Genomic DNA, 72089 nt, shown 5'->3' with positions numbered 1-72089 from the left:
ATAACTGCCTACTAATCTGGACAGGGACACATGGCAAGGGAAAGGGGGGAGTATTTACACACGGGGACAAGGTTGAATTAAGAGTAAGTAGATGACTGAAATAAAACAGAAGGACATTTAGGACAAACATCACTGTAATTAATAGCCCTGCCTGACGGGAGCTACTACGTCACCGAGGGTAGTACTTTGAAGGGAGGTATTAGATACCCCAACGCTCGAGAGATTTTATATGGGTCTACCCTAAACACAGGCTGGTGGTACTATACAGACACCAAAACAACCCTGTTTCGTCCTGCAGGGGTGGGGCAAGTTTTCTTAGAACTCTGATTTCTGTCTCTCACAAATCTTGCGTTTGGGGCCTTGAGGTTACACACCATTAAATATGATTTGCTAACTGGAATGTTCAGCCCCAGAAGATGGGTTCGAATCATGAGCAGGGGAATCCATGCGGCCACTCCAGAAGTCTACCAAGAAATCCCGGCCAGGGTCAGAGAGAGCCTGTGCCCGCCCCGAGGCAGCATCACAGGCTCCTGGGCTTGGAGGCCGCCATCTTGTTTTGCTGCATTTGTGGTTCACCCACCATGCTCAGGCCGTGACTGGTGGAAAATCCAGCTCTGGAACCAGCCGGTCCTTTCAGCATGGATCAACACTGCCGGCCACAACAAGCCCCAGGAATTGCTGAGTGATTTATTGGAAGGGACTGCAAAAGATACTTTAAAAGCAAATTCCCTTACCCTCGTGTAATGTACCGGGGGTGGGGGGTGAGGTGGTGGTGGGAAGGCCAACAATCCATGCGGGCCATTACATTCTTGGCAGCCAGCACCCTCTTAGCTGGCTCACTCAAGTGGGCAGGAGCTGGGGTTTCACAAACCATTCCTATCTTGAGGACTCCTGGCGTTCATTTGATCACCCTGAAAGCTGGATCCTTATCTGCCCCAGTAATTTATCTCCTTGGAAGGAGAAAGTAGGGGAAAGGCAGATGTAGTTGATAAGTACACTATTTTGCAGTGTACAATTAGTCTCAGTTCGGTGCTGCCGTCGGGGGCTGTGAAACTGAGATCTCAAACTGCCCCAGCTGGGGCTAGTTCTCCCCCCCCCGACACACACCACTTTCTGCCCCCCAGGGGAGAGACACTCAAGGAGCCTGGTGGGAAATTTCTCAAGTCTGTAGGGAAGATGAGGGGGATAGAGACGAAAAAAGGTATGGCTGTGCCGGGACTGACTGGTGTCTTTACTCTCTGCCAAGAAGCTCTTGGATTTTGCATTTGATTTTTTTTTTTTTTTTTTTGCATCTGATTGCATGCCTGACCTTAAGGGCAGTCTGGCCTGACCCCGGGCTCAAGGGGAGTGAGATAGCTTAACGCTGCTTTCTGTCAGAACTCCCTCCCTACGGAGATGGCTTGGTGGGAACCCAGAGATAAAAAATGGGAACTGACTTCTTCCATGGGGCAGGAAAACAACCAGGAGGAAAAGAAGACTTCCTGCCCCGCTCTGTCCGCCGATAAGCCTAATTGGCTGGATCTGCCTGCTGCGTGTTGATTTCACAGCCTAATGGAGCACTGTGGATCGCCCATGGGGCCACGGTGCCCGCGTGGCCAGTGTTCCCACCCCTGGAATTTGGACAGCAATCTTTTTCTGTGGTCTGGCTTCTTAGCATCATGAGTCGAGTGAGAGGTGGCACGCATTCATCTTGGGGACCTCAGAACAACTTTCCAATCACTCCAGGACCTAGCATGTGACCCCTTTGGGGCGTGAAAAGATGATTAATTTGGATTCAGGTAGCACTGAGTTACTGATACTATTCTGAGTGTGGTTTGTGTTTTAATTAAGCCTCACAACGAACACAGATATTGCTCAGGGACCCCAAGCCCTGACACACAAAGGTTCTCAGGGCGGAGATGCAAAAGCGGAGGAAGGGTTGACCAGTAGGCTGTCTCGAGCCATACAGCATCATGGTTATAGTCGGATGAGTCTGGGCAAGTCACCCGACCTCTCTGAGCCTCCTTCCTCATCTGTAAAACAGAGCTAAAAATAGTACATACCTATTGAGACTATTGCAAAAATTAAACCCACCCCCCAACATAGAGTTTAGAACAGTGTGTGGTCTACACCAAAGGCTCCACGCACCTTAGCAAATATTAGGATACAATTTCCCATCATCGTCCCCATCACTTTTCAATTCAAGGCCAGATTTTGACCTATGGAGGCACTAAGCATTGAAAACATCATGGTGATGGGAACTGCGGAGTGCGTGGGTGGGTAAAGCAAGCATCCTGCTATGCTGTGACATCATTCTGAAAGCAGTATGGCAGCACTTGGTCAACGTAAGTATGTGTACAACGCAAGGCCCAGTCATAGTGACCCCGTGTCTATGCCCCATGGAAATTCCCACACACGTCATTGCAAAGGGATATCAAGAGGACATCCATTGCCTTATACGTTCTCGTGATGGAGAGTTGGAGACAATCTGGGGCTCATCCTTGGGAAAATTGAGAATGCTTATCATGGAGAGCTGACAAAGTTGGAAGCAACAGACTAGATATTCACACAGTGGTGGGGCTGGAGTTTCGACACATGGGGTTGATGGTGGCAGAAATATGTAATGTAATGCCATTTGTGTTCATTAAATGTATATCCACACACGAAAATGAAGATATACAGTAGAAGGGCATGCACAGAGGGAAATGGGGGGTAGTGGGAATAATCAGATAACAACCAAATAAACACAACCAAGCCAGTCCTGACCGGACCAATAATGGCAACGCATGGTCGACTGAGGACAAAATCAACTCACCCACTGCTCCTGAGGTCCAAAAATATTGGGGCGCCTGAGTGGCTCAGTCATTAAGCGTCTGCCTTCGGCTCAGGGCGTGATCCTGGCGTTCTGGGATCGAGCCCCGCATCGGGCTCCTCCGCTGGGAGCCTGCTTCTTCCTCTCCCACTCCCCCTGCTTGTGTTCCCTCTCTCGCTGGCTGTCTCTCTCTGTTAAATAAATAAATAAAATCTTAAAAAAAAAAAAATAGGACCGCTTACCCCTCCATGTTATTAAAAGTAAAACCATTACGTTTGTAGAATGTCCCTCACTTTGAAATGATCTGATATTTTCTCACGATTAGTTTGGGCTTATGAGTTTCGGGGAAGACTATCACAGAGGTGAGATACCCCTTTCATCACATGATATCGCAGGCATAGGACATCAACATTATTTCTCACCTGTGAGATTAACCTTTACTCCTTGGCGAAGGTGATACCTGTCAGGTTTCTCTGCTGCAAAGTTAATACTTTTCCCTTTTCATACTCTCTTCTTTGGAAAGGAGTCACTAAGCCCAGCCCAAACTCAAGGCGAAGGCACTTGAGCTCCACTTCCTAGAGGGGGTAAGTTTCTCCTTAAATTTCTCAATGCATTTTTTTTTTCTTTTGGGAAAATACATATAACATACAATTTACCAGCATAAGCACTTTACAGTGTATGGTTCTCTCAATGCATTTAAAAAAATAGCTTTGTTGGGGGGGCACCTGGGTGGCTCAGTCGGTTAAGCATCTGCCTTTGGCTCAGGTCATGATCCCAGGGTCCTGGGATCGAGCCCTCCATCGGGCTTTCTGCTCAGCAGGCAGTCTACTTCTCCCTCTCCCTCTGCTCGCTTTCTCTCTTTTTCTCTCTCTTTTGCTCTTGCTCTCTCTCTCAAATAAATAAATAAACAAAATCTTTCCAAAAAATCAATCATTAAAAAAATAATTTTGTTGAGATGTAGTTCTTCTACCATAAAATTCACCCTTTTAAAGCATGAAAATCAGTGGTTTTCATATATCCACAGGGCTATGCAGCCATCACCGCGAAGTGAGTGTAGACTAGACTTGCAAGAGTTCTTTATATATTCTGGATGCCAGTCCCTTACCAGATGTGTGATTTGCAAATATGCTCCCATTCTTCTGATTTGTCCTTTCACTTTCTTGGTAGTAGTATTTGCAGGACAAAAGCTTTTAATTTTGGTGTGTTTCATTTATCTATTTTGTTGTTTTTGCTGCTTGTGATTTTCATATCCTCTCCAAGAAACCATTGTGTCACCCAAGGTCATGGAGATGAAGTCTCACGAGTTCTTCTGAGAGTTTTATAGATTTAGAGTTAATATTCAGGTCTGTGATCCATGTTGAGTTAACTTTTGTGTAATACGATCTAAGGAAAGGGTCCAGCTGCATCCTTCTGCCTGTGGATATCCAGTGGTTCCCATACCATTTGCTGAAAAGGCTATTCTCTTCCCCATTGAATTTTCCTGGTACTCAACACATTTCTGAAATATCAGCATTTTTCAAAAACCTTTTTTGATGTTTCCACCTTGTCTTCCCTGTGCCCAAGCTATCTGGTCAACCATTGGCCCTAGGAGCACTTCAAGGCAGTCTTGTTTAATGGAAAGAGCATTTGCTTTTGGTAGGTCAGACATACCTGAATTTGTCTTCTGGCTCGATACTTCCCGGCCCTGTGACCTAACTCCCTGAAACATCACTTCGCTTCTCTGAGCTTCATCCCTTTATCTGAGAAATGTCAATTGTGCAAGGTTGACGGTAGGTACAAATGAGAATACCTATTAAAATGCTACGTAAACTAGAAAGTGAAGCATCCTGTGTATTGGTTATTAATTGCTGCATAGCGATTCACCCCGAACTTAGCATCTTTAAATAATAAGCATCAAATATCTCAGTGGGTCAGGAATCTTGGCATGACCAAACTGGGCGCTTCCATTGAAGGTCTCTCATAGACTGCAAATCAAGATGGTGGCTGGGACTCCTGTCTTCTGGAAGCTTGCCTGGGGAAGGTCCACCTCCAAGCTCGTTGGCTTGGTGTTGACAGGATTCAGTTCCTCATAGGCTGTGAGGTGGAGGTGCCCTCAGTTCCTTGCCCCATGGTTTCTCCACAGAGCAGTGCACAGCATGGCGGCTTGCTTCATCAGAGCAAGTGAGAAGAATAAGAGAGTGTGTGAAAGATGGAAATCAGTCTTTTATGACCTAATCTCAAGCAATGCCCCCCTCACTTCTGCAAGTTCTATTTGTTATAAGCAAGTTATTAGTCCAGCCCAAACTGACAGGGAGGGATTACACAAGGGCACAAATACGAAGAGGTGGGTATCGTTGGGGGTCATCTTTGAAGGCAGCCTGCTCCAATCCTGTGAGGGCGTGGGAAAAGGCGTGTGTAGCTCTCAGAGCTTAGGGCTGCGTCTTGTACATAGCGAGCCTTCTGCCAGTGTTTGTTGAAAGAACAACTTGTTTCTGCAAGACTTAGTCTAACCAGCTGCTTGGTATCATCAATTTCAACCATTAGAAATTCAATTCCGTGTGTAGTTAGGCACCTAAAAACGTAGTCCTGGTTGAAGAAGTTTAAGCAGGGGCATGCTAGCTACTGGTCTGCTCCATTTCCTGTCCTTCCCCTGAAAACTACATTTCCCAGCCTCCTTTGCCAACAGGCTTCTGGTGAGCCAATGGGTGGTATGGGTGGAGACTGAGGGATAAGAGGAGAGAAGCCAGGTCCTCTCTCCTCCATCCCTCACTCCTGCTTTGGGTGTCTAGCGGGGCTCTGGCTCCAGCTCTGGGCTGGGCAGCTGCTGACCCCATCCCCCAGGCTCTGGCAACCCCACCAGGGTCCTTCCCACCCTGTTACTGCCGCATGTGAGCCGCTTCACCTCCCCCGTTTGCCTATTCCACTCTCCACCACCTTTGTATTGAATTCTCCACACTAAATTCCATTGATTAGAGTTTCTGGAATGTACCCAGCTTTCCAAATCAGATTGACTGATGCAATCCCTTCAGAGCTTTAGAACATCCTGTCTCCTTCAATGATTTGATCTCATGAGATCCTACTATCACTCCTCTGGGTGGGCAGGAGAGATAGAAGATGCTGTCCTCGCTTTAGGGACCCTCATCGGGACGACACCTCAGTTTGGAAAGGGGACTCCCCTAAGGCGACACAGTAGCATTGAGACCCAACCCCCAATGCCACACCCTTCAGCCCTGGGCCCCTTGCAGACATTACTGCAGTCTCTGACAACATTCCCTGATGCCCAAGTGCCTTCAGGTTCCCTTGCAAAACCCCCCTGCTAAGTTCACATTCACAAGTACTTCTTAACCCAATTTTAGTCAACAGGTGATCTGTGGTAAGGACCATGCAATTTCTGCTCAGAAATCTCCTGCCTTCCTGGAGGAAGTGGCACCCTTTTCTAATTCGTTATCCCTCCAAGGAACGCCTTTACCAAATTTCCTGAAGCATAATTTAGATTCGCGGCAGCTCTGGTCAGAAACCCCTTTGAGATAAGAAAAAAGCAACATACTCTTTTCTCATAAAAATGCTCCTATTCATACAAAATTATGCATGATTTCAGGGGTTCACGGGCTCCACTAAAAGCCGCTGGCGCATCCCCTAGGAATCCATGGGGTTAAGCCCAATACCACGTGGTGCAGTGTTTCAGGGGTTCCCAAATGCTGTTCATCATCTAGAAAGTTTTAACACATCCCCGCACCACCTTTCCCATCGTTCATATAATATTTCCTCTAAATTGACTTCCGGAGCTTTAATTTAGCTGTAAGAGGGTGCTAGATACACGACCATGATATCTGTGAAACCTCAGGTTTCACGTCGTGGTTAAGAGCTTAGCTCTGGAGCCAGGCTGCCTGGGTTGGAGTCCTGGCTCTACTGTTTATTAACTGTGTGACCTCGAGCAAGTTACTTAACCTCTCTGTACCTCTGTTCCTCATTTATAAAATGAGGCTAATGAGAGGACTGTCTGCATAGAGTTGTTGTGAAGATGAAATAAGTTAGTGTAGGAAAGCCCTTTGACCAGTGCCTAGGACATAGCAAGCACTCAGAAAATGCTAGCTATTCTCATAGCAGATTGCCTATTTTTATTTTTATTAATTTTTAATTTTTTGCCCATTTTTAAATAGACACAAAATACTAACATTACAAAAGCATCATGTGCACATGTCACACCATATCATCCTCTGCACCCCAATAGCTCAGACATCTTATACTTTGAAAAATGCAGCTGAATAGTCATGATGTCTCAAGGGAAACAAACTGAGGGCTTCAGAGGGGAGGGGGGTGGGGGATTGGGATAGGCCGGTGATGGGTAAGGAGGGCACGTATTGCATGGTGCACTGGGTGTTATACGCAACTAATGAATCATCGAACTTTACATCAAGAACTGGGGATGTACTGCATGGTGACTAACATAATATAATAAAAAATTATTAAAAAAAGATTAAAAATATAAAATTCACATAATGGGTAAAAAAAAATAATGTCTCAAGGGAAAATGCACTTACACACACACACACACACACACACACACACACACACACACACACATTCTCCAGCAAAAGAAACAGGAAATCCCAAAAAGGAGATAAAGTGACGGAGAGTGGCTTTGAGAAGATACCGAGAGGGCATCGGAGGGTGTGTTTGTTTCTGGATTACAGTGACAGGGCAATAAGGAAAAACAGACTCTGTTTATCCTGCTCCAAGCTACCTTTCAGAGAGGCCAGGAAATGAGTCCGCCCCTCTAGGGCCTATGCTGCCCTGGGGCCAGCCTTGGTCCCTCTCCTCCTAGCTGGCCTCTGTGAGCAGCTGGGCTGCGGGAGGCTCTGCTCCGCCCTTTCCAGGGGAGGGCTCTCACCTCCTGGAGCCAGGACCTGTGCACGCACAGGGGGGTCTTCTTCAGGGGGCTGGTGTGCTGCCTCTGTAGGCCTCCGTCACCTGCCCACAGTGGCCACGGATTCGTGCCAGGCCTTGGGGTGTATCATTTGTAAATTTTCTTTTTTTATCTCCTATCCCTTTTTCTTGAGGCAAAAGCACTCAGATTTTGTTCTAGAGAGGCTCACCCTTTTGGTTCATGGGCTTCACATTTCAGGGGAGGGGCCTGAGACCAAAGCCAAGCCAATCTACTCTTTCGATCCCTCTTGCCAGGTTGTTTGGCTGAGGCAAGGGTGCATGGGCCAAGGGGCTCCAGTCAGAACCAGCCTGACTCAATACTGGGACTTACATTTGAGCTATCAGAGAAGAAACCTCTCTTCCTCTGAACTGGCATGGGGAATTAGGAGCTTGAATGGCCAGCCATGTCTGAGGACAGAACCAACCCATGGCAAACAGAGTCAAGGGATGGATCCTGCTGATATTGTTTGAGCCTGAGTCATACTGTGCCTGAAACTCACTCTCCTCTTGGATTTGTCTTTTGCAAGTGAAAAATACAATACCCGACCTTCGGACTCACACCAGGGAAATTAGTCACATCATTAAACTACTCCAGCTGGGGAGCTGGGGGGGCATCCTGGTGGGATGGAGCTGGGGAATGCTTGGTGAGTGTGACTTTAAACTTGGAAACCAATGCTATCTGCCTCCTAGTTCTGTGGAAGCTATGGCCACCAGCTATGCATGTCACTTTTACCCAGGAAGACCGTTCAACCTCAGGCTTGGGTGTCACACTGGACTCACGGTCTCTTCTATTCACCTGGCATTCTTCAGCTTGCAAAGTACCTTCCTATGCATGGTCTCTTTGGTGCTCCTGGAGGAAAGCTGATCGGAATTAGCACCCCTAGTTTATAAAAGGGTAAATGGAGTGTTAAAAGCTAAGACATGGATCTGATTAGTGACAGCCAAGATTTAACACATCCCCTGCATACCACGAACTCACTGCTTTTCCTAATTCACTAGTAGGAAAAGTGAAGGATCCCTTTTCCAGGCGGCTGCACTACCCGGGGGTTGAGAGCGCAGACTCTGGACTCAGACTACACAGGCTCAAGTCCCACCTGTGCTGCGTACCAGCAATGGGATCTCAAATACTAGTCTCCTTTTTGTGCCTCAGTTTCTCCATCTGTCAGGAGGGGACGACGATGACACCTACCACATTGGAATCATCCCCTCTGGCAATGTCAAGCCACGTTGTTGTGAGGAGTAAAAGAAACAATCCATATAAAGTATTTACAGGATAAATACTCAAAGTTAGTGCTTATTGTGAGGATTTGTTATGATTCAGTAACGCAGGCACAACAGAGTCTAAAGCCTCGGGCTTCATGGGAAAATAGGAGAAATAATTTCTGGGAGTGGGGGAGGGGAGGTTGGGGAAGGGGGGCCCGCAACTTGGCAAATCCACTTCTGTCCAAAAGATTTTATGTAAAAAATTGATACTCTAAACAGGTTCATGATCAATTTCAAAGAAGAGAAAATAATTTGTAAGTGACAAGGGAGAAGGGAGAGGAGGGGTGCGGTAGGACAGGGGAGGTCTGAGTTCCGAGGATAAAGTCCTAATTCCATAGGACTGGGGTGGGACCTGAGACTTTGCTGCTGGTGGGAGGGGTCCTGCTTTGGGAACCACTGCTTTAGACCTTGCTGGGGACACCCCATCTTTGTCATTAGAAATGGTCCGGGGGGGCGCCTGGGTGGCACAGCAGTTGAGTGTCTGCCTTCGGCTCAGGGCGTGATCCCGGCGTTATGGGATCGAGCCCCACATCAGGCTCCTCCGCTATGAGCCTGCTTCTTCCTCTCCCACTCCCCCTGCTTGTGTTCCCTCTCTCACTGGCTGTCTCTATCTCTGTCGAATAAATAAATAAAATCTTAAAAAAAAAAAAAAAAAAGAAATGGTCCAGGGAATTTGGTGGCATTCATTTCCCAGGGACTTATATTTCAATTTTAAGATAAAATTTTGTCATTCCTGGGTGACCTTTTGGTAGGTATTCTGATTCTTAGAACTAGATGTTCTCTGCTTTTCTAACTCATTGTGCTCAATTGATGCCACATGACAGGAGAGAGGAGAATCTATATGTCACGTGTGCATTTAAATTGTTTTTTTTGGGGGGGTCTCCCTAAACCTGGCCTTGGCTTCTTGAAGGGGAGTCCCATTTGAGGCTGCAAGTGCACTCTGCTTCTCCCACTCGGTACACACATTACCCTTCCCAGACAAGTCCAAAAGCACCCTCTGGACCTCCTCTGGCTTCTCTGGAAGCACACCTGTGTGATAGCTGAGGTTTTAAACAAGCCCAAGTAATAGCTCATGATTATTGGGTTCATAGGCTCTGCTAGGCTTGTGCCGTAACTTTGCAGATACCACGTCATGTAAGCTTCAGGGAGGTCACGTGAAGTGGACACTAGTGCTACTCCCATTTTACAGATGAGGAAACTGAGCCTGGTAGAGGTTCCGTGACTCATGCAAGGACAAAACGGTGCTAAAGACAGGAGGATTCAATCCCAGGAACTCTGATTCTAGAGGCTGTCGTCTTTACTGACTTTATCTTGTATTTATTCACCAAGATAACCCAAAAAATACTGCCCTGTATTTTTAAATTTGATTTCTTTTTTTTCCCCAAAATTTTATTTAAATTCTAGCTAGTTAACATACAGTGTAAGATTGGTTTCGGGAGTAGAATTTAGTGATTCATCGTTTATCTCTAACACCCAGTGCTCATTTTAACAAGTGCCCTCCTTAATGCCCATCCCCCATTTAGCCCACCCCCCCACCTTCCTCCATCAACCCTCACTTTGTTCTCTATAGTTAAAAGTCCCCCCCCCAATCCTTTTACATTTGATTTCAATACCCCTTTACCCGTTACCACATTTGATCTTTGCTGCTGCTATGGGCAGATGACTTTATCCTCATTTTATAGGATATTGAGATGCCTGAGTCTTTGGCAATTTGTACGGGGACCCTTGACAAGTGAGTGGACAGGGCTGGGCCTCCGGTGCTCTCTGGGGCTCGATGGTTCAAATTCCACGTGACTTTGATTACGAATCACTCACAGATTTCCAAGGACTAGTCAAAGGATTGCAGGATGGTTTCCCGCAAACCACAATTATGAGCAGCCTGTTAGATTATGTATTAGTTTGCAGTGACCATCACAGATTCCACCTTAGTTAAAAGCAAATAGCCCTAGAATATCTCTGGGGATTTCAAGAGTTTGAAGCATCACTAAATATAATAATAGTTGGAACAGAATTAGCAACAACAATAACAAAACAACCAGCCCACGAGGTGCTTACTCCAGGATGTCATAAAAGCCTTACTCCACGAACTGCATATAGTAGGTATCATGCCCATTTTAGAGACCAGGAAACTGAGGCTTGGCATTGTTAGGTGTCTCGTCTAGGGTTGCAGAGCTCATACACGGCCGAGCCAGGTCTCACAGCCCCGCTACACCTTCTCTGGAACTATGCTACTGCCTTTTATTCATTTAATCACTTCAAGCTTCGTGGCCTCCGTGACACCCCCTTTTGTTATGGGGTCTCTTCGCTGAGGCTCCCCTCACCTCCCAGTCGTTCCACTCACTGCCCATTAATCCTCAGGATTGCCTTCATAACAATATCTCTCCCTAAATCTTTAATCACTTGCACTTGATTATAATGTAATAAAAGGATCATAGTGTAAATTGATATGTTACATTTATTGTTGTTTAAGTGATGAGAGAGAAGAGAAAGTTCATAAAATATTTAAATATTTCTTTTCCCTCAAGGGCTGTGATTAGAAGGCTCTCCCCACTGCAGCCTCTGTGCTTTCCCCCCTCTCCAGTTCGAGGCGTAACAGGCAAGTGAGAACATTCCAGAGCTGTTGCTCTGTCTGTAGACACGACACTGACGTGCCGGCAAGTATGGGCTCCTTTCTGTATGGTCCCTATTGATTTAGGCAGACATTGCTTGATTTTCCCAAATTTTAGGAAAAGAAAAAGAAAAAAAAGGGAATTAATCTAGAGGCTGTGGAGACATCTTAAGGAACCCGGACAGGTCATCGTCCCCGGAGCAACGCTGCTTCACGAACCACCTAAAACATCAGTTAGTGGGAAGAAGGAACATGATTTCGGTTGATGAGTCTGTGGGTTGATGATGTGACCTTCGGCAAGGTAGTGCTTCTGCTCCCTGCCCCGCGCCCATGCGGGTCCTAGGGGCAGCTGCAGGACAGCTGATCTAGAATGGCCTCGGCTGGGCAGCGTGGGGTGGGGGGGTTCAGCTGCGCTCCGCGTGCCTCACCTGCCACCGGGTTAGCAGCGGAGCACCAGCACACGTGGAAACACTCCAGGGCTTTCCGAAGCTTCTACTGCAAGCTAACATCCCCCAGACAAGTCTCAGGACCGAGTCCAGAGTCAAGGGTGGAGCAGAGCAGCCCACCCAGTGGGAGGTCACTGCAAGCTGCACAGCAAAGGGCTTGACCACAAGGCAGGGACATTAAGACCACCAAGTTAGCGTGGAACGCAGAGGCGGGGGGGGGGTGTGACTAGACATCCATGGCTCAGGACTCATGCTGGACAGAACGGGAAATGGTCCTAAAGCAAGGCAGCGCTGTCCGCTGGAGGCTCCGTGGCATCGCATCTCTAGGGCTCTCTGGGCAGCTTCCCCTTCCTTCCTTCCTTCCTTCCTTGCACAGATGGCTTTCTCAGCGGCTGCCTCTGTCCACATCACCATGTGCATCTGTGCCTTTGTGGGAGCACCCCTGCCCGTCCTCCTCGTGGCTGTGCACATGAAGCTCCATGCCAGCAGCGAGCGACCCAGCCTCACGTTCCTGGGACGGGCGCGCGACGGGCTCATCCAGCCTCTGGAATTGCACCCCTGTGTCAGGTGTCTTGATTCTCCCCTGTATTATTTTGCTAGGGTTGTTTGGCTTAACCCATAAGAGTTGTTTTCTCGCAGTTCTGGGGGCTAGATGTCTGAGGTCAAGGTGTCGCAGGGCTGGTTTCTTCTCTCTGCTTGGCTAATGGATGTGTTTGCACGGTCGTCCTGCTCTGTACATGCCTGTGTCCTAACCTCCTCTTCTTATAAGGACACCAGTCACAGTGGATTAGGACCCACCCTACTGACTGCACTTTAACCTGATGACCTCTGCAAAGACCCTATCTCCAAACGAAGTCCTATTCTGGGGTGCTGAGGGTTAGGACTTTAAATAACATGAATTTGGCGGGAAGGCAGTGCAGTCTCCAACATCCCATTAAACTTGTTGCTCTTCCTTCTTGCCTGATTTGATCAATGGCACGGTCAACCGTACAGGCAACAGGGTGAAAACTTCAGAGACAACCTTCCTCCCTCTTACTCGAGACTCTCACCCAAGCCATCATCAAATCCAGCCAATACCACGACCATACTATTGGTCACATCCATTCACGTCTCCCCATCTCCTTCAGCCCCACCATCTGTGTCCTGGTCACCATCCTTGTCCCAGATGCCCACAGGGGCCTCCCCTGGCTGCCTGTTTTAGTCTGGTGCCCTGTTTCCTTTGCTGCATAGCATTTACTGTATCTGAGATCATCTTATTGTATACTTGCTTGTATGTGTCCCCTCGCAGCTCATGGCAAACTCCTTGAGGACGGGGGACTTTGTCTATTTTGGTTAGTGCTGGATGCCCAGTGCCCAGGAGCACCCTGTGATTGGTGAGGTCAGCCACTTGATGTTGAATGAATGAAAAGGGTGAGTCACGTAATACAAGCATGGCTGCCGTCTCCCCACTTCCCCCACCGTCCGCGCTTCCTGCGTTGGTGGTAGATGCTCAGAAAAAAAAAGGAAATGAGCAGAAAGCACCTTGAAAGGCACTGACCGCAGCCACAGATGTCAAGTTGGAGGGAAGAACACAAGGCAGGTGCTGCCCTGGGTGAGGGGAGCCCTTGCTGAGCCCATGAAGTCAGGGGTCCCCGAGCAGTGCCCTGTGTGAACAAGACCAGGAGGGAGGCAGATCCAGCCTCAACCTACTTACGATGAATAGGGAGGGAGGATTCCTTTGTAATTAGTACAACCGCTGGCCTACAATTAGTATGGGAGCCTGTCCTCTAATTTAGTCAACAAAGCAGTCCCAGCAGGACCTCAACTTAGAAATAATTTGTCAGCAGTTAGACTCATCGAATGTCAGGGCCTGACGAGTCACTGTAAATACTTGAGAGCAATAAAGCTGCATCCACTTAAAAAATATTCTATAATTCTGCCTTCTCCCTGGCCTGCTCCCCAGTTAATCCAAAAGTGTTTATTTATGATGTCTATGCTTCCTACTTCCCAAAAGGATTTGATGTGGCTTACATTAAAGGCGCATTTCAAATAGAGAGAATAGATTTAAAGAGAGAGGAGATCCAGCCAACTCTGAGGCCTCCCCCATCGAAGCCAGAGAGGGGGGGAAGGAGGCATAGGAGTGATGGGGGCCTCTGCTGACGGGCTGAGGGAAGCCAGGCAGAGAGGTGGGCATGGGGAGTGAGAGGTACCACCCCTTGGGATCTAAGGATGGGCCATTTCGAAACCCCTCTCTGGTCACGGCCCTGGTGGGGTGGGCTGGGGGTGTGGGCTTTGCCATCCTGTCCCCCTGTCCTAACACTGGATGGGTCCTATCTGTCCATCTGCTGAGCTCCTTTTTCCAAAGTCGCATTCTTATTTTGCCAGTGGGTACAGCCTAGCCTATCTCTAGCAGATTTTCCCAGTTACAGGAAAGGAAGTAGGGGAGAGAACGGGGTTGACCCACCCAGCAAAGCTAATACATATAAAGACCCTACCTTGTGCCAAGTACTGTTCTGAACACCTTATATGAAGTAACCCAATCTTTATGGAGTGATCCAGTCATTAGCCCCACTTTCTGGATAAGGCGATGGAGGCACAGAGAGGTTAAGGAGCTTGCCCAAGGGCAGCACACCACAGAGCTAAGAGGGAAATGCACATGGGGGCTCCTGGGTCCAGGCTCCTAACATCTGGGCAATACGGCCTCCCTGCAGGCCCGAGCACTGTGCTGGGGCCTGTTCACCATAGCGCTGGCCTATAGCAGGAGGAGGTCACCAGGCCAGGCCCAGAGGACCAGCTTCCTGGGAGGTGGGGCTGACAGGTAGAGGCCAGAAGGCACTGGGCAGGCTGTCATCAGCCTTGGGCAGTATGAGGGGCCCCCAACCAGTATCTAGGCCCTGGGGAAAGGCTCTGGGAGAGTCCCCAAAGCTGGCCAAGAAAGGGGACTGAAAAAGGGAACTGTATCAGGAGAGGATGAGACCCAGCCTCCCCATGGGGTAGAGCAGATCTATTGTTCTAGATTCAGAGAGCACAGGCTTTGCCAAGGACCCTATTACTTGACTTATCCTACATAATAGATACCTGTGAGTTACTTCGGAGACAAATCTGATTGATTTAACTCCCTTGGAATTTAGCGACCCTTGCTTTCTATAAGCTCTGAGCCCATTAAAACTCCACAATTTGGGGTTGACCAGAAACTGTGAGTAGGGGGTTTGACTCCAAAGTACAGAGAGGGGCTTCTGTCCATTTGTGCCTGGCCGACCTGCACAAACCTGCCCTTCTCCTCATCCCTCGCTGAGAGAAGGGAAATGCGGTAGGTGTATCGTCCCCCATGACCACGGACCCTTTGAATTTCATCTTTCTCTTGGGAGGGAAGGCCTTTGCAAGAGGTCTGGTTTTTTCCCTGAGAATGTGGTACAATTCTAATCATGGCAATCATTCTTCTTCCTCTCTGTCCTCAGACTGACAGCATAATAAAATATTTCCCGCCATTCTCTCTTCCTTCACTTCCTGCCGCTCAGCCCTGCCAATGAGCCCTCGGTAGCCCGTCCCCCCATCCCAGGTCTCCGAGGTTCCTACGGCTCGGCTCTCACCGGCTGTGTGATCTCGAGCAAATTATGTCTGTCATCTGTGCCTGAGTTCCCCCATCTGTAAAATGGGGGTACTAATAGTCCCCGAGTCTTGTAGATACTTTTCAGATTGATTAATACGTACAGAACAATGAACACAGTAGTTGCCAATTAATAAGCCCTCAATAGCTGTCAGCTATTATTCTGTTGACTGCATCAATGAATTGGGTCCACAGCCATGCTGTATGACAAATGACCACATGTTAGTGGCACACCATGACACTTCATTGCTCATTAGTCAGGGGACCAGCTGGGGGTTGGCTGATCCAGGCCGGCACATTCCTGTCTCTGCAGGTCGGCTGGGGCCCCGCTCTAGGCTGAGCTTGGCTGGGACACCGGAGCTGGGCAGCTCTGCTTCCAGTGCCTCTCCTCCTTCTTGGGCCAGGCGTGGACTCCTCGTGGCTGTAGCAGGAAAGCAAGTGAGTCAGTAGAAACCAGCGAGGCCCCTGGAGGCCAAACACAGGAGTTGATACCGAGTCACTGCTCCCTCTTCCTCTGTTGGCCAAACAAGTCCCAGGAGAGGAGGGAGATACTCTCTGCCTTCTGGGGAGGAACTCCGAAGTCACAGGAGAAGGGCAGGGGTATAAGGAGGCTCAAGAAAGAGGGCCATTCAATGCAATGGGTCTATTGTATTGATTATCCTCATTACTGTTCGTATTTAAACGCAGGATTTGATCACAATCTTCTAGCCTAGGGCTGGAGAAGCCCCACCTCCCAAAACTTCACCAGTGATTCTGATGCGGGGGGGTCTGGCTTTGGGAAAATCTAGCTTCACGATCAACAGGTCGTAAGGATCCTGGGGGCTGATGAAAAACACCCAGTTCCTAGGTTACTCCCCCAGAGATTTCAGGTACGGTCCTGGATCCTGACTTTTAATAAATGCCCCACAAGGGCATTCTATAGTCACTGGAAAGTTGAAAAAGCAGTCTTCTAGAATGACACTTTTTTTTTTTTAAAGAAATAAAGACAAAGGCCCAGAAAGGTTATCTGGAAAGAAGATTCTTACTGGGGCTAGAATTCAAGTGACTTAGTTGCCTTCTGAGCAAGAGTCTTTTCCAAATTTTGAAATGACTAGAAGATTCTACACCTCGAGCATGTCGCCACAGAGTCCCTGGTGGGATTCAGCATGTCTTAGGAATAATCAAGTCAACCTCGGTTTTAAATGGCCCCTGATTCACCATCCCTTCTGAACAAAGATCCCCAGCAATCTGACATATGATGGCATGGCGATACCCTCCCAGGACACCTGGTCGTGTTGTGACAGACTGCCACTCAGGCCACCGTCTGGGGTGGGCTTGCTGCCCAGCTGTGGGAAGTGGGGTTGGCAGGCAGTCTCCAGCTGTTGGCTCCCTCAGGGTCTGCTGAGTGGCAGAGAGCCGCCACCCCCAAGGTCATGCCCTTCCTGGTACAGCAGGCACCTGGGTGAGGTCGGGGTGCAAAGTCCTGATACCCACTGAGGGGCAGTGCTCACTGCAGAGCTCCCCGTCCTGTTGACGGCATCTTTGTGGGGCCATCACAGTTGGACTTCCTTGTGCCTGGTACCACTTCCTCCAATTCTCTTCACAGGTACTGACTCCTAAAAAACCATCTTGCAACCCCAAGCTCCACCTTGGCATCTCTCTTAGGAGACCCTTACCTGCCGTGGGGGACAAAGCCCCCATTGGTGGTGTGGGAGGGGAGGGCTTCAGCCCTGGCAATGAACTTGGCGAAGGGGTGCACGAAGGGCCGGGGAGACGGAGGGGTGTATCACATTAAATGCCTGCTTTTAAGGAAGGCTTGGCTGACAGAAGTGAGGAGACACCTAAACATTTAAATCACCTTTTCCTATTGATTAAGGTAAATACTTTATGGATGGCGTTAATCAATACCCCTATAAATTTTGCACGTGTGATGGTTTTACTGTGCCTTTAATGTTTCTGTCTTTAATTGAGTTACATCCCCCTCAGCCCAAAATGATGAACTGAAAGTTAGAAATCATCCTGGCTCTGACAAAAATGGGGAGCGGTTTTTTTCCCTTTGTTTAGTTTGAAGAACGAAAGCTTTTGAACATAAGTCAGCAAGGCGACTTGGTCTCATCTCTTTTCCTCGCTGAATCTCAGTTTTCTCATCTGAAAATGGGGGAATGGCTGCTTTGCCCAAGAAAGGTAACCACTGGGGGAGCCATGGAGCTGGAAGGGAGACTTATACATGCCTTAAAGCACAGATCTATATGAAATCTTACCAGAACCTTCCATGGTACCCACAGGGAGTGGCCACCATGCTCCTGCAGCCTGTTAATTCCTCCGACAGCCCTCTTTCTGCACTGCCACCAGCTGATTGATTTGCCCATTTAGTCAGCTGAGTGTAAATATCCACCTGTCAATCACTCCATTATGCTAAGTGCCCAGCCAGCCTGGGATGGTGATTTACACCCTTCCGTGGAAGGCTTTGGTCCTCCAGGCAACTGTGCTGTGTGCACAGTGGCCAGAGTGGGGCACAATGGCTTGCATCCCTCCCACTGGATCTCTCCTCCAGACCTCAGAGACATGGTCTTGTCCCCAAAGAGGGATCTGGATGACAGATGGAAAGCATTCTCCATCCCCAACTCTACTGAGGGAATGACCTTCAGCAAACCTCAGAATCCAAAGGAACGAATTTCTTCCTATGGAGAAGAAGGATCTGGAAGAGAGGCGCTCAACTAGAGGCCACTCCCCCCCACCCCGCCGGGAGGGGGAGGTTCGCAATATCTGGAGATGTTTCTGATCGTCGTGAGTAAGGGTACATTCCTGGCATCGACTGGGTAGAGGAGACCAAGAATGCTGGTAAACATTCTCAGATGCATAAGACAGGCCCCGTATAGAGAATTATCCGGTCCAAAATGTTAACAGTGCCACTGCTGAGAAACCCGGATCTATAGGGAAGAGACACTGTTCAGTAAGCATCACTGGGCATTAGGCAGCTCAAGGAAATGTCCATAAACATTCCATGATTTTGTTGCAAGGCCACTTCGGAAAAGACAGGGGTTGGCAAGGATAGATGAGCCTGATGGTGATATTAGGAAACGGAACAGGTGGTCAAATTGTCCCAGAGATGGTACAGTCTTCTGTAATCTTCACTGGGCACAGACGGGTTCTGAGGCTCGGATTAGGGATGAACTTGCTTGAGTTGCTGGCAGACCTAGAATGAGAATCCTTGTGTTCTGAGCAGCACTTCAGGGTTCCTTGCAACATTAGAAGGGAGAAATCCTTCGAAGTGATTGACTGGTAGTGGCTCTATAGAGTGCTTGCGTCTGCTGAGCATCAGAGCCTAGCAGAGGAGTGCTGGGATGGATTTGTGATGTCTGCCATGGGCACAGGAAGGGATGAGAGGTAGCACTTTGGCAACATCATTACCTTCCTTGCACCATAAACGTTTTTCTTATGTTCAATTATCACAGGTAAGGGCAAACATTTAAGGGCGATTTAAAAATATTTAAAATCTCATTAAGCTAAACAACAAGAAATGCTTTTAATACACTTGTTGCTTAAAAATGTGTTTTTCTGACCATTTTAGTAATATGTGACTACTACAGAAAAAAAGGACAAAGAAAGAGAAAAAGATAAAAATTCCATATAATCCAGAGATAGCCACAATGGATATTCTGATAGCTCCTTTTATACTTTTATTTTATGGCATATGTATTCTTCCCCTAAATTTTTCTGAGGTTGAATTCATGATAATTCATGGTTTTTTTAATTAACATGTTTTTTAATTAACACTAAGGTATGTGTGTTATCTGTGTCTCTTTATTTATTTTATTTTTTAAGATTTATTTATTTATACGAGAGAGAGAGAGAGAGGACACGAGAGGGAGGGGCAGGGAGAGGGAGAGAGAAACTCAAGAAAATTCCATGTTCAGCATGGAGCCTGCCATGGGGCTCGATCTCAGAACCCTGAGATCACAACCTGAGCTGAAACCGAGAGTCAGTCGCTCAACCCTGCACCACCCAGCTGCCCCTTATCTGTGTCTTTAAACATATATATATATGCATTGTTATTTTAGGGCATAGTGATATACCATGCTATGGATGTGTTAACATTTATTTAATAAATATTCTGTAGCTGGACCCTTGAATTTGTTTTTTGCTACCGTTACATGATAACATAACTTACACATAAGTTTTCTTTGCATACGGATGATGATTTTTCTAGAATTAAACTTTATAGTGGAGTAATGACTGGCTCAATGCTTATGGGAATTATTAAGATCCTTGACACATTAGATTTCTTTCAGAAAAAGGACTCCAGATTATACTTCTATCAGGAAGGAATATGAAGGCCAGTTTCTCTGAACTTTCATCAAAAATGAAAATGTAAAAATTGCTGTTTTTATAAGCAAAAGAACAGTGTCTTGTTTTAAAGTTTATATTTGTTAGTGAGTTTGAATATTTAAATCTGATTTCAGCTATTTGTATATTTTTCTTGCATGAATTGTCCGTTCATGTCCTTCATCCATTTTTCTTTGGGGAATTTTTTTCTGTTTTTCTTTTGGATAAACCCTTTAGGTTACACTAGCCTTCAAATTAAGATTAGTATATTTGTTATAAATATTCCCCCCAGTCTGTTGTTTGACTTTTATACATATGTGTATGTGCATGTATCTATGTGTGTTTACAGCAAGACATTTTAATATATTTGGTCAAATCCTTTCTTTTTCTTTTGGATTTTATCCCATTGCTTTTAAGGCCAGTCATTTCTTTTTTATCTTAATCATATATAAATATGATTCATCTCTGTATATACGTGCTTGTACAGAGAGGTTTTCATTTAGTATATTATATAATCCTATATAAATAGGATTAAGATATGATTAAAGACATAAGAATAGCTACATATATATAGTCTCTTCTATCTTTTTAAGGATTCTTCTGGATATTTAGCATCTGAAGTTTATTTATGGGACTAGCTAAAAAAAAAAAAACTAATATTTTTTACCTCAAATATGCAACCAGTTTTCCCAGTGGTTTTTATCACCTAATTCTGTTCTCTTTCCCTGACGCGGTGCCATCAGATATGTATTCTTCTACTTAATAGAGTTTGTTTGTGGGTTAGCGGCTCCTTTTTTTTTTTTTTTTTTTTTTTTTGCGATTACCCATAGTAGTTATTAATGCTATCCACCAATACTTCTGGCTTGCTGGCTTCTGGGAGTGTGACTCCATTGCATTACCTGGCAGCCATACTTCTTATGTGTGAATGGATTCATTTGACTCGCTCTGGCCAATGAAACATGAGGAGACATGAGGCGGCTCTTTTCTGGGCTAGAAACGTTACCTGCCAGTGGGAGACATTCCAGAGCTCTGCTCTTTTCCGTCACGGATTTCATCAGCTGGAGTAAGGAGAAGTGGAGCTGAACCCCCAGTCAACCTCTAATGGGCGTGCCTCAGAAAGATATAAATTTTGTTTCTAAGACACTCCTATTTTAGGGTTGTTTGTTACTACAGCAGAAGCTAGTCTGTGCTGACTGAGACACAGCCTACTTTTTTAATGATAATATCCTTAATACATTTTAATACTCAGTCAAGGAAACCAGTCTTGGCTGTTTCCCCACCCCTTCAAAATATGTCCTGAATAATTTTATGTGCCTGTTCTTCCAGAAAATCTTTCAATTCATGGCAGCAAGTAGTGCCCCTCCTTGCTCTCCCAGGTGAATCTTGGTGGGATTTGGCTTAAACTGTATACAATGTATTACTAAATTTAGAAATAATCAACATCCGTTCAACATTTCATCTTCCCATCCAGAAACATGGCATCTCATTTGTTCTGTTTACAAATTATTTTATGTATCTCTCTCCATAAAGTATTTTTATGTGGAGTTCTGTATACTGATTATAAACATTATTCTTTTTTTTTTTTTTAAAGATTTTATCTCTACACCCAATGTGGGGCTCAAACTTCTTTTTTTTTTTTTTTAAAGATTTTATTTATTTATTAGACAGAGATAGAGACAGCCAGCGAGAGAGGGAACACAAGCAGGGGGAGTGGGAGAGGAAGAAGCAGGCTCACAGCGGAGGAGCCTGACGTGGGGCTCGATCCCATAACGCCGGGATCACGCCCTGAGCCGAAGGCAGACGCTTAACCGCTGTGCCACCCAGGTGCCCCTATAAACATTATTCTTAAGTATTTTGTGGGTATTGCTGTTTGGTGTCTGGGATCATTATATCAATACTATTCTCTAACTGGTTTCTGCTGCTATTTAAGAAAGCCTTTTATTTCATACATTTTGTTGTGAAATCTGCTACCTTCCTGGATCTTCATTAAATTTTAATTTAATTCTTTCTAATAATTTTTCAGTTCATTGTTTTGGATTATTTTTCAAAATCTTTATTTTTCAAATTGAAATTGTACATTCTAATTTAAACAAGTGATTTTTATTATGCCAAATAGAAATAACTGTGAATAAATCAAATAAGACATAAATTATTTTTGCAATTATTAGTTTGGAACTGTAATTTATACACTATTAGGTTTTTCTCTAAAGTCATATTCTTTTGTTCTTAACTTCTTAGAATAGTATAATGAACTCACATCTATCCATCTTCTAGCTTTAAAAATTTTCAACACCATTCTTGCTTTATTTGTTCTTGCCCAATCCCTACTCACTTTACACACACACACACACACATTTTCCCACCAAATTGCTCTGAAGAAAATGCTACAAAATCATATTTTATTCACAAGTATTTCATATATACTAATTTTTAATCTACATTATGGATTGTTCCCCTTAGTTAAATTTTCCAAATTATACATGTTATCCTGAAAACCTGCTGTCGGCTCTCCCAATTTGGTTCTACTTTTCTTTTTAATTGGACAGATCATACCTGTTCATGATTTAAAAAAAAAGATTTTTTTTTTTTTTAAGTTTTGAAGCAGTAGAGAAAGATACTCAATGCCAAGTAAATTGGTGTCTTTCCCCAGGTCCCAATCTCAAGAGTGTCATATATTTTTCTTTCGGGTATTCTAGGTAGACCTCATGTCATCTACAAAAACATGTCTGATTAAGGCTAGAACTTACAGCATCATCAAGATCATACTCTTTGTCTCTAAGCAAGTTGAGAAAGGCAGGATTCCTATCCATGTGCTTTGATGCCAGAACACATGTTTTTCACTACTATCCCAGACTTTAACACAGAAAGAAGTGCGCTTCTCTTTCCAGGTTCCTGAGAACTGGATGTTGAAATTGATCCAAAGCCTATTTGGCATCTACTGAAATGATCAGATGGTTTTACAGCCTTTGATTTATTGACATAAAATTCTGTTTTAATAATGTTACTAATTTAAACCCATTGTTTAATTCCTGAGATTGCTAATATTTGGAGTATTATTTGGTTAGTTATATTTTAACATACTGCTGGTTTCAATTTGTTAGTTTTTTTTTTTAATTTAGAAAACATTTACAAGCCCGTATTTACAAGTGTGATTGGGTTATAGATTTCTGTGTTATCTTTGTTATATTTCGCTATACCGTAAAATGAATCAGGAAGCTTTTTAACTTACTCTAACTTTGGAAATATGATCAATATGGAAGTAATTTGACCCCCTGAAAGTGCAAAGTTATTCATAATAAGGCAGTGTAGCTCTGGAGATTTTTTCAAAGGCAACTTTTTGATAGTTTTGAAATGTTTCAAATCAATTTTGATCAATTATATTTTCTTAAGAAACTGTCCATTTCACTGAGATGTTTCAGGCAAATTTCCTTAATATTTAGTTTAACTTGATTCGAAAGATAAATATGTGTTAATTTTAGAACAGTTGAAAAACACAAGAGCAAATTAAAAAAATAAAAAAAGAGCAAATTTAAAAAAATTTCAAGTTCCTTTTCACATTGTGGTCTATAAACTTTCTATCTGTCTAGCTGGTTCCATAATTTGTTGAAGAAAACATGAGACTGTCTTATTTTTCAAAAATGTAAATTAAGCACTGAATAATATTTTATGCTAAGGATTTGTCATAATTTATTTATCGAATTTCCTATAGTTAGAAATTTATTAATTCTATGTTTTCTTTTGAATAACGCTAGAACATACAGCTTTGTAACTAGGTATGCATACATGGTTATTTTCTCGGCATATATTTTTAGAAATAGAGTTGGTAAGTCAAAGGTTGTGAATATCTTAAAGCTTTTTGGTCCTTAATTCCAAGGCAGCTTGCCTACACCTTTACCAATTCTGGCTATCGCCTTTCAAATATCTGTCTGGCTGTCTAATTCGTTTCATTACTATTCAGATTAAACATTGTTTTACACATGCATTGGGCATTTATAGTTCTTATTCTCTGAGTTGCCTATTCATGTTCTTTTCTCATTTTCTGTTGGGTGCTCTTGTTATCCTTATTAATTTAGATCTGTCAACTATATATATTGCCAATGTTTTTTCCTAGATTGTCATGTGCTTTTGATTTTTAATTTCTTGGAAGTACAGAAACTTTCCTTGTTTATATAGTCTATTAATATTTTTCCTTTATGCTTTCCTCCTTTACTTTTATACTTAAAAAGGACTTCATTATTTCATTTCATTTCATTTTGTTCTGTAATTTTTTCTTCATTATTTCATTTTAGACAGCTCTTATCTCTTGTTACATTCTCTTTCTCATTTCCAGTTTTATTTGAGTTTATTCTTGCTTTCCTTTTGATTCTTAAATTTATGGCGTAAAGTCTGTTTTCTTACAGCTTTAATGAGTCACCTTACACATTTATATTCTGCCTCCCTTTTTAAAATAAATCTTTTGTTTTGTTTTTATCTATTTAATTTTTTATCCAGCTTTCCTTAGGCTTATATTGTTGTTCATTTTTTAAATTCTGGAAACAAACATTTAACTTATTTATTGTGATTCTTTCTTGTTTAATAATAAAACAATTTATTGCTTTATATTTCTTTTCTTTAAGTGTAGCTTTGGCAGCAGTCCATGGGCTTCGACAGAGCATTGTTTTGTTCTCATTTTATTATTTTCTAAATAGTCTGTAACTGAGGTTTTTATTTCCCTTTTGACTCAATAACTATTTATGAGAATTTTTTTACTTATTTATTTATTATCCAAGTTTCTAGTATTTTCTTTGTGGTTGTTAGAAATGTGTCCTTTTGGTTTAGTTCTAACGGGGAATTTGGCCTGTAAACTTTTCTTTTTCATCAAGATTTTCTTGACAGTGCAGTATGTGGAAAGCTTTTGAAACGTTCTACTAACACTTGAAAAAGTATTTATAGGGAACAAAGTTGGATATACTATATAGCTTTAGTCTTAGTAACTGTTATTCACGTTTTCTCAGTTGATATACTGAAGGCATCTGAAGGTCATTAACCTCACAAATGCGTCTCTGTTGGTATTGAATACATTGACATATTTTGAAGGTTCAGATAGTTTTATGATATCTTCATTGGGGATTTAATTCTTGTCATAATGAAATGACATTCTTTAATTCCAAGACTTGGATTATCTTTTGCTTTCTTTTTGTATGAATTTGACCTGTTGTTAGTTTTTTTGTTACGTTTTGTTTTTGTTTTTGTTTTTGTTTGTTTGTTTTTTAATATAATGCCTTTTTTAGACCCCTTGGTCTCATTTTTTATTGGCATGGTTCGTGGAAATAGAATGTAGTCAAATTTTACTTTCACTCTCATCTGTGAGTCTTCTAATAGGGGATTTAAAGTCATTTGCATACACTATGGTTTTGGAGCTATGGTTAGCTGTAGAGGGATCTAGGCCTACCTGCAGTTTCTCAGGTGTGCGTGCATTTAGAAGACTCCGAGGGATGCCCTGGGGACACACTCCATCACTGGAAGGGCCAAGAGGTGCTGGGGAAAAACTACCCACAGGCAAATCCCTAGAGGTGGGGAAGGGGAAGTGCTTTTTATTTAGGATGGACAGAATGTTCTCTCTTACTTATGAGTTTCCCTATCGTAGCCCACTATGGGGTCCTGTGTGATAGAAAGAGATGGAGAAGAAATGGGATAGGGATAGGAAAGAGGGAGAGGAAGGGAAAGAGAGAGAAGAGAGAGCCAGAAGGTGGAGGTAACACTGCTACCCACTCTGTGGGGTGCAACCCCTCAGGCACCATTGTCACAGAGCCTGTCTAACGCATGTTACCCAAAAGAGAAAGGGCAAACCATCTCCCACCTTTGCCACACCCACCATGTGGCTCAGACACCCGAAGGGCCGTGATGCCTGTGTGTATCTGTTGGTCTAGGGAGAGTAGCCAAAATGCCAACTGGACCTGTGCGTGCCTGGCTGGGGGGCACTAGAGCCCAAGGGATGTCGTCTGGCAGCTGGTCAGACTTGGTAATGAGCCCACGAGGGATTCCCCAGGGCAATTCGACAAAAACTTGGCAACTGGAAGGGTACATTTTTGGAACCTAGGACCCTACACAAGGAGACAAGAGCAAACACACGGATAATGATTATATCCAGCACCTATTCGTACCCTCGTAGGTTGGTGTTGCCTGGGGAACGTGGGTTTATTTTCAGAACTAGCATACATGTTTGCATTTCTTTCACTTTATTTTGTGTTTTCTGTTTTAAATGATGTGTTCATTGATCTTCTGATAAAATCCCCACAGGTTTTTTTTTTTTCTTCTTTTTCTTGTTTTCTTCTTTTATGATTTGGAAAGTTTTCATTTTTTCCTTCTTTCTTTCTTGAAAACAAATTTAAGTTTTTACTGTTAAGCTTTCAAGAGCGAGCTCTACCTTACATTTGAACCACAGGCTCCCGAGGGGTTCCGACAAGTCTGGCGAGCTTCAGGGAGGCATCTGCCAGGAATCTATTTTCATGAGGGACTGAGGGGTTTCCTGGGGAAAAAAAAAAACACATTTACTTTCTCCACATTTATCATCTTCCTTGCATCATTTTCCTCTAGGATTCTCCTACGGGAAGAGAGAGTCTCACATAATGAACTGTGGCAGATTAAAAATGTCCATGAGTTTTGACACCCCTTCCATTGAGAATGGGGTTCCGTGTTTCCTGCTCTTGGATCTGGGTGAACTCTGTGACTGCTTGACCAGTAGAATATGATGGAAGATTCTCTGTGCCAGTTTCTGAGCCCGGGCAACTTCTACTTCCTGTCTCTTGAAATATTCGTTCTTGGTACCCTAAGCTGCCACGTCGGAAGTGTAATTTCCCTGCTCCATGTGAAGAAAGGTTGAGCTACATGGACAGTGAGAGGGATCCCACTGAGCCCAGCCCTCTAGCCATTCACTGGGGCACCAGCGTGATAGTGGAGATGCATTTTGGAAATGAGTCCTCCAGCCCAGCTGACACGACGATATGACTCAGAGATGAACGGTCCAGCTGATCCCTGCCTAATCCTTTCCCACAGAATCCTGAGCAAGATAAAGTGATTTTTAAAGCTACTTAGTTTGGGGATAGTTGGATGCCTAGCAATAGATAACCAACACTCAACTTTGGACATTGGAACGGACTAATGACTTTGAGGGGTTATAACCATTCGCTTCTCTTCTAGCCCAGCTCTGCATGGACTGGTATTGAAGTACTATGGACAGCAGTACAACCCAGAGAAATCTGTTTTTATGGTCAACTATTTAGATTATAGGGGCTTAAGCACCACCATACCCACTAACAGATTGTAACAAAAAAAAAAAAAATAGAGGCTGAGTGGCTCGGTTGGTTGAGAACCTGATGCTTGATTTCAGCTCAGGTCATGATCTCTGGGTTGCGGGACCGAGCCCCACGGCAGGCTTCACGCTCAGTGTGAAGTCTGCTGTCCCTCTCCCAATGCTCCTCCCCCTGCTCTCTCTCTCTCACATAAATACATAAATAGATAGATAGATAGATAGGGAGACAGACAGACAAAATCTTTAAAAAAAAATAGAGACACAGTTTCCCTTACCTGTCCTTGTATTTTCTCCACGTTTATGACCTTCCTTTTCTCATTATCAACAACACTTTCCTTTCTTCTACCTTCTGGAGAGTTTCTCTAGCCTGTCCTCCATCCTATGGCTTGATGCTCACATATCAATCCCTCTCTCTCGTATGAAATCTGGATTTCGATTTGGCTGTTGCATTTCCGTTTCCTTAATGTTCTCCATGATCTCATCTGTATTTATTCGCATCACATTCTGTTGGTGTGACTTACATTCCTCTTACAGCTTGGTATTCTAGTCTCATGGAGATCGTTCGTTAGTGGATGCTCTTAAGAGCACCCAACAGTTCTCTAGAATCCTTTCCGTGGATTGTGTTTTCAAAGTCCTGCTCATCCTCTGCATCTTCAAGATATTGCTCTCTTTTCTTCTCAGTCGGTTTGGTCACCTGTAATATTAGCCTTCCCCCTGTTTCTTGGGCAAGCTCTCCCCGGAACAAGGAGGTGTTGGATATCTTTGTCCAGTTCTCTGTTCACCAGTATACTGGTTAAATGCCATCACCAGTCCAAGCCGAATGGCACATTGGAGTACCTAATTTCAGTCTGACCCAGCCTAAGTCCAATGCTAGCTGACTTCCATCTCTTAGGGCCCCAATGAATCAAGATGGGGATACCTTCTCCTTCCTCTGAATTCTCTTGCCTGGTCTCATGTTTGCAGGGTTCTTCCTGTCTCCACATCCTTCCCCCACACAACTAGGAGCTTCATTTGAGCAGGTAGACACCAAATTCTAGGGCTGGGGAAACAGTTAAGGAAACAGTCGTTTGTTGAATGAATGAAGACACTTCCTCTGTAGAGGAGTAAGTCAAATAGCTGATTACAAGCAAATTCCATTCCTTTCTCTCTCCTAACATAGCAATAAATCTTTACCATGGGTGAAGGTTCTAGATGCTCTAAGGAGCATCCTTTTGTTCACCAGTCCCAAGCAGATCATGCTACATCACTTTACCATGTCTTTGCTCATGCTGTGCCCTCTGCCTGGAATGCCTTTCTCTCTCTTGCCCATCACACAGTACTCTTGGCAAAGTCCTGTTTGTCTTTCAAGGTCCACTTAAATGTTGTCATCTTCTCTGTTTAGTCGTTGCTTCTATGCCTTCATCCCTGCTCTGGGCACGCATAGCATCTGCACAGGTTTCATAGTGCTTACTATATTGTCTATTTTATTTTATTTCTTAATTTTCAAAGTATTTATTTATTTGAGAGAGAGAGAGGCAGAGAGAGAGAGGGTGAGAGAGAATCTCAAGCAGACTCCCTGATCTCACGACCCTGAGTTCATGACCTGATCCGAAATCAAGAGTCGGACACTCAACTGAGCCACCCAGACACCCCTATTTTATTTTTAAAAGTAATCTCTACACCCAACATGGGGCTTGAAATCACAATTTGGAGATCAAGAATTGCATGTTCTACCAACTGAGCCAGCCAGGGGCCCCTATATTGTCTACTTTAACTATCCTTTAGTTGCCATTTATTGCTGTGAAAGGTGGTAAGTTCCTCGAAGGAAAGGGCAGGCCTTATTCTCGCTTGTGTCTCCGCCCCTGGCATGGCGCAGACTTGGCACCGTGCCTGACACGTCATAGGTCACATAAATGTTTGTTGAAAGGGTTGGTGTTGCTTTGGTGGGATCTTGCAATTGACTGGCCCAAGGTCTCTTGTTACCTTGGGGTCAGAATTAGGTTTCAGGTCAAAAAGCCCCCAGTGCCATAAGATCAGGTCTTGTTGTACGTGTTGGTGGGAGCACCTGATGGGAAGGATGGTGGTGGCTTCACAGGACGTGAAGGTCCTACCTCTCCCTTTGGATGACTCCTTTGGCGTGGCCTGTTTAGCAATATCAGCGGTATGCTTGGGGGAAGAGTCTAGTCAATCATGGAAGGCCTCCAATGCTGCGCTCCAGAGTCTGCATAGGCTAGGAAGGTACCAGTCACAGACCGCGTGCCTCCGGTCATATTTATCCACCTCGTTGTTCCCCGGCCCATCTGTAACATGGGAATACTAACAGTACCTACCTTGTCAGGTTGTCATGGGGATTACATGAGTCACTACATGTAATCACCGAGCACGCTGCCGGCTCATCGTAAGCACTACACAAGCAATGCAATTCTTGTTATCCTTATCAACGAGGATTCGAGGATTCGTTGGTCTTATCTGCCTGTGTTGAGAAGGATTCTGAGGACTTGTCAGGGCTTAGCCAGAGAAGAGTATGCTGTCTGGTGTGCAAGAGGTGGTGTCCCAAAAGCCAAGTATTTGCACATCTTGCCGTAGGCACTAGGAAACCAAAATGTCTTTATTTTAGCAGGGCACTATGGGAATGGTGCAGATCTGGAAACTTCTAGACAATCTCTGGAGTTTAATTCCAAGGAGAGGCCAAAGGAATTCCTAATCCCTCATAGTAGAAATGAAAGTGTGCACGCACGAACACATCGAACACGCATCACGCTTGCGTGCAACACACAAGAGGATGGAGACAGCACCCTCATTACGTGGCCCATGCTGTCTCTCTTCTCCATACCCTTTGCCAACCTTCTCTGTGGCCAACTAAAGGGTTAAGAGTCTAGAGAGGCTCCTGGGCCCATTTTGCATATGAGCATTTCCATGTTAATAGAACATTTAAGGGAAAATGCTCTCTGTCAATTGATTGTATAAATATTTTATCCGGAGTAAGTGGCAGCAATGAAGGTCTCTGGAAGACTTTCCCTGAGAGCACAGTGAAGGCTAAAATTAGGGCGTTATTGTGGAAGAAATAAGACACAACAGGGAGTTACAAACACTTGATCCAAAGTGTAAAAAATGGTCCCCTCGCCTCTGTGCACCCTGGAGCCTGGGCCGATTAAATCCATAATGGAATGAGTAAGTTTGGGCCGCATAAATTTGTCTCCCTTCCCCAGGAATCCTGCCCGCCGCCCGGCTAGATTAATGGCCAGGAGCCTCGCACATAATGAAGTGCGCTACCCTGGCACCCGTTCATGAATTTATTATGGTGTCCACAATTGGGCTGGATGGCGGAGACATCTTTATAAATCCTGCATTTAGCGCTGCCGAGATGAGCACTTCACTCCTAATGGCGAGCCTGATTTATCACCAGGGGCCCTGCTCCGCAGCCAGGCCCCTCCCCAGCACTTCTCGAAGGAAATACAGGTCATCTTGCTGATGGAAATGAAATGTGAAGGTAATTAGAGGATGCCAAATGGAGATGGGAAAGGGGGCACCATGGACATTTTAAATATGTTGGTCATCTTTTTCCTTGGAGCAATTATTTCAGGCTGATTTATTTTTACAGTTTATAATCACTTAACTACCTGTGGCTAGGGATTTTTTTCTTTAACCTCAAGCTTTGGAACAAGAGACAGGCTTTTGATTGCTCTTTCTGAGGATGGCATAAGGGGAATTCATTTCGAGTGCCTCAGGCTCTGAGCTCCTGTGCAGCTTCATAGCCATAGCAACTGGCTGCTGGGAGAGGTCCTGGTCAGTCCGTCTCTGGGGTACCCTAGTTGTGTGTGGTCCTCAGCAGGTTTCAGGACCCACCTCCCCAGGAAGATGTAAACATATGTACATTTCCCAGAAGGTCACAGGGGCTGGCCCACAACAGGTAGAAGAAAAGAATGATTGAAAGTCCTGTCTGATGGCCACGGACTCCAATCCTGGCTCCTCCCCTTTCCAGCTAGCTGACTCTGGGTGTCTTACCTCACTTTTCTTCTTTTTTTTTTTTTATAATAATTTTTTATTTTATTATGTTAGTCACCATACAGTACATCCCCGGTTTCCGATGTAAGGCTCGATGACTCATTAGTTGTTACTTCACTTTTCTAAGCCTCAGTTTTCCTATCCATAAAATGGGTATAATGTCAGTATCTCCCTTAGGCTGCTGTGAAGATTACATGAGAAAACATTTGCAAACTCTCAATATAGTGCCTAGTACATAGTAATCACTCAGAAATTTTAGAATTGTAAACCCTAAAGGGCCACCACACTGTAATCTGGTCAGCCCATATTTAATTTGAAAACTAACTATGTTTGGACACTGTGAATAGGGACTTAAGGCTTTACCCTGTCACCTTGGTCTGTCTTTTAGTGGGGAAAGCAGTGCATTAAAGACTATTTCAGAACAGATGTGCAGAAATGGCAAGAATAAGTACGATGGGAATGCCATGGAAGAGCCCTAAAGGCCAAGAGTAGTTCTAGAGGTGCTGTATCAGGGTGGGCTTCCTGGAGAAGAGGAATCTTACCTATTGAGCAGGAATTACAGTTTACACAGCACTATTGGGTGCAGTAACTTTTCTTTTTATAACAGTCTTGTGGGATGGACAGTTGACAGGTGAGGAGGAGGGGAGCAGACAGGCAAAGTGGCCTGCAGCAGGCAGCACAGAATACCACTGACTGCCCTGGATGTGGGGTCTATGGACATGGATCTGAATCTTAGCATAGCATGGGTTTCATACAAGTTGATGATGGCCTGGCCATTCCACAAGTGAAGTGTAACTGTCTAAGCATTTGGTTGATGCACCTGGCTGGGTGACATAACGTGTGTGCATGTTTATGTGTAAATATATATATCTATATGCATATCTCCATCTACCAATCTATCTATATATCTCCCCAGATGTTTTTAAGGTTTTTCTCTCATCTTTGGCTTGCAAAGGTTATTTTATGGTGTGTTTTTCTTTGTATTTAATTCTGCTTGTGGTTCACAACTCATCTTGAATGTATCTCTTGATGTCTTTTGCAGTTTTGTTCTTAGCCATGATCTTTTCAAATATTGCTTTTTCTCTTTTCTCTGGATACTTTCAGACTGAATATTTTCTACCCACATACTTTCCAGATCATCAATCCTCTTTGTAGCTGTGTCTACTCTGATAAATCCATTTATTAGGTTCTTAATTTTAGCTGTTGTATTTTCACCTCTACAGTTTCTATTTGGCTTATTAAATACAGATTCTAGTTCTTCAGTTAAATTCTCTAGAATTAGAATTCTTTCTAGAAAGTTTCTTTTTCTTTTTCTTTTTTTTTAAAGATTTTTTTTTTTTTTAATGTGAGAGACAGCCAGAGAGAATGGGAACACAGCAGGGGAGTGGGAGAGGAAGAAGCAGGCTCATAGCGGAGGAGCCTGATGTGGGACTCGATCCCGGAACGCCGGGATCACGCCCTGAGCCGAAGGCAGACGCTTAACGACTGCGCTACCCAGGCGCCTGAAAGTTTATTTTTCTTTAACATAGGAATCACAGTCACTTTAAAGTTCACATTGGATAACGCCAATATCTGGATTACCTGTGAGTCTGTCCAATTGATTTTCTTATTCTTTTGGTCCTGCGTTCTGGTATGTCTGGCAATATTTTTTTTTTATTGAATTACCAAATATTGTGTATAAACAATTGTAGAGGCTTTGGCTGCTGTTTTCTTTTCCCAGGAAGTTTCATTTCTGGAAGGCAATTAGAGTAGATTCAGGTCATGTTAAAGCAATCGGGTATTGAGATGCCTCGAGGCTAGGTCTCAGCCTCTCCATGGCTACCACTTAAGTACAAGCAGATGCCTCAAGGGGGAAAAGGATGGAGAACTTCAGGATCCCCGCAATGAGTCCACTTCTCTTTGGGATCATGGTCCCTCAGCTCTCGGGTGTTTGGTATTTCTCTGAAGCCTTCAAACAGAATATTTAAAAATGTTTTTCCAGTTTTTCTAGTTACTTTCAGTGGGAGGGTGATCCACTACCAACGCATGGCCAGGAGTAGAGGTCCGTTATATAGTACTTATGCTTTTGCAGTTCTCTTTTCATATTTTGGTGCATCTAATTTTTATTCTTGTCAAAACTTATTATTATAGGCTCTTCACAAGCTCGTAAGCCCTGTACTCTGCAAAGTACCGGCCACATAAGATTGATAGTGACAATAAGAAAAAGTAATGTTTATTTAGTGCCTATTGTATGCCATGAATGACTCTAACTGCTTTTACATATATTAACTCATTGGTGCATCATTAACCCCATTTTACAGATGAATACTGAGGCACAGGAAGTATGGCAACTAGCCACTAATGCCTCCTGGGTGTCACACCTTTGTGCAGTCACCTTCCACACTGTGCCAGCCTTGATCTGTATGACCAGTAAACTATGCCAGGGATGACGGGACTTCCCTGACAAGATTAGGTTATAAAGGGCTTTTTGGCTTCTGTCTTGATTGCTCACATCCGCTCTCTCTTACATATCATTTACAGACCCCTTGCTTTGGGAGAAGCCATCTGCCATGTCACAGATAGTTTTATTTTACAGAAAGGCTCGCAAGACCAGGAAATGAGTGAGGCCTCCTGCCAACGTCCAAGAGAGTGAGCTTGGAAGTGCATACACCAGCCCCGGTCGAGCCTTCGGATGACTGCAGCCTCAGGAGACCTGGAGCTGGAACCACCCAGCTAAGCCACTGCTGGATTCCTGACTCTCAGAAACTGTGTGACCCAAGGCATGTCTGTGGTCTTTGGCTGCTAGATTTTGGGGTACTTTGTTATGCTGCAAAGGGTGATTAATCCAGAGAGGTTTAAAAATGTTTACATGGGCAGTATGGGGCCGAATGGGATTAATTGGGAATGCATGTAAACTCTATTGTGGGGAAAAAAGGCTACAATCTAAAAATATAAATTTAAAGCTTTTAAATTTGAAAACAAGATTCTGTTGTTTATAAGGATGACCTTGGGGGGAGGAGGCAGAGGAGAACTCATCAGCCAGGGGCTGGGGACTTTCTCATCAGACTTTTCTTACACACATCAGACTTGTTCTTACAGGAGGACAACCTAAGATTTAATGAGAGCAAGACCCTCGCCCAAAAGCCAACAAGAAAACAGAAACCTCAGGCCTATGACTGTAAGAAACTGGCTGCCATGAACAACCTGAATGAATCTGGAGGAAGATACTAAACCAGGCTGTGGCCAACAGTCTCATGTCAGCCTCATGAGCCCCTGAGCATAGAACCCAATTATGCTGGATCCAGACTTTGGAGCCCAGGAAGCTGTGTGATCGTAAATCCGTGTTGTCTTATGTTTGTGGTAGGTGCTATGCAACAATCAAAAACTAGCACAGGGTTAAAATGCAACACTGAAGCTTCAAAAATCGATCAAGGATTATAGTAATGTTCTTTCGATGGACTGACTCCCTTCCCCACTTGAAAGTAGAAACGATGGCTGAGAAACACAGGTTTTATTTTCACGTTGCATCCAGCTTTATCCTGAATATTGTTGACTACCAAGAAAATCCAGATTCCCTCAGATAAGTAGTTATCTCAGGTTGCAAATTCTGTGTGCTCTTGAGGATACAGAGCTGGAAAGAGAAGCTTAACTTCAGGGTCTGTCCCTGAGTGATTCTGCCTGTCAGCCCTAGTTAATGATTCGGTGGTCCTGGGTGTATTAAATTTGGTATCCAGCATCTGGAGAGTTGTAGGGATTTAAAAAAAATTACTTTTAAAAATAGCTAAAACTATGTTTTAAAAATAGTTTTAAGTGAAATGTTTGGGAAATCTCTGAAGGACTTCTATCAAATTCAGGGCTCCAGAGGACACAGGCAAAATCCCTGACTTGGCAACGTCCCCAGGCACTTTCTTGCTGTGTTTTTTATTGATCTGTAATTACTTTAGTTAGAGGATCGAGGATCTTACCTCTTCTTTCACGCTCTCTTAGAAGGTCATTAGGTTACAAGTATCTCCACGCACAGACACACATGTATGCATGTGTGTATATATAAGACATCATACGTGTATATACGCATATGAAGCATTATGTGTGCATATCTGTGAGGCAGTGTGCATGTGTGTGTGTGTGTGTGTTTGCACTACTTATGTGTGTAGATTTCTGGAAAGGGAGCCAAGGCCTGAGTAGGGGGTTGGAGCTAAGGGCACTGATGGACCCAGGCTAATGTGTGCCTATATATAGAATAATTGGAGAATAAATACACAAGTATTTGAGAATTTAATAGCTACTGCATTTAAGTTTACTGTATTCCTCGGCTGACTTTTCATCCTGTATTTCGTGGAGATTATCTCACCAAGGACGCCAAAGATGTTTGGTTTCCATTAAGGCCACCCTGGAAATCTGATTCCAGTTGTGCAAAAATACGCAGTCTGAGGATGATTCTTCAACTCAGCCGTATTGACACCTGGGGTCAGATAATGTCCCGTGCATTGTAGGATCGCTGGCCACCACCCACAAGATTCCAGTAGCATCTCTCCAAGCCCACTCCGGGTCACAACTATCAAAACTGTCTCCTGGGGACAGACTGCCCAGTTGAGGACCTCTGCTCTAGAATTAACCAAGCCTCAGGCATATAGCCGCTGTTTTGGCAAAAACAATTTTTCTTTTTCTTAGGCTTCTGCCACCTGGCCCTCGGGGTATTTGGGATCTTCAATCCTCTGTTGCAGGAAAATGTTATAGAGCTCTAGATTACAGGAGATACGATCCAGAAATTACACATCTTCCCAAATTCCAGTTTCAGAAATGGGGAAACAGAGACCCAGAGAGAAGAAGGAGCTTACACCAGAGAGCTGGGAACTGGGATGTGACCATTCCCTGATTGATAAGCCGCCTTATCTTCTCTGTCTCTGTCTCTGTCTCTGTCTCTGTCTCTGTCTCTGTCTCTCACTCACGTACACCCCTCAGCCTCGGCTCCCACTGCAGCCCTCTGCAGGGACTGGGGCTAACACAAAGTCAGGGCAAGAAAGGAGGCGCTGTTCCACTGACTAATCAAATACACATAAAAGCTCTTTCTGAACTATAATTACGTTTGTTCGCTCCTTGGGTTGATTTATTTTTTATTTTAATTGTCAGCCCTGCTCCACCATGATGCTAATAGAAATGTTATTGCAGCCAATATGCGCTAAAATGATGTCTAAAGATTATTAATGAGAGCAATAAGAAGGTGTCTTCATAATAAGTCAGCATTAACGGAGTAATTCATTTTACCTGATGTAATTGGATTGTAGCGTTTCAATAGCCCGGGACTTCCTCCTAATTGGGATTAGCTACAGCTTCCTCCTTTTAGGAGAACATTTAACTCTTCCTCTTCTACTTTCCAGTTTTTTTATGAAGTAATTAAATGTGAACCGTTGGGCATTTCTGGAAAGGGAGCCAAGATCTGAGGAGATGCGGGGTGGTGAGGGGAAGGGGCGGAGCCGAGGACACACAGGGAGGTAGGCTGGGAAAGTCGGTCCTGCCCTCCTCCCGTCCTTCTCCGTCCTCCCTGCCAGCTCCTCCCCCCCTCCCCCCACACTGAGCTTCCCAGCTCCGCCTCTCCCTGCTCATCAACTCCTCTGCTTCTTCGGGAATGAGTCTGGGATCTCAGCATAGTAGTGAGGCCAGACCCATGCTGTGAGAGATGAGGTTTAGCCAGCTGTCCCCTGAGACGTGTGGCCTGTGAGAAGGAAACTCGTGTCCAGGTCCCACTGGGTGCCAGGACTCAGGTCTGGCACTCAGCATTGACTCTCTCCAGTCCCCATGGAACACTTTCAAAGTAGCCTTGTCTTCCTGGTGAGGAAATCAGGGCTGGGGCACAACCCCATGCCGTCCACCTGCCCTGTCCTGCCGCCCTGCTCAGGGGGCGAAGAGCATGGGAGCAGATTGTCCCACATCAGGGAACTCACGGTGTGGGAAAGGCTGTTAGGAGGTGCGGAGACAAAGAGATTTTACTGACTAGTTATCTAGGACTTTCATGAGAGGGGAAAAACATGACAAGTAGCACGTCAAACGCTTTCGGTGCAAATTTATTTAAGGGAAGAAGTGAGTCAATGCAAAGAAGGGTATTATGTAAATATACAACAGAGGCGCAAATACTGGCTCTGCAGTGGAGACCTCTGGAATGTGCCAGAACCTGGTCTCTTTCACTCGATCCATCTCTGCTGTCAGGGTGCAGGCCACGGAGACCAACTGTGCCCGATTTAAGGAGAGGAATTAGTGGAAGCATATCCCTGACTAGTGCCCCATACTCTGCACCGAGCACCAAGGTCAGGGATGAGGCCTCAGGGCCCCGAGGTGACTCCATGGTGAGCAGCACGGCTAGCGGCCATGACTCATCATGGTAACTATCCCCTGCTTCATCACCATCCTCATCTCAGCGGCCACCAACGCTATCGAGCCGTTATCCTGTGCATATGTGACCTCGCTGGATCTTGACGATCCTTCCCACGCTTTCTTATCACCTCTACTATGTCTGCTGAGGCCCAGAGAGCACAAGCAAGTTGCCCGAGCTCACACAGCATTGCCAGGCAGCCTGAAGAGACAGGCTGGGGTGATGGCTCAGAGCAGGGAGGCCAGGAGGCAGCCCGGATGTAGCCGGATCATGCCACAAGCCCAGGCCAGGGAGGACACCGCTACTAAAAGCCAGTCACCACGGCAGCCCCCATGGCCTCCACTGACCTTTGATCGGATGCCAGACGCGTCTCTACTCTAGGCCCTACTTCGGGTCACAAGCATCCCCCTCCAAAGATAGGGCGAGAAATGTCTGTTTGGGTGGGCCTAGGTCCTGTGGTCACATCCCAGCCACAAGGGCAGCTGGGAAAGTGGGAAGGTGACTGTTTCTACGGGGGGCTGTGGTCTCTGCCCCATGACGACTGAGAGGGTGAAGAATTCCCCAACATGGATGTTCTCAAACTTTGTGGTTTCAGGACCCTGTGGCCCTTCAAATATTATATTGTTGAGGAACCCAGAACTTTTCATTTAGATGGGTTATTGATATTTACCATGTGAGAAGTTAAAAAAAGAAATACGTATTCATGAATTTATTTAAAAATACCGATAAGGAGGCATGACACTGTTTTATATATACTTTTTATAATAATATTGTTTATTATATTATGTTAGTCACCATACAGTACATCCCTAGTTTTTGATGTAGAGTTCGATGATTCATTAGTTGCGTATAACACCGAGTGCACCATGCAATACGTGCCCTCCTTAATACCCATCACCAGCCTATCCCATTCCCCCACCCCCTCCCCTCTGAAGCCCTCAGTTTGTTTCCCAGAGTCCATAGTCTCTCATGTTTTATATTTTTGTAAATGTAAAATAGTCTCTTGGGAAACTCCCCTGTATACGCATGAGAAAAGGACAATAAAAAAGGGCAAATGATGCTTTAGTATTACTGTGAACATTATGGGGAGGCTTTGGGAACCCCTAGGGGTTCCTTGACCTCATTTTGAGAACCACTGCCCTAACACACAGAGCAACTTCGGCCATCGTATAAAATCCAACACCTAGGTCATGTCCTCTGCACTCATGACCTTCCTGAGGCTGAGCTCCTCCCACCTCTTTGCCCAAAATTGGGCAGGGCTTCTCTAGTATATAGCCCTGGAACCCTTGGAAGCAGTCTGCAGAAAGCACCAGACAACAGTAGAATTTTCCTGAGCCCTTGTTATCCCATTAAAGCTGGGAAGACGCTCACCCATCATTCACTGTGGCCCTGCTGTGTGCTGGGCCCAGAATTAGGCTCTGGCGGTAGAATAGTGGAGATGGCATGGCCCATTCCCTCCAAGCCGACAACTGATCACACCTCCCTCAGTTAGGTGCTCTAATTAAAGCAAAGGGTGCTGGCACCCCAAGGGGGGAGCAGCTTGCTGTCCTGGGTCAGGAACCACAGGCTCCCTCTGTGGGAATATTCTTTCCCAAGGCTCCCTTCCTCCTCAGGGCTGATTGAACTTCACCCCTCAACCCCTCTGTATTCACCTCTGCACAGGGCAGCCTGCTTCGAGATCACCTGTTACCCCAAGTCTACCAGGTGAGGATAAGCAGGAAGGGCAGGAAACTTCATGGACCAGGGAGCAGCCCTCAACCAATGACAGATGGGGAGTTGGTACCCCAGCTCTCTTGTCCTTGGGTGGGAGAACTCTGAGGAGCATTGCCCACTGTGTCCCTGAGATCCTCAGAGGGCCACAGGGTCACCTGCTCAATTACACACTCTTTGTGCCCTGTCTCACTTTCCCACTCTCCTGCTGGTACTTCCTGGGACCATCTTCCAAATAAACTATTTGCACTTGAACCCTTATCTCTGCGTCTGCTTCTGGGGAAAGAGAAGATATGGTTTAACAGATTTCCACATTCTCCAGCACAGAATTCATCTCAGTTGAGCACAGCATGTGTGTGTGATCATTTGTTTAATGTCTGTGTTCCCGCAAGACGGTAAGTGCCTTGGCGAGAGAACCATGACTCTTTGTTCATTGTTGAATCATTAGTACTGAGCATGGGTTTTGGCACGTGGCTGTCCCTTGGGAAAATATTTGCTGACTGACTGACTGGACAAATGATTGAATGGATGAAATCCTTCACACTATTCTCCAGCTGTCCTAGAAAGTCCAACGACCACTGTTACAGAAACGTTGTTTCTAGGGCAAAGGTTGGCAAACATTTTCTGTAAAGGACCAGATAGTAAATATTTCAGGCTCTGGGGCTATACAGGCTCAGTCGTAGTCGTAACTATTCAACACAGCTGTTGTAGCACAAAAAACAGCCCTACACAGTGTGTACACAAATGGGCATGCTTGTGTCCCAATAAAACTTTATTGACAAAAACACATAGGCTGAATTTGGCCCGAGGGCCACAGTTTGCTGACCTCTAGTCTAGGACAAAGATGGTAATTATTCTGTGTGTGCTATTATTTAAAGCATGATGTTTGGTTCTCATGGTGAACTATTGTCCTCCTTCTGAGAACCCTCCCCAGCCCCCTCAGCAACTCCACCTTTCCCCTCCCTCACTGTCCACAGGCTCTTCTGAAGAGTGACAGCAGATCACCTCCGGGCCTCGGGGCTTCGGGGCCATGGCTCTGCTCCTCTTCCCGTGCCCGGTGACTGGTTGTTATATGCAGCTGCTGTTCTCATGGTCTGTTTGCTGGCCTGGGTCCGGGCCTGAGGTCCTCCTTTACTCACCCAGCCAGTCCTACCTTGGCTGTGTTGGTCTCTGGAACCCCGAGTTTCAGCCACTTCCTCCGTCTTGCCCTGAACGTACGCTGCTCACTCTGAGCCCTCCATGGTGAGGTCACCTTGCTGCTTTCTTGGCGGCTTCAAGGCAGGTCTGTCTCAGTCAGCTCGGGCTGCGTAACAAACACCATCGACAGGGGGCTCCAACAATGGAGGCTTGTTTTCTCACAGTTCTGGAGGCTGGGAGTCCAAGATCAAGGTGCCGGCAGGTTTGGTGTCTTTGGAGGCCTCGTTCCTTGGTTGGCAGGTGTCCACATTCTTGCTGTGTCCTCACATGGCTTTTCTGCGCATGTGCAGATCTCTCATATCTCTTTGTGTCCCCAAATTTCCTCCCCTTATAAGAACACCTGCCATATTGGATTAGGACCCACCATCAGACATCATTTTAGTTTAATCACCTCTTTAAAGACCCCATCTCCAAATACTGTCACATTCTGAGGTACAGGGGCTAGGACGTCAACAGACGAATTTTAGGGGTCACAACTCAGCCCATAACAGGGATGGCTGGCCAAGTCCTACATCCCCTATTTGAAACTTTGGCTCCCAATTGTGCCTGATGGGATATAAAGGGACTCAGAGTGCTAACTCAGGTATCTCCCCATCTAACCATATCACATGTTCATTCCACTGCATTACCCACCTTGGAACAGGGACGGCCTTGTCCCGCGTGACCTCTGATTTCCAAATAAGAACTGGAGCACCACCTCTCCCTGTTTCATCTCTCCCCTCAACCCAACACCCTTACCGCCAGGATTTTGGTCCAGAGAGAGGAGTCCAGACATATTCTACTGTCTTCTATTCCAGAATAGCATCGTGGTGGATAGCATCTGGAATTCGTGGCTTCAAATCCCGCCAGGTCTTTAAAGTTTCAGTGCTTCTGTTTCTTCATCTGTAAAATGGGATCATAATTGCAACTACCCCAAAGTTTGCTGTAAGAATTAAATTAATAAATAGAGAGTGTGTTGAACTTGCGTATATATGAATTAGCAGATATAAATTCATTTAGGTACTGGAGTACAGTTAGTCCCCCACCCATGTGACCATGACGTATCCTGAGTTCTGTCCTTCTGCCGCTCACACTGGCCAGGACAGGACAGGCTACCATTAATCCCCTTCTTGTGGGTCAGGGACTCTTCCTGCCCCAATCAGTCCTCTCCCAGAGGGAACACACTGGTTCTCCCCACTCCCCTGGGGCCATAATGGTGTGGAGAGCAACAGGAGAGCATGTTTAATGGGGAAGGCAGCATCCAAAAATATAAAATATGTTAATTTGATTTTTTAAGGTTTATTTTTTTATTTGAGAGAGAGAGAGAAAGAGCAAGCGAGCGGGGGCGGGGGGGAGCAGAGGGAGAGGGAGAGAGTCCTCAAGCAGCTCCCAGCTGAGCATGGAGCCTGACGTGGGACTCGATTCCAGGACCGTGAGATCACAACCTGAGCAGAAATCAAGAGTCAGACGCTCAACCAATTGAGCCACCCAGGCACCCCTGATTTAATATTTTAAAAAATCATACCCATTATACATAAGTAGGCCAGGTGCTGGGTTAGCCATGGCAAGACAGAGACTTTGAACAAAATGATACAGTTCCTACCTCCCAGAGTGACTTGTGGAGTGCCTTTCAGAGCTGGAGGCATGCCAGACAGAAGAAGCTCAAATCCTGGCTCTGACCTTCAATACCTATCCTCAGCACATTGCTTTTCCTCTCTGAATCTCAGTTTATCCATCTGTATATTGGGACACTAGTAGAAGCCGCTACGAGAAGGGAATAAGATAATGAATATAAAATGGGTTCGTGCATAATAGATATGAAATCCTCCTGTAAAGAAGTTAAATAGTCAGATGATAGACCTGCTCTTCTACACAAAGAGGCTGCTGGCGTGCCTGCCCTTCGCAGAAGCGCAGCTCCCCAAATGCTTGCAGAGGTCCACGCGAGATGGGATTACAAAGCCCTGATTCAGTCCTAGCCACGCTGTTGCAAGGGGGAAAACTGCAACAACCCAAATATCAGATCTGGGCCTGGAAGTGAAGCCACTGCCCTGGGGAGATCCCCCCCCGCCCGAGGAACCAGGGGGAGCTGGGACAGCATCTCTCGGTCGCTGAGCACACAGAAGACAGAGGCAGCCTGTCTATCTCGGCCGTGTATTTAGGAAGAAAACCAGGAATTAGTGTTTGGGGCCATCAAGATGCCAGGGAGAACTCGCTGCCAGGCCAAACCTGGGTTGTGTCCAAAAGCCACTTGCAAGGACAGCAGGGAAAATGCGGTGGTCACAAGCCAGGCTGCGGTGACAGAGGCTTTGCTTTCCTTCAGTCTGGCTGTTGGGGGGCACTGGGGCTTGGGTCATGGGGAGTCTCCTGGTCTCCATCCTGAGAGGGGCTCCTTGCCGAGGGGCTGCGGCAGGAGGCCCCAGTGTCGGGGCTGGGAGCACACACAAGGACGTGGTGCTCCCCACTCTGCACTCCCCGCCCCCCTTCCTGCCACAGCTGTAATGCTGAGCCTCAGATTGTCCCACTATTGATTCCCCTCCCATAATGAACTGTAACAACAACTCCATTACTCTGCGCTCGCCCATTGGCTGAGGATAATATAAAATTAGCCAGCGTGCATGGGGCCTCTCAGGATCGATTTTCCTACTCAGATTACTTGTTACGAAAGAATAGAGCTGTCTCCCCCATAATTGAACAAGTTAACTCCTTGTCTCATAAAATGTAAGCCAGTATTGATTGGCTGTTGTGGCACACAGAGGGGGGCTAGGGGGGTGTGAGCACTGGGGCGTGGTGGGGATGGTCTCCCCCACCACCCCCACCCTCCCCCCATGACCCTGTCCCCGTTAGCTTCAGAGGTGAGGACATCAAGCCTGAGGCCAGATCCTTGGTCCGAATGGTTATGGGGAGTGGGTCTCTGAGCCCCAGCTAAACGCCCCCAGCCCCCAGCCCCCTGCCTTTCCCTACCAAGGACATTTATACCTGTCAGAACACATGGGGCTTTGGATTCACACTGACCTGGGTTCAAATCCTGACCCTGTCAAATGAGAGTGGCGTGACCTTGGACCGTGTCCCCAGCCCCTCTGAGCCTCTGCTCATGGGGATCGTAGCTGTCATCACCTTAGGGGGTTTTGAAGAGGATTAGATGAGCAAACCCATACACGAGGCCGGGCACACAGGGCGAAGGCACCCGCAAATGGGCAAAGCTAGTAGTGTTTTTGTGTTTCTTTTCATTTTTGTCAGTAATAGAAACCCATCAAGGTAACACACGACACTAAGACACACACATGGTTTTCTGTTGGGTGGCTGAGTGGAGCCTTTAAGGACTGTGGGCAAAAAGTTCAGCTTTAAATACCTCTGACCATCTTTCATGTGCGGTCCGAAGCCACAGGCGTCGTGAGGGGCAGGATTACCCCGGCCCTTGTGCCAATGGCACCTTTGACTTGTCCCTCCGGAAAGGAAGGGGCTCGCCTCGAGGACCGCATCAGCCCGCCAGTCCCACCCGACCCCCACCGCTGTCCCAGCCGTCACTGCCCCATCATCTCACACAGCCTCGCAGGCGGGCCCAAGCCGACCACCTGCCCCCAGGAGACGGCTCTTGTTCGCCGGCTTTGGGACCATTTCCCAAGGCCCACACATCAATCGGCAGGAAGATATGTGTGCCCAGGAGACCAGTTTTCAGGCCTATCATCTCCTACTGACGTCGGCCGGGATGTCAGCAGGGAGAAGGGGCACGGGAGGCAATGAAAACAAGACGTGACCAGCAGCCCAGGCCCCAGGTCCAGGCTCCTGATGGGTGGTTGTGGAAAACCATAGCCATCAAAGCTGGTGTAGACAGAGTGACTGCACCTTTAGCCGGGTGTGATAAACTCACTTTATTCGCCATGCAAATTGGGAATACTTTCTCTAATCATAATGTCAGTGCTTACTACGTGGGCTCCCTATAGGCCAGGCTCTGTTCTAAACACGACGTCAGTGTCCCCTTAACAGGAATCTGCCAGGAGCTTTCCGTGTAGGTGACATGACTACCGTTATCAGGCTGGTGACTTTGTTGAGACCTGTCCTGAGCCTACACTGCAGGAATGTTCTGGACAGTCATCTCAATGATTATGGCTGTGTGGGAGGTACGTCCGTTGACCAGTGAGCTGATTCGGCACCTTGCATGCAACGCACGGCTGGTGAGGAGCGGGACTGGGGTTTAACCCCTGGAAAGCCAGCCTCCAAAGCCCACACTCGCCACTGCTTCACTGCATCTCCCTGATGTGAAAGCGAAGACCAACGGAAGTTAACAGTTAGGACTCTAGCTGATGGCAGGCCCCTTCTGGAAGTTTCTGGATTGCTTTTGGGGCTGCTGGTGGGACAGGCTGATGTTGTATGAGCCAAGGAGTTCGTTTGTTTAGCTACAGTGAAAGCAGCAGGCTCTAACACAGCCGCACGGGAATTCGTGCTGAGAAGGTCTAAGTTCAAGTGCTAGTTCTGCTGTTTACTGGCTGTGTGACCTTGGGAAAGTCACTTAGTTTCTCTGGGCTGTGGTTTCCTCCTCTGCAAAATGGGACGGAATAATTTGGGTCTCAGGGGTTATAGAAAATCAAAAGAAATAATGTACTTAGAAAAACTATGAGAACATGGCAGAAACATTCATGCTGATAGCATCATAATGCACCCAGTCCTAATAATGACCTTAAACCGAGACCAGCCGCAGCCCAGTGGATCTCCCAGGGAGGACTGATCAATGCAAAACGTTATGTGGTGCTGTGCTCCATGTTCAAGGCCCCACCTTCTCTGCTTCCTTTTCTTAATGCGGGCTTGCACGTCTCGGGCATGTGCAATGCATATTGGAGAGAAGGCAGCAGGAGGTCGGACTCTTGCCTATCTCCCCCTTTCCCCCCACCCATTAATTGAGTGAACTGGTACAGTCCCCTTCCCCATTCTCAGCTCTGGCTGCCCTAAATGTGAGAAGACTGGGCTGGAGAGGGGCTCCTGAACACGCCACCCAGGCTTGACCTTTGGTTGCTTTTTTGTGCAGAGAGTAGCGGCAGGCAGCCCTTCCCTATGCCCTCTGGTTTTGCCATTGTCCCCAAACACCTAAATCAGACTCAGGGTTATGGCCCCATCTTGCTTCTCCCGGTCTTCCTATCTCAGGAAGTGAGATCATCATCCAGGCTAGAACTAGGGGGCCACTCTGACCCTCTGTCTCTTTTACTCCTCATCCAGTCCACCAGCAAGTCCTGTTCATCTCCATGTCATTTCTCCACTCTGTCCATAGCTCACCATCTCCACTGCTTCTTCCCTGGAAAATTTTTAAGGAATTGTAAGCTTAAGGAAAAGTTGCAAAAATAGTATAGTTATGTATACCCTTCACTCCGCTTCTCCTAATTATGAACATAGCACAGAGCACCACATTTCTCTCCTGAACACCTACATCCTACTGGTGTCCCGCTCCCACTCTCATCGCTAGGACCCATTCTCGGTGGGACAAAGGCATTGCCTTTTCTTTTAACCTCCAAATACTTCATCACATGCTTTTTTCCCTGTATTTTCATTAGGAACGTTATGTGTACTAAGTTCAAGCAGTGCAAGAGGGAACACAGTGAAAAGTTAGTCTGTCTCCCATTCTGGATCTTTCTCTAGAGGCAACCAGCCCTACATCCTATGTGTTATTTCCAGACATTTTCTACACAAGGGCAAGCCTGTGTCGGTGTATATTTTTAAAAAGATTCAGTACATGATACAGGTTTTGTACTTTAGTTTTGAAAACTTTATGTAAAAAATAATTTTGGAGGGTGCCTGGGTGACTCAGTCAGTTAAGCGTCTGACTCTTGATTTCACCTCAGGTCACAACCTCAGGGTCATGAGATGGAGCCCGTGTCCAGCTCCACAGTCAGTGGGGGGTCTGCTTCAGATTCTCCCTTTCCCTCTGCCTCCTCCCTCGCTCTCGTGCACGTACTCTAATAATAATAATAATGATAATAATAATGATAATAATAATAATAATGATTTGGGGCTTAAAGAAAAGTACATAGACCCTTCCCCAGCTTTCCTCTGTGCTAACAGCTTACAGAATCATAGTAAGTGATCAAACCAGGAAATTAACATTAATACAAAACTATTAATCAAACTACAGACCTTATTCAAACTTGATCAGTTTTTCTCCTGACATTAGGACATTAATGTCCCAGGAGTCAATTCCAGATCCTCCATGGCGTCTAGGGTTTTCGAGTTTCCTAGCCATGACAATTCTTCAGTGTTTTATGACTTTCGAAGGGCACTGGTCAGGCGTCATGTGGGATGTCTATTAGTTTGGATTTGTCTAACGGTTTTCTCACGATTGGGTTGCGATCATGCAAATTTGAGGCACAAATACTGCATTCGTGACGGCGTGTCCTTCTCTGCGCAGTGCATCAGCGGGCAAGTGGTGGTACCATGGCGCTCGTGGATGAAACCAAACAAAGGTGTCATCTTTTCACAACAGGCCACTTTCCTCCAGTGGCTTCTCATCGTACTTCAGAACAGATCCCAAGTCCTTAGCCAGATCCACCAGGGCCTGTATGCGAGGCCTGTCTGCCCTTGTCTGGAGCCCCTGCAGGCAGCCCTGCTCGTATTCAAGACAGCTGGCCTTTTTGTGGTCTGGGGACATACCAAGATCTTCCTTCTCTGAGGCTCTTGTGCTTGCTAGTCCCTCTGCCAAGTGTTTTTCCTCAAGGCTGACTTCTTGCCTTCATTTGGGCTTTGACTCCCAATGTCACCACTTCCAAGAAGTCCTCCTGGATTCCCCAGGCACTAAAGTACCACCAGCTTCTCTCTGTTGCAGTATTCTGCTTTATTATTTTCACAGACTCATCACAGCCCAAAGTACCTCCTTGGTTATGTCTTTATGAACTCTAGCTCCAGGCTGGGGGCTTCCCGAGGATAGCCACCCGATCTGCCTTGTTCATTACCTCTACATTCTGAGGATTCTTGGACTTTAATGTAAAGGAGGTTGTGTAGGACCCTGAGCCTGGAGGGCGTGAGAAATTGCGGGAGGGCAGGTGGTCAGGGTCCATTCCCTCTACCAAAAAAACACAGGGCACCATCTTTTCAGAAAACCGATTGGGACCAACAAAGCGGTGACATTGTGATGACTTGTGTCAGCCACTTAGCTATTCTGTCTAGACTGTCTGGTGCTGCTCAGCAAATGCTCCACGCTGAACCTGGGCTAGGAAACCTTCTGAGTTACCTGGCTTTAAAAACCCTATACCAGCTCTTTTCCCCAAAGGCCCCAGCCCATAGACCCTAGGGCCTGGTTTTGGATTAGGTCCCCCCCACCGTGCCTACCAGTAAGCTCAGCTCAGCCCTTCCTATGTCCCAGAGTTGTTATTTTTCCTTTGCCAATCCCCAGTGCCTGGCATGGAGAGATGCTCCGTTAGTGTTTGTAGGAAGCAAGAACGAAAGGCAGGGAGGGAGAAAAGGAGGGGAGGGTGGGAGGAAGAAAGGGAGGGAGGAAGAAGTCGCTTGGTACACTGCAGGCTGTAGGAGACCAGAACCTGATCCCAGCCTTTAGACTGGATGTTAGCTGAGGCCTGAGTCCTTTTTTTTTTTTTTTAATAAGATTTATTTATTTATTTTTTGGGGGGGAGGGGCAGAGGGAGAGGCAGAGCCCCAATGCGGGGCTCGATCTCACGACTCTGAGATCATGACCTGAGCCAAATCAAGAGTCATAGTCTTAACTTATTGCATCGCCCAGGCGCCACACAATCGAGCTTTTTTAACTGAGTGTGATTCTCAGGTTCTTGCTACATTTGCTCAATTCCAGACAAGACTCCGCATACCCTTATTCTTGATGTTTTAATGCAACGAACTCATTTTAAAGTACACAAGTAATAGATGCCCATCACAGAAAAAGCTGGAAGACAAACCAAAAGAAAATGAAATCATCCTCAAATCCCCACTCTCCCTCTTCCAAGGACCATTGCTGTTTATGCTGGGGTCTGTTCCTCCAGGCTATCTTTCTATTTGCATGAAATACACGCACATACACATACACGCATTTAAACTGAACGGGACAATATTATACATTCTATTTTGTGACCTTCCTTTTTACTCACTGTTACACTCTGGACACCTTTCCTTGTCAGTGGGTGTGCTTCTAAATCACCTTTTGTGAAATCTACTCACGGCGGTGTTTTTCAAACCACAGCTTATGACTCTTTAGCGGGTAAGAAAATGAACTTAGTGAGTCAAGATCAATATTTAAAATAAATGAGGCAGCAAAGAATAGTTCTGGATGGAATAGAAAAATTGTATGTATTGCACCGGGGAAGATGAGGGTCTGTATCAAGATTCCGTGTGGTCAAATATATTGGTGTATATTGGGTCGTAATAGAATGTGTCTTTCTTAGGTGCATTCCATTGTCCCAACCAACCACGAAGGAGCAGGAAGAGCAATCCTACCGTATGCTTGAAATGTAAAGAGCCAGGAATATTTGGGGAATGGCATAATAGCTTTGTGGCTGTTTGAGCTCTGCCTTCAGACCTCTCCCATTTCTTGAGTCTTCCAGTGATCTTCCAAGGAAGAAGACAGTGTTATTCAATCAGATATGAGAAGACCGTATTAGAACTCCTATATCTACCATTTTAAAAACCCAACAAAGTAGAAAATCACTTCTCTGTCATGCAGTGGAAGTACAGAAATAGTCAGGATCTTGGGTGATGGTCCTTAGTGACCAGGATCTAGAGCCATTCTATCTTCTTGCCCCACTATCATGATTCTCCTCAATGGTCCAAGGAGGCTGCTCAAGCTCCAGCCATTGTGTTTATATTCAAGCCAGCAGGAAAGAATATCTATTTAAATTCTTTCACAGTTTTACTGAGATGTAATTCACATGCCATTCATTTCATGCATCGGAAGTATACGGTTCAGTGTCCTGTAATATATTCACAGCCAGGTACCATCTTCCATCAGCCAATTTTAAAACATTTTTGTCACCTCAAAAGATATGTTTTAGCTACTACCCTCTACACCCTCCACCTCTTGCAGCCCTAGGCAACCACAAACCTATTTTCTGTTTCTACAGACTTCCCTATTCTGGATATTTCATATGAATGGAATCATAGAGCGGGTGGTCTTTTGTGGCTGTTTGTATCACTTAACATCACGTCAATGCATGTTACAGCATTCTCGGGACTTCAGTCCTTTAGTAAAGGCCCACTGAAGCACCAGTCTCTAATTTTGCTGAATTTCAATTTATTTATTTTCTCTCTTTGTTGCTCATACTTTAGGTGTCATATCTAAGAATTCTTCACCAAGTCAAGGTCATGAAGGTTTAGTCATAAGTTTTCTTCTGTGAGTTTTATGGATTTAGCTCTCACATTTAGGTCTTTGATCCATTTTAAGTTAATTTTTTTGTAATCTAGTGAGGTAGGGATCCAACTTTATTCTTTTGCTTGTGGCTAACCATTTGTCCCAGCACCATTTTTGAAAAGACGATTATTTCCCCATTGGATGGTCTTGACAACCTTGCTGAAAATCAGCGAGGTTACAGGATACGAGATCGGTGTGCCAAAATCAATTGTATTGGATACCCTTGCAGTGAACAATTTGAAAATGAAATTGAGGAAACTATTCAATTGATAATAGCAACAAAAAGAATAAAACACTTAGGAATAACTTAAGTGAAATAATTAAATCATAAAATAGATTAAGATGCAGTAATTTAATAAATAATTAAAATAATAACGTAAGTGAAAACTTTGCACTATGAAAACTACAAACATTGTCGAAAGAAATTAAATAAAATCTAAATAATTGGAAAAATATCCCATGTGCATAGGTTGTAGGACTTAACATCATTAAAATGTTTATAGTCCCCAAATTGGTCTACAAATTCATCGTAATCCCTGTTAGAATCCCAGCTGACTTCTTTATAGCCATTGACAAGCTGATTTAAAAATTCGTAAGGAATTGCGAGAGACCCCACATAGCCAAAATAATCTTGAAAAAAAGCAAACAAGGGAGACTCGTGCTTCCAGATTTTGAAACTTACTACAAAGCAATGGTAATCAAGACCGTGTGGTACCAGCACAGGAGAGATATATAGGTTGTTGGAATAGGGTCGAGTCCCTAAATAAATCTATTTTTTAAATCTAAAACTCAGGTAATAAATGAAACTTTAACAGTTTTTAAAGTTCAAGATTGGCGCTGGTTTCCTCACTCTGTCCTATGTCACAAAGGTTGTATGTCCTATGAATTCTACAAGGTACCCTGAGGAGAAGAGTGGACGTCGCCGGGAGGAGGGATAGATATTTTTTTTCTTTCAGTACATTCTGAGGAGTTGTATTTTCCATGTAGCAACTGAATTGGATTTATAGATGATCTTATCTTATTTAACTAAATCAGCCTTTGCTAAAAGGACAAGTGGCTGAAGAAGATTCCCGTGAAGAAATCACAATTAAAGTTCATAATAGTAACGCCAGTAGAAGTGAAGAGTATGGTCGGGCTGTCACTCCCTCTCCTCGCACGGGACTTTGACCAGCCACAGCATGAGATAAAAACGATGGTTATCTAATAAGATCTGAAAGAACTTGGTTAAAAACAATCAAAATTAACAAAAAGATAATTTGAAACCGTATCCCTATTGTTGACACAATAGGAGGGGATAGTAGGCTCTAAGATATTAGCTAATGAGAGTATGACACCCTCAATTAGAAAAACATTAAAAATAACTGCTCATTTTATTTTCATCTCATCATTTCCGAAATTCATTTTTTTGTATATGTACATTCATATACATTCATTCCTTAGTCAACAAATCATTGATCTAGAGCCCCTGGGGCTTGGTAGTAAGCGATGCAATTATGTTGCTTTCATGGAGCTGAAATTCTCATGGGGAGAGGCTGACAATGAAGAAACAGCACATAGAATATATTGTCCATTATACGTATTTGTACAGATGTATGTGTATGTGTGTGTGTGTGTGTGTGCGTGAGTGCAATTTTTTTCTCTTTGTGGTTCCCGATCATTAAAATTTGGTAACCACAGGGGCGCCTGGGTGGCACAGCGGTTAAGTGTCTGCCTTCGGCTCAGGGCGTGATCCCGGCGTTGTGGGATCGAGCCCCCCATCGGGCTCCTCCGCTGTGAGCCTGCTTCTTCCTCTCCCACTTCCCCTGCTTGTGTTCCCTCTCTCGCTGGCTGTCTCTATCTCTGCCAAATAAATAAATAAAATCTTTAAAAAAAAATTTGGTAACCACAGGTCTAGATATTTAAACATGTTCTTCTGTCATGAATGATGTCTTGAAGGAAAAATTGGAGAAGTACTAACATTGAACCTAACTCCAGAATAATGATAGCTCAACATCCCTTCCCCCTTCCCGATGCTTCCTTCTGTCCACTTTCTTTCTCTTGTATTATCTTGAACAAAATAAAATTCCAACATTCCAGCATTTGATTGTTTTGGTGTAAGCATTAGCTATCTATCAATGTATAAAAAATTACTACAAACCAGGCAGCTTCAAACAATAGACATCTACCTTCTCCCTGTTTCTGTGGGTCAGGAATCCAGGCACAGCTTAGGGAGGGCTTCTGCTTCAGGGTTGAATCAAGGGGTTGGTCAGACTGGGGTTTCATCTGAAGCCTTGACTGGGGAAGGATCCTTTTCTAAGCTCACATGATCGCTGCCAGAATTCGGTTCCTAGGGGCTGCTGGATTGAGGTCTGTTGGCCAGAGACCACTTTCAGTTCTTTGCCATATGGGTCTCTCCAACGTGCAACACATGCAAGCTTAGAAAACAATAGGGAACGTTCACTAACAAGGCAGAATCCATATTTTTATGTAACCTAACCATGAAGTGACATCCATCACCTTTGCCATATTCTTCTTTCTCCTTTTTTTAAATTAAACTTTCAACTTTGAGACCATCGTAGGTCCAGACGCAGTTGGAAGAAATAATACAAAGAGATCCCATGCCTCCCAAAGGCAACATCTTGCAGTCTAATGACCAGGATATTGATAGCCATGCAGTCAAAATACCAAACATTTCCATAATCGCGAGGGTTCCTCATGTTCCCCCCAGTAGCCACACCTACTTCCCGCCCTTCCCCACTCCCTCTTTAGCCCCTGGCAACCATGCATCTGTTTTCCATTTCCATAAGTTTGTCACGTGAAGAATGTTACATAAATGTAATCATATAGTGTATACATACCTTTTAAAATCTCCTTCCCCCCCCCCAGACTTTGTCAGGAATCAGAGATAAATTTGTAGATAATATTCCTAAAGGGACCCAATGACACACTTTCTGTGTTACATTAGTCTGATTTTCTTTTTACTATCAAAGTACTTCTCAAGTAGTCAACATTTTCATTTATGAAAGTGGCTTGAAACCACTGAATTCGATTGGATTCCCTGGAAACTGACTCGAAGGTAGAGGCTTGTCCATTGGGGTTTGGTCCCAGCAGACACGCCTGTGAGGAGGTGAGGAAGGCAAGACTGGACAGAAGAAGTTGCCCCAAGGCAGAGTCGCAACCGAGGCCTCACCTTACGGGGAGCTCTGAAACCAGATGGCCTTTTAGAGTGGTCCCAAATTGAGGCAAGGGGGGTCTGGACCTCTGTCTCTCTATTCTGGTTCCTTTGATTCTTCATGTATATTTTAGAATCAGCTTGCAGTTTCCTGCTGGGGTTTTTATTTGAGTTGTATTTAATCTATAAATCTATTTGGTAGGAACTGACATATTCAAACTATTGAATCTTCCAATCATGAAACGTGGCCTGTCTGTATTTATTTAGGCCTTCTTTGATTTCTTTCATCAGCGTTTCATAGTTTTCAGCATACAGATTTTGCCTTTGCCATAACCGATTGGTTAGAAGCAAAGTGAAGCTTTCTCCCACACTCGCAGGGAGGGAAGTAGACCGAGGTATGGACACCAGGAGGAGGAGATCATCGTAGACATGCTAGAGTCCGCCCGCTGTCATCTCTGGGGGGTGGTGACCCTCACAACTTTCCGACTAAGAGGGCCCTGGTGTTCTTATGTCCCGGTGCTCTGGGAATAAGCTACTTGGAAGTGGTTCAGAAGGAGTAGAGATGAGTGTGCTTGATGTCGTCCTGAAGGGTCTCTAAATTCCTTCCCACTGGTTCTGCATATACTCCGTGCTCTCCTGCTCTTGCCCATCCCAAGCCTCCAACCTGGAACTAGATCACTCCCTTTCTCTATTTATCAAAACCTTGACAGCCTTCTGAGCCCAGGCTCAAAGACCACCCCCTCCAGGAAGGATTCCTTGAGTGCCAGGGAGAGTCCAGCTCTCCTCATACCCTGCACATGACACTTCACTCTGCCTCCTTCTGTAATTGCTCTTGTACAAATTAGGTACATTCTTTCTGGTGTGTCAGTAGACTGGTTCGAGGCAAAGAGCTACTTTATTGGCTCATAAAATGGAAAAGTCCAGGGTGGACTGACTTCAGGGGCAGTTCGATTGGAACAGGGATCTCAGGACCCAGTCTCTTGCATCATCCGTTCCATCTCCTCTTTGAGTCCTTTCCCCAGGCTCCTGGGGCAGCAGGGTACTTCCCATGGCTCCAGACTGAAGACAACGAAGTCGAACTCCAATTAAAAGAGGGAGTGTCCCTTTCTCCCCACAGTGGGTCCTGGCTCGTAGCTCATGGGCTCTGACTGGACCATGTGTCCATTCCCAAAGTCACCACGGAGCCCAGGTGACATGGCATGCATCCAGGTGAGGCTGGTTTCCCCGAGGAAATCCAGGCCATTGGACCGGAAGAAGCAGGAAGGTATTGAGTTAGCTGAAGCTCCACCCTGTCCAGGTCTATGTGCCCCACAGCCTGAGAGATCCCCAGGGCGGGAAGGGTGGCCTTTCCTTTTTTACAGTCCAGCACCTGCCCCAGGATCTAGCACATACTCAGTGCTGAGTCAATGTTTGTTGAATGAATTGATGAGTGTGTGGCTGAATGGAAGAGAAATCAGCAGATATTGTCTAAAGGGCCAGAGAGTCAATAGTTCTGGCTTTGCTGCTCTGCTGTTGTAGCGGAAACCAGTCACGGGCAGTACACACAGATGACGGTGGCTGTGTGCTAATAAAACTTTATGCACACTGAAGTCTGAGCGTCATGCAAATTTCACCTGTTGGGAAATACACCAAGCTCCGCGGTCTTCAAAAGCAGGCGGCGCAAGCTTTGGTTTGCTGCCTCCTGGCAGAGAGGACTGGAGGTCAGTAGGCTGCAAAACAACCCACCACGAGTGTCACATCCTCCTTCAGTTCCACACCCCGCCAAGCAGACTTTGTGTGAGGACCATTGTTGTGCCATACATACGTGTGAAAAGGTAACATTTAATTTAGGTCGCGCATCTGGAGCGTGCGGGGAGCTCTCATCAGGCTGTATTTAAATTTCTGCGTTCCACACCAGTGCCTCTGAAATTGTTAAACGGTGCCGTCCTTGCAGCTTTATTAAACCTCGCATGATCCAGCGAAGCTTGACGAATGCAGGGAATGCAGGAGCGGACTTTCTGCCGGAGCCCGTAGATTTGCCAGGCGGGATCCTGCTCCCTCCCAGCGGCTCTGGGAAGCCAACCGCGGCCCCAGCCCCCGGCCCTTTGCGCAGGCGCCCAGCGCCCACCAATTGTGTCTCTAATCAACGGCTTCTAAGCAGGTGAGCATTTATCTCAGTCAGTTACCCCTTATAATTACTGTATTGAACCTAGTTGTCTATAAAATGAATGGTTTGTTCAGACACTTTACCCAAAGAGTTCATTAGGGGTTAAACAAAATGCAATCCCATTTGCAAAGAGTATAATAAATTGTTTCATCTGTGAATTTAGCTGTTCTCCCTAATGCAGACATGGGTGTTACAGTGGCTTTCCCTTGATAGGGTTATGGGTTAATGAAATGCCTTTTCTGTTGCTTATTTTCCTCTCTTCTGTGCTGAGTGATAAGTAGCTAACCAACGAAGCTTGTAATTACAATCTTACAGAAACCGGGCCGATCTGTATATAAATCTCACCATCCAATTACAAGATGTAATAATTTTGCACTCAAGCTGGTAATGAGGTCTAATACTCGTGCATGCGATAATCCCCTCTGGATGCTGGCTTGATCAGATGTTGGCTTTGTAATTAGACGGGCAGAAAATCATTATTTCATGTTCAGGAAAAAATTAGGTTGGTGGGAAGTTAATTTTCTCACCGCTCTCTGAAGCGTAGACAAGAATTTAATGATTTAATCATGATTGTTAGCTCTTTTGCAATCAATTTGTAATGATTGTGTAGCAACTCTCTTCAAGGGAAGCTGCTTTGGAGAGGAGTTTGCAAACAGCCCCGTCCAGGGGGGCCGGCCTTCGAGGGACACGTGACAGCAAGCCCATTAAAGCTGTCTCCAGCACGACGGACATGCGGGCAGCCCAGCCTTCAGGCTTCCAGAAGTGCTCTCTTTCCAGCAGGGTCTGAGCACTTCAGACTTCCAGCGACCCCGATTCCATGCTCATGGAAGGGGATGCTTAGCTGCCCAAGCCTGGAGAATAATTTTGTTGGTGTCATGCGCGGTCGATGTCAGTTTACAAACTCAAGGGCACAAGATGTAACATATCCCATCACTTTCTTTACATTTATGTAATTCTGACTCGGAGACTCATGCTCCAAGGTTGGTGGGACCTATAACTTCAGATCGGTTGAGTTCTCTGCCCTACCTCCCAAGGGGGGTGGACATCCAGGACCTCACGCAGGGCAAAGACCCTCCTGTCTCCCCCTGCATGGTCCCCTCAGGCTGGAAGGCCCGCAGCTCCCCTTCCATGCATGAGACCCAAGCACCTCTGGCGAGGCCAAGAACTGCGGAGCTAGGGTCCAGCCTCCAGAGCTCTGCTGAGATTGTCCACCCGTGGGGAGCAGGTCCTGACCTAGATGAGTCTCCACAAACCTCCTCTCGGGGCTCAGGCCAGCTCCCTGCTTCTCAGGTCGAGGCTCCTCTTGGGCACCCCCAGCCCACTCCAGCAGCTGCCCACCCTCTCGTCAATGGCTTTCCTTTCCCAAATGATCAGAAGAGCCTTCAACTTCAGGCAGCTTCACTTTGCAGCCTTGCTAAAACTCCAGGGGCCAAGAATTACAAAGCCCGCCTACCTGCTTGAAGGGGACGGTAAAGGGAGAACAGACTCTAATTAATATTTCAATAAATTATCCTCCCGTATTGACTCAGACTTCTTTCCGTGTGTTCACCCGATGATTTACTTTCTGAGTGAACCAAACACATTTTCTCTCCCGATATTGGATAGTCTGATTATCACTTGCAGGTATCTGGTTGTTCATGCAAGTCATTCTAGAAGTTTTTATTCAGCTCTAGCTAGATGCGTAAGAATGAGCCAAGCCTATCCTGTGTGTACGGTGGGGTGGGGGGAGGTGAAAAACAGTGTTAACATTTATGAGTGCGTTTTATTGAATTTCATTGGCTCTGTCCATTGTAAAATGCATCGTTATTTTATATACTAAGAAAGTAAAAAGTCATTGCCAACTAAAGTATTATAATGCTCCTTGAATCACTTAGAATTTGTATTTCGTACGTAATGAGAGTGCTTTTTCACACTTACGTAAACATAGATTTTTATCAGAGATCATTCATCTGTACACATAAAAAGGAAAACGTAAGTGAAATAAATTGCTGAAGATATTCCTTAACCATCTTCATATTCAGGGAACAAATTTTCTGAGCTCCGAGGCATTGATGTCGGTGTTTTCTTAAAAGAATACTGCACTACTGTCTTTAGAATTTTCCTTCTGAGAAATGAACCCCTTGTGCAAATTTTGACACCCACGTGCAGGGCACACTAGTGATGTCACGATTGCTCCTGGCCAACATTGCTTCCGATTTTAATGGTGTTAAAATGTGAGAAAAAGGGGGTGCTTCGGTGGCTCAGTCGGTGAAGTGGCTGCCTTTGGCTCAGGTCACGGTCTCGGGGTCCTGGGATGGAGCCTCACATCGGGGGTCCCTGCTCAACAGGGAGTCTGTTTCTCTCTCTCCCTCTGTCCCTCCCCACTCGGTGCCCTCTTGCTGTCAAATAAATCAATAAAATCTTTTTTTAAAAAGTGAGAAAAAAAGTGCATCTCAAAATTGATGAAGACCAAAAGTATCTGGCGTTGGACAGAAGGACAGCTTTTCAGCCAGGGCAGGTGGACTGAGGACCGAGGCATCTTGAGTCAGGCCGTGGTGACGGGGAAAGAGGAAGCTCAGGTCAGCTAGTGTGTTTGCAATTACGTGAGAGGTGAGCTGAGCTCCAGGTTCCAGAACCTTGGAGCCCCTCTCAGGCCTCCCTTGGGGGTCGGGAAGATGGTTGGCGAGCCCCTAGAGGGCAAGCAAGGCAATTGGGGCACAGGAGAGGGCCCCATCAAAATGCTTTGCTAGAGTTTCCACTCTAAGCAGCTGGGTTTTTTGGCTACACCATGTTCATTGCCACTACCAGTCCTCTACTGGTGCTATTTGTCCTACTTGGATACCCTTACATATCACCTCTCTTTCTCCAAGTATTGCCAAGGTGCCTTACACCATCATTAAGGAGGAATTTGGCTAGAGGCAATGTCCCCTATGAAAATACAGCTTCCTTGGGAGGCTTTTCAGCTTGCATACCCCTGGCTCTCACTCTCAGTGCCCAGCTGCCATGCGTATGTCTTGCATTTCCTTGTTCTTACATGTTCCCTCTCACCTCAGGGCCTTTGCACATGCTTGTCCTACTGCTAGAAGGTCTCTTTCCCTGCTCATCCTTCAGGTCTTGGCTCAAGCTTCATCAGGGAAGTCTTCCCTGTAGCCTGAGCAGACTATCCCTTCCACTCATGGGTTCACCCTGTGCCGTGTGACTCTTCCTGCGCAACGCTGGTCACGGTTGCAACTTACATTCCTTCAAGTGATTACCTGACAAATGTCTATATCTCCCATTAGAGTGTTAGCTCCTACAGGGCAGGGGCTGTGTCTGCCCTGCTTCCCAGACCTCGCACAAGGTCTGCTCATGGTTAAGGGCTCTCCCTCATCCTCTATCTTCATGAATGAATGGATCGCTTATAGATGAATGAGTAAATTAGAGCATGGATGATAAACATACGAGGCAATTCTGGTTGCAGCAGGAAGCAACACTGGCCCCTGCTGAGAGTGCGGTTGCCGCCCAACCAGGCGTGGGTGATTATGAATCTCACCCGTGACCCTTGCCATGGACCACAGAGAGCCTAGTGAGCCCTTGGAAAATGACACTGAACAGTTGATTTGAATTATCCCTCTTCTTTCTTCCATTGCCAGCCTGAATTCTTGTCACAGGGCATTTAATCTCGGAAAAACTGCCTCCCCGGGGCGCCTGGGCAACTCAGTTGGTGAAGCGTTTGACTCTTGATTTTGGCTCAGGTCGTGATCTCAGGGTCTTGGGATCGAGCCTCGAGTAGGGCTCTGTGCTTAGTGGAGGCTCCTTCTCTCTCTTTCCCTTTGCCTCTCCCTCAAATAAAAAAATAAATCTTTAGAAAAAACCCTGCTCCCCTACTCTACCCTCTGCCTTGAGGCCCCGTGATCATATTCTGATTTTATCTCCTGATGACTCCAAGGTCATTGATCTGGACCCTGCAGCTGCATGGAGAGCCCCAAGAAGGCAGAGACGGTTGGACCCTTCTCCTGCAGCCACCCTGGGACCAAACACTGACTAGATGTATATGCTTTCCTTGGGGGGTGGGGTACCAGCCTCCCGGCAATGCCCTATGTCTTTTGCCTGGGCTTCAGTTTTCTCTCTGATTCTTGATTTAGTTTTTCTTCTTTTATTATTATATTTTGCAACTGTGGTGAAATCTACATAACATGAAATGTACCATCTCAATCACTTCTAAGTGTACAGTTCAGTGGTATTAAGTACATTCTTACTGGTAAGCATCCATCACCACCTTCCATTCATAGAACATCTTTCCTCTTGCAAAACTGACAATCTGTCCCCATTAAATAATAACGCCCCGTTCCCTGCTCCCCCAGCCCCTAGCACCTGCTGTTCCACTTTCTGTCCCTATGAATTTGACTATTCTAGGAACGTCATATCCATGGGATTATATAGTATTTGTGTCTTGTGCTGGCTTATTTCACTCAGCGTAGTGTCCTCAAAGTCCATCCATGTCGTAGCAGGGGTCAGAATTTCCTGTCTTTTTAAGAGGGGGTGAACCTTCTTTTCAGAGAAAGCAGATCCCCCCCTGAAGTATGATGACAGCTGCGTCAGCTCTCTTCACCTGCAGAGCTTTGTTCCAGATAAAGAGAGATGGTCTGGGGATGTAGACACGTCTTGCTCCATTGAAATCCAAGTTTTTCTCTATTTTGACCTAATTGTGATTGTTTGATGCAGCTTTTACTGGAGACGAGTAGAGAAAAATGACTTTATTTTTAGCTAGAAGTCTGTGCTCATTTAAAATGTCATCATTATTATACCATATCGCTATGATTATAAAACAATTATGCTCACTTTTCAAAGCTTATAAAACAGAAAAAAAAGTAGAAAGTGGAGATCTATGTTCCTATCACCAGATAGAGCCCTGATGACATCTCGGTCATATTTTTCCAGGCCAGGGAGGATCCTGGGACAGGGCAGTAAGGGGACAGGGTGGGCAAGGGGGGTCCTGTTAGTTCCTTCTGACGACGGGAAATGTGTCTTGCTATTTCTTTTCTGTGTAGCAAAGAAGAATAATTTGGAGGGCGCCTGGGTGGCTCAGTTGGTGAAGCGTCTGCCTTGGCTCAGGGCATGATCCCAGGGTCCTGGGATCGAGTCCTGCCTCACATCGGGCTCTCTGCTCAGCGAGGAGTCTGCTTTGCCTCTCCCTCTGCTCCTCCTCCCACTGTTGGTGCTCTCTCTCTCTTTCTCTCAAATAAATAAACAAAATCTTAAAAAAAAAAAAAACCCAAACCCAAGCAAACAAAAACCCAGGAAATAAGTATTGGCAAGGATGTGGAGAACGTGGAACCCTTGGACACGGTTGGTGGGCATATAAAACGGTACAGCTGCTGTGGAGAACAGTCTAGTGTTTTCTAAAAAAAAATTAAACCTGGAATTACCGTAAGACTCAGCAGTTTCACTTCTGGGGAGATACACAAAAGAATCAAAAGCAGGGTCTCAATGAGAAATGTGTATTTGCATGTTGAGAGCAGCTCACAAGAGCCGAAGGTAAAAGCAACCCAAGTGTCCATTGATGGATGAACGGATATACAAATGAGGTATAAAAATAAAAATTGGGCGGAGGGAAAGAAATCCAAGCAAAAGCTGCTGACGAGCGTACACCTCGAGGAGAATCACCCAGTGCAACAGAGAGAGAGTTGGAGAGATGGGCTTCCGGAGACTCAAAGGATTTGTTTGCAATATGGTCTTTCTACAAAAAGGAAATCAGAGTCTTGATGAAAAAGCAAACTAGCAAAGCTCAGGCAAGAAACGGAGAGAAGGCAGAAACTTTACAGAGTCGAATGCACTGCTGAAACGGACCACCACAAACATGCCCAGGGGAAAAATTCAGCCAGGGAGGTGGTGAGCAAACAGGTCGGAGAACACTGTGACACCGAAAGGGAAGAGAATACAAAGTATAAATATCAAAGTGGTGGGGGATGATAAACATGGAAGACCACGGTCCAACGTACACATGTCATCATCTGGTGTGGAGGGTACTGGGGGACGGGGCTCAAGTCCGGGGGGGAAATAGCTGGGTGCACCCCAAACTTCTCCTTAGCAATTTGCAGTTCATAAAGCAATAACGTTTATGATGCTCTCGTAGGAAAAAATAAGACCCTCAAGCGGATGTCCAGCCAAACTAGCACTCAAGTATACAGACAACACGTACTCTTAAGTATCCAAGAACTTAGTGATGTAGGACCTGGGATCCTTCTTGGGAAAGAGAGAGAGAGACAGAGACAGAGAGAAGGGAGGGAGGGATGAAAGAAAGAAGGAAAGAGAGAAAGAAATAAAGAAAGGAAGGAAGGAAGGGAGGGAGGCAGGGAGGAAGAAACAAATGCTTAATGCTTAATGGAATCTAGCCAACTCAGGGATGAACCAAAGTAAAGAAGAATTCTGAAATGAGAGGTGATGGAGGGGACCCATTTATCCCATTCGATACCGCAGCTCAGACTGAAGAGCTCAGGGATTAGGACACAGAAGAGCGTATGCATGTTGTTGACTCGAACTATAAAGCTGATGATAACTACAGGAAAAAGATGAGTGTTAGATGCGTGTGCTAGGGCCGCTCTAAAAAGGACCCCCGGCTGGGGGGCTCGAACAACAGAAATGTCTTGTCTCACAGCTCTGCAAGCTGGAAGCTTGCGATCTAGGTGTTGGGGGGTTGGTGCCCCCCAGAAGCGTCTAGTGGTTTGCCAGCAGCTCCCGGTGTCCCCGATCTCCCCCTTCATCTTCACACGGTGCTGTCCCTGTGTGTGCACCTGTCTCTATGTCCGGATTTCCCCCTTTTCATAAGGACACCAGTCCTACGGGTTAGGGCCCACTCTGCTGACTTCAACTTGACCTAGATTTCTTTTGGGAAGACTTTATTTCCAAATAACCTCACATTCTGGGGTACTTGGGCTGAGGGTTTCAACATGTGAGCTTTGGAGGACGTGATTCAAGCCTGAACAAGTAAATGGGTGGAGACTTGAGAGGAAGGACCAGCACACAGCGGTAAAGCTGAAGTGTGGGGCTTACCCAACCGACTAACTCCAAACTCTTCAGTTTTTCGTAATCTTTGGTTCCTTCACTTTAAATAGGTCTTGTCGTAAATAAACATGTAGCTGGAAGCTCAGCGAGTGCTTCAGGTTCACTTCCTTTCTTTCTGTTAAATTCAATTAACATTGATTTCTTTTCATGAAAAACATCAATTTAAAAAAATTGTTTTAAATTCAAAGCAAGGAAGCAGATCCACAAGAGATCATTCCAGCACCATCTGTGAGGTGTCACACTAGAGCAGGGGCTGTCCAACCCGGGGCGGGCCTGGCGGTCACTGCGCAGCAATGTCTGGAAACATTTCTGACGGTCCTGACTTACAGAATGGGTGCTCCGGGCATCTAGTTGGTAGAGACGAGGGATGCTGAAACTTGGAAGCTTCTCCCTTCTTCCCAGCAAGCATTATCCAGTCCAAAAATGTCATTAGAGCCAAGGCTGAGAAATCCTGCACTGGTAGCGGGGGTGGGGGGGGGGGGCGGGGGTGTCAAGCTATGGGAAAGGAGGGAAATTGCAACTTAGCCCGAACACCTCCTAGGATTTATTCATATGGGACATCTTGGCTGTGCTGTCTCTCAAAGGAATTTGTACATGGGAAAGCCTGCTCAAATAGGGTACTGCATCTCCTAAAGGAATCATCGTTAATGGGGACATTGTAGGCACCATACCAAGCAAATAGGGGAGAAGCAAAAGTGGGGCATGGAGAATTTTCTGGGTGGCTCCAAGCATTACCAGTGGGCAGACCACAGGCTTAGAGTTCTGATGCACACTTTGGGGACAACCTTGACCAAGAACCCTCGCTCTCATGGGCTGCCCCCCGTTTTGCCAGACCCCAGGTCCCCGAAAAGCGTGCAGCCTCTGTGCCACCCCATGAGTTCCTGAAGCCTCCCGCTTGCTCACCTCATCATCCTAGGAAGTCCCCCCGCCTCCCTCTTTGGGACCTGGCTACAGGTCCCCTCGCCTGGAACTGCCCCCACTTGGCCATCCTTCTCGAGTGCCTTTGAAGATCTCCGGCTTTTCCGGTCCGGAAGCCGCACATGGGGTCAGGCGTTGGAGCCCGCTAATCACTCTGTTCTGCCAGGGCCCGAGTGCCACGGAGCCTCTTTTCATGCCTATTTAAAGCCTCCGAGGGGCTTTCAAGTGCTCTTTGATAAATCATAGTAAGTGTTATTCCGGCCACTCCAGCACCGTACCTGCTTGAGCCCCCCGCCCCCAGCGTCGGCAGCTGCTCTCCATCACCGCATCTTGCTGGCGACAGTAATTCATTCCACTCGCGCTGACGAGCTTCGTTCCCATTTATTTGCCCATTATGAGCTGTGTCACTCCACTTACCCTCTCGACAGTAGATGGTTTGAAAAATGCAACTGTAACAAATATTCGGGAGAAGGGGGGGGAAAGGAGGGAAATCAAACCTCCGAGTTCAGAGTCCAAAAACCCCCCAGATAATGAATAAAGAACGCTCTCGAATTATCTCCATCAGCAACAGCATCAGGGATGCCGCAGACATTTTCAAGTGTTCCTGAGAAATAAGTCGCCTTCCCTCTCTGCTCTCAGGTCTGTGTTGTCCGAAAGCGGGTCTACATCAAATATCATTCTCAGGTCAGGGAAATAATTAGGCTGCGGTGTCTGCTTTTACCTTTGAAATCAGAGAGGACTGGGCGTTGTTTTCTCCTTTGCCTGTTGAAGGCCAAGGGCCCCACTCTGTAGCCCCCCTCCTCCTGTTGTGATGATTGGAATGACTTTCAAGAAACTGAGGCAGGTCAGAAAGGTAATGCCTCTTTTCCTAGGTCTCAAAGCTTATACAAACCGAGACTTGAAACGGAGTCTTCTAACACCATAGTGACTCGGCTCATGCTGGCTTATATAACACCTTTGTGAGTAGTATAGAAAGTTGCCTCCTCCCGTGTAGCTAGGATGTGGCTTGGCTTACTGATGGTTCCTTGTGTGAAGAAAAGCTGCCCCTTCCTCTGAGCAGACACAGCCCCATGCGAGGTCACATGGTTTGGTGTGCAGCATGTGGGCTGAGTTTAGCTTTGCTCATGCCCCCAGCTGGAAGCCTTTGTGCAGTGCACATCCTGCACAACCATACATGGGTTGGTCTCCTTCTGGGAACTCTGGGAAAGTCTCCTTCCTATGGGATGTAGGGAGTCAGAATAGACGAGGCTCTATCTAAACTTTATCAAGTAAGCTGGCAGCATGTGCCCAAACCAAAAGGTGAAGCAGGATGAGAGAGAAGCTATAGAATGGTAGGGCTTGGCCCCAGAGGGTTGTCTGCACCCAGGCCACAGTGAGAGGAACAGGTCCAGGAGAGGGATCCAGGGCTGAGGGTGTGCAGGCAGAGTGTGCCTGGCTCTGGGGATAGGCCAGCCACATAGAGGAGGCCTGTGGGGCTGGAGGCAGGGCCCATCTCTGGAGCCATGGCAGCTGCCGGAAGGCTAGGATTTGGCAACAGATGTGGGGTGATGTCATGACTACAACCACTGTTTGAACCCTATCACTCTACCGCACTCATGCTACCAGGGAAACTCTGATCTAGTCTAAGGCCCAAGTTCCACCCTTAATCCCTAGTGCAAATCTGAGTCAGCCCTGTGTATGGTATCCCTCCAAAGGGGCGGGAAGGGCCCCTGCAGCTGGGGGGCCTGGGAACCCCAGGGGCTCAGGTCTTGGAAACAGAAGAGAGGCTTAGGGGGAGGTTTGGAGGACTGCGGGGACAGCCTGGCTGTGGGGTCGGCTGAGGCTGAAGACCATTGGCCCCACCTGTCCCTGTTCCCCTCCTACCTGGTTTCCGAGACCCACGCATCAGTGGACTCATTGTGGCTTTGTCTCTCACGAGCTCTGTGACCTTGGCAATTTAAGCCCTGTGAGACTCAGTCTCCTCATCTATAAAATGGGTTAATACCATTCACATCACAGGTCACTGTAATATTTCAATGAGAAAATGTGCTTTGTGAAGTGCCGGACAGGGGACATAGTCAGTAGATGCCCGACAAACAGTAATTATTAATCCGATCATCGTCATCACTATCACCCCAGCAGGCGCATTCTGAAGCTTGTCCCATCCCTTCCTAAATCTCCGAGTCTCATCATCCTGCCTCTCCCTCTCTCATTTGCTGGTTATCCATTCTCCCCTGGGAGTCCTGCTTGGCTTTCCAAAACACAAATGATTGCTGGGTAGGCAGAGAAAATACCTTTCTCCATTTTCCTTAGGTTATTTTAATTTCTACTTCAAACACCGTTCCACTGGGTAGGTGCGGGAGCTGATCTCTGCCTTCGGGTGGCCAGGTCAGTCTTTCTGGGAGCCGAGGCATTGAACTGGGTTGGGGAGGGGGTGCTCAGCAATCCACAGAGGTCGCTCTCACTTGTTGAGATTTTGGGGCAGGCACTGTGGGTTCCTTGCTCTATAGTGCCCTCCCCTTTACCTTTCTTCAAGTTGTAATTATCAAATGTGAAAAAGTTGTATACATACTTACATCTAAATGTCCCCTGGGAGGCTTTTAGGAAAGTTTTTTTTGTAATCTTACTAAAAGAGAAGAACATCCCAACCATTACCTCTCTCACATTCTCTCACCCTTGCAAGTTGCTTTGGATACTGTAGTGTGAAGGTGTGATGGTTGGGGCTGCTGCAGCCAACTTGCAGCCATGAGGAAAAGACCAAGAGAATCACATAGAAGCTGACCTACAGCCCTGACACCACTGAGCTGCCAAACCCATACCCCGGAGTAGGCACGAGCCAGGAGAGGTGAGTTCAGTCAGTTGGGCAAGAACAATCTTCTGGGGTCGACAAGCATGTACTGATGGGTGCTGGGTGTTGAGGACTATGTTAGGCCTGGAGATAAGACAGAAAGACCATCACAATTCCTTCCCTCCATCACAACACTTGCGTAGCTAAAGGACATCTTGCACTTGCAAACTTCTCTGCAGTGGGCCTTCCTAGGGCTGGGTTCCAGGCTCGAAATCTCGTGGTTTGTCCCGGGGCAGCTTGTTAAAGTCATTCTGACCTCAGTTTCCCCTCACGGGAAGTGAGAATAGTTGTACCCTCTCGTAGGCTCCTCTGGGATGATGGCCGTAAGAGCTGAACACGGGCTAAGAGTTGGTTTCTGCGATGTTTATGACTTGACTACCGCAATTATTAATAAATATCACTGCTCTGGAGTCAAGAGGGCATTGCTGGAACCCCCTTAGTAGTCATGCCTAGTGTCCTGGGCCTGGGCCCACATCTGGGCGTCCAGGAGGGTCTCAGTGCCCACGTGGACCTGTTTGGAGGGCAGGGTGGCCTCACACAGGGACTCCACGTCCTCGCGATGGAGACCCCGAAGAGAAATTAATTCTCTCCATTCGGGGCCCTCCTCTTTATTACCTATTCATCAAAAATTGCCCAGCGTTTGTGCATTTTTCATTACAAGAGTCAACATTTGCCACGTTAATAAAGCAAGGGGCTGCTTTTCTCATCTCAGAAATAGAATATGTAAGGACACGGCCCCTTTGATGTTTCTCAGCCAATACAATATGTATCCGAGTGAGGATGAAAGCCGTCCTGTTAGGGCCGGGCTGCGGAGGCAGGCGCGGGGGTGGAGCGGGGCGGGTGGGGGGTGCAGCAGGTGTCTCTGGAAGAGGCGCGGGGAGGCCGGAAGTCGTGACGTCCAGAGGCTAAGAGAGGACATGCGGAGGCCGAGCAGGGTACCGAACCTGGTTCCTGGGCCAAGGGTGGCAGTGGAGGTCAGTTGCAGGGTCAGCTCCCGGCGTCTGGAAGGACGGTGATCAGGGAAAGAGAAGCACCTTTCTCTCAAGGTTGTGTGCGTCACGTGGGACCACGGCGGTGCGTGTGTTCCGTGGCGGAGACGCACACTGGCTTCCGTCATCAGCAGTAGCCTCCCGTCCCGAGCAACTATGATGCCAGGGCTGTGGGAGGCGCTCGAGCCCCGGGACTCCCTGGTCCTTGCCCCTGCGGAGCCGACAGTCCAGCTGGGGAGAGGCGCCCACCGCGGGCCTGGCAGGTCCAAGCTTCTGCCGGAAATCAGGATGGGCCTGGGAGCTGGGCCCTGGGCAGGGCGGACCGAAGCGGGCCTGCGTCTGGCTCCCGGTGGCTCCAGCCTTGCCCTCCTCAGGTTGTTGTAAAGGCTCGTCGTCCTCTCTCTAGAAGGTCGCTGATGCCAATAAGGACCATGGACAGTCAGGGCGGAAGGCAGACACCTGAAAGGTCAGAGAGCCCGCGGGCAAGTGACAGCAGATGGAGTCCTTGTCTGACTCGGCTCAGGCCCCTTGAGGAAAGGCTCTTCACCATGTTCAGCCTCAGTTGTCTCATCTGTAAAATGGAGCTCCTGTGAGCCACTGACCCTGAGTACCGACGCGCAGGGGCCACTCGAGGTAATGCGTGGACACGAGGCCGGGGAGTGCTTGAGTGAGGACGCTGGTCCCGTGACGCCTTTCTGCTGCCGAGCTTGGTTCCAGTCGCTGGGTGGTGACGTGGGACGGCCGCAGCACCTTCCCGGCATGGCTGCTGTGACGTGTACGAGAGCGTCTCTACACAAACTCCCCAGAACCCTTCCAGGCCCTAGGCCCACCCTTGCTCTCAGGGGGTCTCCTCTGCGTGGCGGAGAGAGACGAAGAACAGATATATATAAAGGGGTGTCATGGATCAAGTGACCACACGTCCCCCGATTACATCAACTGTCCCAGCACAATGACGAAAGCACCCCCTTTTCACACTCAAAGTCGTCTGGGCTGGAAGACTAATTCTAGACTCACCTTCACTCTGAAGAAAATTAAAGACGGCAATGAGTAAAAGAGTGATTGGGGGGGGGCATCACTAATGGACCAGGAAGGCCACTCAGAGGATATGATGTTTTCATGAAGACCCGAGTTGGGGGAAGGAGTCAATCATGTGACAACCAGGTGAATGATCATCAGGTGAACAGCAAGGGCAAAGGCCCTGAGGCAGCACCAAGCATTGGGTATTGGAAGAACAGGGGGGCTAATCATGGGACTGAGCAGAGGAGAGAGTGATGCCAAAGGAGGGTCCAGGGGTAGGCAGGGCCAGATCACAGAAGGCCTGGTGGGCCTAGGAAAGAAAATTTACATTTTGTTCTCTAGGTCAGAGGTCAGCAAGCTTTTTGTGTCAAAGGCCATATAGTAAATAATTTAGACCTCCAGGCCATAAGCTCTCTGTTGTGCATACTTGACTATGGTTATACTTACTCGACTACAAAAGCAGCCATAGCCCATATGCAAACAAATGGAGGAGGCTGTGTTCCAATAAAACTTTATTGACAAGAACCGGGAGCAGGGCCAGAGTTGACCCCAGGCCATAATTTGCCAAGACCACACTAGGTAATGGGAGGCCATGGGTGGATTTTAAGCAATGGCCTGACCATGGTATGACCTGATCTGATTTGCATTGCTAAATGAGTCTCTCTAGTTGCTATGGGGACAATGGACCACCCTGGGTCAGGAAGGATAGCTGCGTAAAAAACAAACGAATGCAGATGTCCCTGTAATTGGTGGTGTCTTGGACTCAGGAGCTCACAGAGGACACGGAGAGAAGTGACGGATTTGGGAGCTGTTTGGAAGGGAAGCATCCCAGAAGGGTTCCCATTGAGCTCTATCACTGGGAAACGTGGGTCAAACACAAGGTGTGATTATCAGCCCTGCTGTCTGTGTGCTTTTGCTCGTCAAAGGGCTGGCTAGCCTGGCTGTCACCAGCCCCCCGCAATCAGCTTTGCAGAAATCACCCCTTCGGTTCAAATCCCTTACAAAAGCCCAGGCTGCAATTATAAATCTTCATAGCTGCACAGCATCCATAAAAGAGGTAATTTTAATATTTGGTTCAACTTCAAAGCAGTAACTTAGAATTATATATACCCCATTAAAATATAATGTTTTCCCCCAAAACTAATCAAATGGCTAAATCAATTGTTGGTGGATTGCCAGTGGCCTGAGGATCAATGGGAATGGAAAATGTATTCTATATTTTCCTTGTTACATCGAGTTAGAGTGCATATTTTATTAATGCTCATCCTTTAGAGACCAGATTTGTGCATTCGCTAAAATAAACACTACAATCTTGAGGGCTTGGTTGGATGGAGTGAGCAGAAGTGTAAGGGCAGAGAACACTTTCCAAGGAGGCAGCCACTCCAGAGCGCTGGTGGGGTGATGGGAAGTGCCGGGGGACTGGGATCCAGGGAACGTGGGTCTTGCCATCTACTACTCATGTGTTCAATGACTTTGGAATATGTCCTTTCTCTTAGTCTCTCTATTTGTCAAATGGGGAGTTTGGGCACCATCAATGAAGGTAAACAGGTTTTGTGTTAATTTAACTCAATCAGTAGGCACTGCGTGGAGCCTTGCATGGGGAAGGATTCTGAAACCATGGCAGGGCTCAGAGGGAGGGAGTTCTGCAATTGATTAGTAATGTCTGCCATGAGTGTGGGTTAAGCACCCTGACAGCTAGGCATTTGTGATTCTGGACTAAATGCATTCTAAGTTCTCTTTTGTTTCTCACAGGTTGAGTAAAGGTTTAGTAGTCTGAGCAGAAAGTCTCCTTTACGACTTGTAGGATCTTCTCAGGCTTTCCATAAATGGTTTCTCATGCTTCTCTATGGCTAGCTGTGGCTGGACTAGAACTTCCCTGCTCTGTGTTCTATATGTCAATTGCCCAATATCAATAATGCCACTTTGCACCAAGAACCGTAGATTCAAACGTTCATAGGCCATGGGAACAGCTTCATGTAGCAGGGACCATGCAGAAGGACATCCTATTTAAGGGACAGACACCTAACATAAAGCACGAAGGTGACCTGTGTCTCCTGGAGTTCTCCAGCCACACCAGGGAGAAGCTAATCAGGAGGGTAGGACTCTCCCCTTATCTCCCGAGCTTCTCTCTTTCTTTGGTGAACTATCACCACCCCCCCCCCTTGGCTGCTGCATTGCTGGGTCACAAGCAATGGTGACAGACCGGGGCAGCAAAGAAATTGATTGGAAAGCTGTAGGGAAGTGGTCACTGGGTTGGGGGGGGGCGGCAGAAATGGTTCAGGAAAAGGGGGCGCTGGAGCTCAGCGTACTGAAATGGAACAGTCGTGTGGGGGTACTGCCCTTGCCATGTTTTTGACTTAAGTTTTTGGGTCCTGGGAGACGGAGGGTCCACGTGAACAACCTGGGCTACAGACCCACACGGTGGAGGACAGAGAATATCCCAAAAGAGGACAGAAGAAGGGGAAAATGGATGTTGGGCGCTCGAGAGCCGAACGTATCTGGAGTCAGCCCACCACACGCACAACATCCTTCTTGCCTGGGATTGTCTCCTTCTCCCAGGATGCCAGGGGTGGAAGGCAAATTCCTTTTATGCATTTTCCTTGTTAGGGTTCACATGTCGTGCTGGCGTTTACAAATGACCAGGATTCCCATTATGGGGCCGGGCATTTTACATTAAGATTGAGTTTGATCCTTGCCGCAATTCTTCAGGGAAGAGAATGGCTCCCTGTTCTCCTCCCTGTGGCTTCAGAGAGGACATGAAGTGGGATGGAGCTGGGATTTGGACCCAGGCCATGCTGGCCGGCAAGCCTGTACGCTTTCTACTGTCACTGTTTGGCTTAACCCTTTGGCCATGTCTCTAAGAAACTTGAAGGAAATCCTTGAAGACTGGGTAAGGAGACCTTATGAGTGGCACTCCTTGATGTCATACCTGAGATTGTCGCTTCCTGCCAAGAAATGGCCCGCCTTTGCTGGTTGACCCGGAGCGCATGGAATCTCTTCCTCTCGCAGTGAGTTCAAGGGCATTATTTCAGGGCTGCCTGCCCTTCCGACAGACAGGTCATCCCAGGTTCTCCTGGAGGGTCCTTGGGACCAACAAATTCATTTCTTGGCCGTTCCCCCAGGTTTCTCTGGAAAAGTGGGAGCCTGGCACCTTTATTGAAGGCCGGCCCTCCTCCCACTCGGAGGGGCTGGCCATCCACCCTTCAGTGCCAAAGAACTGAATTGCATGTCTCCGTTTCCCCCTCAGTGCCGCAACCAGGACCCCTGATTAAACTCTGTGCATGGATTTAAGGCCCTGGGTTGTACATTCACCCCATAAGCAGAGCTGTCTTACTAGTTTTGCACTTGGAGGCTTGGTACTATGGGCCTGTGCGCCCTGTCAATGGTGGAAGCAGAAAATGTTGAGTGTGCAAAGCTGAAAGATCTTTCCAGAATTGGCATTTGCCCAACACCGAGTCGGTGGCTTCCCTTAGAGCTTGGAACTCTCTTATGTTTGCTAATAGAGTTCAACCTTCTCGTATTCCAGATAGAAAAACTGAGGGCCAGGGAAGGGCAGAGACCTTCCCAAAGCCCTACAGAACTCACATCTCCTGGCTCCCTTCCTGGGTGCTTCCCCCAACACCCAAGTGGGCTGCGTTGAGCAGTGGATGGGCCAGGTGGACAGGAGTCCGTGCAGACAGCCGGGGAAAGGAGCCCACCAATTAGTCTGGGAAAGTGACAAGCACATGAAAAATGACCTAGAAAAGAAACCTAGACGTTTCACAAGGAAAATTACACTTCCTCACAGCCTCAAAATGTTCCCCATAAAGTATCCTGGCAAAATATCTTTGAGAACACACGACACGACGGGATGCCTTCACAGGCTACATTTAAGTGTTTTCACCTGGGGAAAAGTTTTGTTTTTCCACTTGAAAAATAAGAAAGATCAGCCTAATGGCACAAAGGAAATGCCTCCTTAAAAGAAGAGGAGGTGTGTTTGCAGAGAAGCATTCCCTCCCTTGTTCCTTCTTTCAGTCCATCATTTAATAAGCATTTCTCGAGCCTTATTACGTGCTAAGCACTAAAGATACAACAGAGAACAAGAAGGACGTGGTCCCGGAGCTGAGGCTGGAAATGAGCATAGTGATGAAGGTGATGATGAGGCCACAAGATTCAACTTGTATTAAAAGTGCTCCACGTTTGGGGCGCCTGGGTGGCACAGCGGTTGGGCGTCTGCCTTCGGCTCAGGGCGTGATCCCGGTGTTGTGGGATCGAGCCCCACATCAGGCTCCTC

This window comes from Ursus arctos, unplaced genomic scaffold (assembly GCF_023065955.2).
Source record: "Ursus arctos isolate Adak ecotype North America unplaced genomic scaffold, UrsArc2.0 scaffold_19, whole genome shotgun sequence".
Taxonomy (NCBI): domain Eukaryota; kingdom Metazoa; phylum Chordata; class Mammalia; order Carnivora; family Ursidae; genus Ursus; species Ursus arctos.
Note: the sequence above shows the minus strand (reverse complement) of the source record.